The sequence below is a fragment of the Desmodus rotundus genome, chromosome 6, assembly GCF_022682495.2.
Source record: "Desmodus rotundus isolate HL8 chromosome 6, HLdesRot8A.1, whole genome shotgun sequence".
NCBI classification, from domain to species: Eukaryota; Metazoa; Chordata; class Mammalia; order Chiroptera; family Phyllostomidae; genus Desmodus; species Desmodus rotundus.
This window is the reverse complement of record NC_071392.1, coordinates 80740333-80812421: the sequence shown is the minus strand read 5'-3', so window position 1 is coordinate 80812421 and position 72089 is coordinate 80740333. Positions and strand designations below refer to the sequence as shown.

At 40.7% G+C, this 72089-nt stretch overlaps 1 protein-coding gene across 1 annotated transcript; it reads left to right on the top strand.

Moving 5' to 3' along the window:
• The first annotated feature begins 13503 nt into the window (after positions 1–13503).
• MTPN (myotrophin) lies at positions 13504–66888 on the top strand. Its single transcript, XM_024555005.4, has 4 exons — positions 13504–13859; positions 46736–46849; positions 47876–47959; positions 63690–66888. The coding sequence occupies exons 1-4, from the start codon at positions 13788–13790 to the stop codon at positions 63774–63776; spliced, it is 357 nt and encodes a 118-aa protein (XP_024410773.1). The 5' UTR covers positions 13504–13787; the 3' UTR covers positions 63777–66888.
• Positions 66889–72089: the final 5201 nt, after the last annotated feature.

Below are 72089 nucleotides of genomic sequence, written 5' to 3'. Positions count from 1 at the left end.
AAAGCTTCCCTCTGCATTAAAAATACAATCTAAGCCCCTGACCCTGGACCATGAGACCCTACGTCACCCGGCTCTCAGCTTCCCTCTCCTCCCTCAACTAGTCCTCTCCTCCTGTATCAGTAAGATCAGCCACACTGTGCTCAAATGCACCACAGTAGTTCCCACCTGATGGGCTGCGGGCATCCAGTTCCCTCCGCCTCACGTCCTGCCCTCATTTTGCAGGTCTGGCTTTTTCTTGTCCTCGTGGTCATGCCTCGCAGAGAAGCTTCCCCTAGCATCTCATTTTAAAGTCCCCCATCCACCCGCCCCCCCCCCCCCCGTCATTGTCTGCAACAGCACCACCCAATAGAACTTCCTGAGATGGAAATGTTCTATAATTAGTGCTGTTCAATACTGTATCCACAAGCTAAGCCACATGTGCCTAACCGAGCACTTGAAATGTGGCTACTGCAGCTAAGGAACTGATTTGTTATTGTCTCCAATTTCAATTTATGTTAATATAAACAGTCCCACGTGCAGATAGGGGCTACCCTGTTGAAAAGAACAGCCCTATGACATCATCATATTTTATTTGCCTCCAGAGCATTAATAACTATCTGAAGTTATCATGTTCATTTCTTTCATCCATTCCACAAGAGCAGGGACCTGGTCTACCTAGAAAAAGCAGGACACACGAACGGTGTTGTATAGGTTACCTATTGCTGCTTGACAACTTATCACAAACTCAGCAGCTGAAAACAACGCAAGTCTGTGATATCACGGTTCCTGAGTCAGGAATCCTAGGCTTGGCTTAGCTGGGTGGCTCTATCACAGATCTGCAATCAGGGCGTTGCCCAGGCCTGGGGTCTTTCTCATCTGAAGGCTTGACTGGGGAAGGGTCTGCCTGCACACTCATGTGGTTGTTGGCAAAGTTCAGCTCTCTTCTAATGAGGGACTCGGTTCCCAGCTGGCTATTGGCTGAAAGCTGCCTTGAGTTCATGGCCACGTGAGGCTCTCCAACACGCAGCTCATTCCACACTTGTAAGCCACGGAGGAAATAGTTTGCTAGTGTGATAGAAGTTACAATCTTACGTAAACTAATCATGGAAGTGATAGCTCATCCCATTAAGGGTCATTTTAGGAGTCTGACTGCCACAGGTGGTTATTATGAAACCTTCACTCAATGAGTGAGGGAAGGGGACTCTTCTGGCTGAGCAGTGCAACTGGTTATAGTACTTCTATCCCCCACTGGAGAAAGGAAAGCCTCTTGAACTAGATCATCAAGGGAAAAACGGAGGTTCCTTCCCTGAAGGAATATGGAACATTAAAAGAGCGATGGAAAAGGAAGCTTCTTAGCAAATACGGCAGGTCGTCACTTGAGAACTATTCAGAGCACGAGCCCTGGCGTCACATTGCTCAGGTTCAAAGCCCAGCTGTGCGTTTCCCCCGCCGTGCACTTCTCTGTGCCTCTGTTTACTGCAGCATTGTCGTCAGGATTGAATGAGTTAATAAATGTAGCAAACTAGGAACAGTGCCTCTTAGAGAGTAAGCCCTCAAGAAGGGTTGACTCTCATTGTTATCACCACTCCTATACTGACTTTTGTGTTGAAAACAAGCTTTCTGCTTCTATTGCTGTTGATGTGGTTCTAAGCTAGTAATTGTACCTCTTGGGGTTCTTACCTACAGGTAACAGAAAGCAACCCCAGCTAACAAGCAGCAAACGGAATTTATTTTACAACATAGGTGTGGATCCCAGAGTCCCTGGAAGAATTAGGCAACGGGCGTGGGGCTGCACAGCTGCCAACAATGCCCAAAATCAGAAGGCAGAACCTGTCTGGTGAGACCCACCAGTCTCCTCCTTTGAACCTATGATGTTATGGCTGGCACCACTGATACTCCCAGGCCCAGGTGCAGCATATGACCAACTGCCCCAAGTACCTCAGTCTTTCTTCAGCAGTTATCACACTGAATTCGGGTCTCACAGCTGCCGCATCACTGACTCTGGATTCTCAGCCGGCACCACCTGACGGATGGATGCTCGGTCTGGAACAGGTGCTGGGACAGCAAGGATTTGGTATTTTCTTTGACTGCGGTTGCCTCCATCCAAGATTCATTAGAAAGGGAATTTCTAAAACATAAGATGAGCTTTCCAATGCTGGACAGCTAAAATAATTTTTAAGGGTGGAAGTCCATTAAAGTGGTCATTAATGATTTCTCCATGATAAGCATGATATTTTTAATCCATGTATTAAAAATTCAGTATGTTCCAGCACGGAAGTTCTCTCGAGGATTTACATCCCTCATCATGTGCCTTCCCAGGTTGAAGGTACTCCTGGAGCTAGAATGAAATAGTGGCTAAATACTAGGTGTATGACTGCTTTATTTGCATTATTTTTTCACTGATGGACTTTCCGCCACCAGAAAATCATTAATTGCATATTACATTTCTTCACCAAGCCTTGTATTCTTTCAGGCACAGAAGCTGTGATATCACAGGTGTCTTGCCCTTTAAATGAACTTGTTGTTCATGATCTTCTTGGAAGAAGTTCAAACTGTTCTTGCTTGTGGTATTTTTGTTTCATTTTTCTAGGAAACAGTCATGAGAATTTCATGAGGAGCTTCGCAAGGGCAGCTCTGGGCCCTTGTGATTTGGTACCAGTGAGCTTAATATGAAGTAGAGGCTCCTCTCCTCACTAGAGAAGGAGCCCCTGACTCCAAGGTCAAGGCCAAATGGTCTTCCAAAAGGACTGTACCATTTTTACATGCCTGCACGTAATGCAAAAGAAGAAGACTTGGGAAATTTCTGCTTCGGGTAATTTCGATTGCCACTATCTCAAGAATCTGGAATTTTTCTCTAGTCTTTTTCATGAGACTCTAAGTTCCCCTTTTATTTTGCCCCGATACTGCACATCTATAGAAGTTTGCTCGATAAGCATATATTTGGCAAGTTAGTCACATTGCTTTAAAAATACAACAGTGTGAGAAACATGGGGAGGTGCAATCCATATGCAGATTGGGACACTTGCATTATACAAACTTGGTTACTTAACTCAGCTGGATTCTTCTTAAATAATGGTTCTCGACCAGGGGTGACTTTGCCCCTGGGAGGACACTTGGCAATGTCTGGAGTCATTTTGGTTGTCCCAGTTGGGATGGGGAGGGGCAGTGCTACTGATGTCCAGTGGGGATAAGCCAGGAATGTTGCTAAACACCCTACAAGGCACAAGACAGCCCCCCACAACACAGAATTATCCCTCCCAAGATGTCAATAGTGCCGAGGTTGAGAAACCCTGACGTGAAACTTCCATCGCATTTCAGTTTTCCTTCCGTGCCTCTTTCCCTCCCTGGCCTAGAGGCATTGCTTCTGGTTCTCAGGCCTTTAAAGAAGCAAGATTCTTCCAGAGTGGCCTCCCCACATCTCATCGTCAGGCCTGAACTGTGGAAGATGAAGCCACATCCTGATCTCCCCATTCTGAAAATTCTTTGAATTTCCCTTGGTAAGTAAGTACTCCTTGGTTTTGAGCCTTTTCTGAAATGCTTTCTCTCTGTTATGGGCATTTGAACCTGGGACTTCAACACACCCAGCTCTGGCTCTCCCCACTCTATGCAGGCTGAGCCCCAGTTTTTCTAAACAGTGTGGACGGAAAGCCCCCATAGGCACTGAGCGTGTACACGTAGTCTATGCGGCCTTAGAAAGTCGCAGAGCCTCTTCCTGTTTTACTTCCACGTTCTGTAAAATAACATAGTAAAACTAACTTCACAGGGTAGTGTGAGCAGATGACATAATGTAAACCCTCTTAATAATCTGTGAAACAGTAGAATGCTTGTTTTTATCATTATTACCCTTTTTCTCCCCATCTCCTTTCTACACCCTGCTCCCCTAATGTGTATAGGCAGGCCTCCCTGATACGGATGTCACACATCAAACCAGTGAAGCATTTGCTTTTAGCAAATCATCATCTCTCTAACCTGCATTTTCATTACGCTTGCTCCTACCCACATAGACAGTGAAGCTACATCTTCACATGTTGTGAAGAAAAGGGAGTGCATTGCAGCTGGACTCTCCCTAAATTTAGCAGGAAAAAAATTAAAAGCGGTTCAGGATTTTTACTTTATGGTGCCTGGGGATAGAAATAAAATAAATTATAAAATACCTTATTTTCTCAATAAGAACAGTCTTATAATGTGTGGTTGGGAAAAAAATGGCATCAAAAATGGCATCAAATAAATAAAAAAAGAATAAACTCCTATAATTTTTAAAATAGAAATATATTATACTTCAAGCCATAGAAAATAAATATAAATATGTTGCACATCTTGATACATGCTATTTTTGTTAGTGTTTTTTAAAATATATTTTATTGATTCTGCTATTACAGTTGTCCCATTTCCCCCCCTCTATTCCCCTCTGCCCTGCACACCCCCTCCCACCCGCATTCCCTCCCTTTGGTTCATGTCCATGGGTCGTACATGTAAGTTCTTTGGCTTCTACATTTCCTATACTATTCTTAACCACCCCCTGTCTATTTTCTACCCACCATCCATGCTACTTATTCTCTGTGCCTTCTCCCCCTCTCTCCCCTTCTTCTTCCCTGCTGATAACCCTCCATGTGATCTCTATTTCTGTGATTCTATTCCTGTTCTAGTTGTTTGCTTAGTTTGTTAGTGTTTCGTTTTAGGTTCGGTTGTTAATAACTGTGAGTTTGCTGTCATTTTACTGTTCATACTTTTTATCTTCTTTTTCTTAGATAAGTCCCTTTAACATTTCATATAATAAGGGCTTGGTGATGATGAACTCCTTTAACTTGACCTTATCTGAGAAGCACTTTATCTGCCCTTCCATTCTAAATGATAGCTTTGCTGGATAAAGCAATCTCATGTGTAGGTCTTTGCCTTTCATGGTTTCGAATACTTCTTTCCAGCCCCTTCTTGTCTGCAAGGTTTCTTTTGAGAAATCAGCTGACAGTCTTATGGGAACTCCTTTGTAGGTAACTGCCTTCTTTTCTCTTGCTGCTTTTAAGATTCTCTCCTTATGTTTAATCTTGGCTAATGTAATTATGATGTGCCTTGGTGTGTTCCTCATTGGGTCCAGCTTCTTTGGGACTCTCTGGGCTTTTTGGACTTCCTGGAAGTCTATTTCCTTTGCCAGATTGGGGAAGTTCTCCTTCATTATTTGTTCAAATAAGTTTTCAATATTTTGTTCTTCCTCTTCTCCTTCTGGCACCCCTATAATTCGGATGTTGGAACGTTTCAAGGTGTCCTGGAGGTTCCTAAGCCTCTCCTCATTTTTTTGAATTATTGTTTCTTCATTCTGTTCTGGTTGAATGTTTCTTTCTTCCTTCTGGTCCATACCATTGATTTGAGTCCCGGTTTCCTTCCCATCACTGTTGGTTCCCTGTACATTTTCCTCTATTTCATTTAGCATAGCTTTCATTTTTTCCCTCTAATTTGTGACCATATTCAACCAATTCTGTGCACATCCTGATTACCAGTGTTTTGAACTGTGCATCTGATAGATTGGCTATTTCTTCATTGCTTTGTTGTACTTTTTCTGGAGCTTTGATCTGTTCTTTCATTCGGGCCATTTTTTTTTTTGTCTTGGCCCGCCTGTTATGTAAAGGGGCGGAGCCTTAGGTGTTCACAAGGGCAGGGCGACCCACGGTGCTGCGTTGTAATGCTCTTTGTGGGGGAGGGGTCCGAGATGGAACAATGCCACTTGCTCCACTCTCTGTGGGGTTTCAGTCATTTCCCCCACTATCCACAAGCAAATTGGGCCTTTCTGGTGCTGATTCCCAGGTGGGTGGGATCGTGTACATTCTAGGACCTTGTAGGTCTCACCAACGAACTCTCCTGTGAGGCTGTGAGTTCCTCCCATTGCTGCCTCAACCCCCACAGGTGTTTTCAATCAGAGGTTTGAGGCTTTTTCCTCCCACGCTGGAGCCCTGGGTTGCATGGTCTGTCTCGCTCCCCCATTGTTCCTCCCAGTTTATCTGCACACAAATGTGGGACCTGGTCCTCCAGCCACTGCCTTGCCTGGTCCGGCAGCTGCTGCCTTGCTGGTCAGTTGCAGCCTTGCCTGCCCCACTGTGTCTGCTAGCCACCATCTTGCCGTGAGTTCTCTCCACCCGGCTGCCCATCTCTGCCCCTCCTACCGATCTGGATGAATGTTTCTTCTTTAACTCCTTAGTTGTTGGACTTCCATACAATTTGATTTTCCATCAGTTCTGGTCGTTTTCTGTGTTTAAATCTGTTGTTGTCCTTCTTTTGGTTGTGTGAGGAGGCACAGTGTGTCTACCTATGCCTCCGTCTTGGCCGGAAGTCACTATTTTTGTTAGTCTTAACATGTATAAGGCTTTTTTTATTGGTGACTTGGATAGTTTACATTTATGAAAACACAGCTCATGGAAGTTTGAATTGTTATCCTCTTTTTCCCTTAGTAAATTTCCTTAAAGTTAGCAAAAATAATCAGTCTTTCCACCTACCTTAAAGGACCTGGCAATGTTGAAACCATTATTCGTAAAGTCACTGCAGAATCTAAGCATTTGAAGCTTTCCCAAGAAAAGTTAGTTCCTCATTGTCTCTCTCCTGTGGCATTGAATGGCAGAGCAAATCACACAAGGACAGCTATAAAGAAATGAGTGGCATAGAAACAGTTATAGCCCTTGGGCTTTGAGCATTGAAAGGTATTAATGAGTTGAATGTTGATGAAGTACCGAGTTTTTGAGGGGCATGTCATTGAGACACTCTTGTCTCCCATTTGCCAGAGTCAACAGCATGAGACACTACTACAGACACTGTGGAATGAGTGAGGCTACTCACAACAAAGCAAATTAGTAGGTGTTAATTATACGGTCACACACACACACTACTATCTGTCTGTATTTCCTAGTAACCTACCTTTCAGTTTTACAAACTATGGTTTCTTTACCCTATGCATATATATGAAGGAGGCCATTTCAGAATTATTATAGTTGGGAATGTTATGAAGGCAGACATTTGGATGTGTGAATATTGAATCAAGAATTTATCCCCTCCAGCTAGAAGCATGCTTTTGGAAGTAATTCCTGATGCACTGATCAGGCCTGATACTGTCTTCCTATTGTCACTGTCATCAGCACTGGCAATTTACTGGGGCCTGCTCTTAAAGGCAAGTGGTGGTGAATAGTCCAGTGAGACTTTTGGCTCCTGGGTCTTTACTTGTTTAAGAAACTCAATGCAATGCATCAGTCTTTGCAGGCTAAGTTAGTCTCTTAGCCCATCCAGTCTGGTATAGTTCCCTAAGAGGCTACTTCAGCAATTGCTGTCCCTTGTAACAGTGTGACATTTGCCTTTTCTATTACAGGTTCAGGATTGCAAAGTGAACACTTAAGAGGCTATTCATTGCAAGCCAGGGATGTGACCTAAAACTCAGGTACTGCCAAAGGTGAGTGATGGGGCCCAGCTCGGGAATCCACAGAGGTATGGATTAGTAAGAGGAAAAAACCAGCATGCTTTCAACTGACAGTATTTTGTCTAAACAAGACAATCGTTTCCATAGTCAAGGCAATAGTGATAAATCATCCTTAATCATTAAATCTAAAAAGTGACATGTAATTCAGAACAAACAAGAAATTCAAACTCTTCAGTAAATTTCCACAAAAAAAGCATCTACAGTAAGTCAGGATCCCCCCTTTTCACTGAACTAAACTGTTTGGTTTGGTTAACTCACCATCTTCCTAAAATGGCTCATCCCCTCTCATCAAAGCCAGCCAACCTCTGAGTCTGGTGTCACCACCATGGCCCAGTCCTTGGGCGAAAGTTTCTGAAGGATCAGAGCTATCACTTCCTGCCCCCTGACATTCTTCACCTTCCACAGCTGAGGTCATTTAATCTCAGCCCACTCCCATTCTCAAATGAACCTAGATCCTTTGAAACAGAGGTACCCAGGGAGCTCTAGCACCAGACTTGATCCAGTCGTGGGCCCAGCCCAAATATTATGGCCTCCCAGATTTCTGACCACCCTCCCCACATACCCAAACACACAGAATGGCCTATAGGCCTGTGGGCTGCCCCTCCGGCCCAGCTCCGGTCCTTGACTATTGCTCACTGACCCATCAGTGCTGACACCCTGCGTTAATCTTAGAGGGTTTAATCAGAGCATGATGAACAGGATTCCTTGAAACCTCATCCTGAAAGTGTTTGACTATGAAGGTCTTAGCTGTTCACGACAGTGGATCTGCACAAGGCACATGACCTAAATGAGAACTTGAGAGATGCCAGAGAAATAGGCAATTGAATTTTATACTCGTGTAGACTTTCTGTGTGATATTAATGCCAGTTTAGCACTGCATTGTTCTGAAGAAATTAAAAAATTTGTTAGTAATATTCTATAGGTCATACTTTCTTCTCCCCCAGGAAAATTCCTATGACACATTCAGCAAGTCCACATTATTGTCAGGAGTTGCCCCGATTTTTCACTTACACATTGCTGCCAGCTGAGCTCACCCAATTCCTGATTCTACCAAGCCTATACCTGCCTTGACCTTTGCAATTGCTGTTCCTTCTGCCTGGAATGCTCTTCCTGCAAAAGGTTGAGTGACTCACTCCTCATTGAAGTCTCAACGCAAATATTCTGCTTTCAGAGAGGCTGCCTTTGCCCACCCTGTCTAGCCAATGTTGCTCCCCTCAACAACATTCACTAAATAACATCCTTCTCCAGTCTCTTCATAGCACAAAATACTACCAAAATTATCTTATGAATTTACTTTTTATCTGCCTCTCCCACTAGAATATTTATTTCCGTGAGAACAGAGCCTGGGTTCCCTCAGCCTGGGTTCCTAAGTAGTTACTGCTCTCTTTCTGATCCTCAGACAGTGTTGGGCCCTGAATTAGTATTTTTCTAATTAATTATTTGTTGTAAACTCATGTTATATTTTAATATCTGGTAGAGCTATGTCTACTTTATTACTCTTTCTTGTCACCTCATTTTTATAAACTTGTTGCAATGACTGAAACTTCTTCCATTAAATGGGACATAAGTTCTGCTCCACACAGAAACTGACTTAAAATAATTTTATTATTCTAATTCTTAAATTAATATTTGTTAATATAAAATTTAGAAAATATAGCATAGTATATAGGGAAGAAAACAAGAAATCAACCATACTGCCATAACTCAGAAATGGCATGATTAATTAATGTGAGATTCCTTCCAGAAACTTTTCTAAATATATGTATACATGTATTTATACGTATATATACACACACATACACAAACGCACAAAATTAAGGATTCTATACCGAGTTCTACAATGTGTGCCTTGCGGGGGAGGGGTTCCCCACACCAGGAAGCTGTACTAGAACACCAGCTAGGTGTCCTACCCTTCGACTCAATTCTGACATAAGAACATGGACGACAATGAAAGAGAGCTCCCTCAGAAGGTGGAAGGTGGAGCTAAGGAACACAGAGTACAATTCATGGAGGGACCACCTACTATGGGTCAGAATTGGGGCCTAATTGAGGGATATTCCCACCCCAGTATAGAGACCCTTGCAATGTCTGCCTGGTAGGGTTCCAGAATTACCACAGATGGTGCTCTCTGAACCCCACTCTTCTCCTTTGTGAATGAATGTTTGTGGTAATTATCCTGTTCTTACTCTACCATTATATATTAGATATGGAGAGGGTGGGGGAACACAGACATCTGTTTGTTTAGTTCATGGGTCTCCATATCAAGAGAAGCTACATTCAGGTCAACCACTGTGAGCTCATGAACTTTGAACTTGAAACTGTGATTAGAACTTTTTCGGTTATTTCCCCCAGAAAAGAGTTTGCATATATTTTGCATGGAGGAAGAGAGGAAAACCTAATATCTAATGATCAGAAGGGCTGATGGTGGTAGTCACTAGTCTTTCCTGCTCATGCTTCACCCTTTGGGGCACTTTCTGGACTCCTAGCGGGTGGTAGTTGGGGGGAGCATGTGACTAGTTTTAGAAAATGAGTTATGAACATAAGAGAACATTTATACATGTAATTGTCATTGTGAGTTCCTCCTTTTCTCCAGGAAATAGGGTGGCAACCCTCAGCCTGGGTTCCTAAGTAGTGATGATTCCCCTGCAACCCATAATAGACAGGTAACATCAATAAGAAATAACCTCTTTGTTTTCAGCCACTATGATTTTGGGGGGTTGTAATTGCAGAATATAGTTTGTTCAGAGTAGCATGTCCTGAACCAAATACCTATTTATTATCTGCCTCTTGCATCAGCAATTAGGCTTAGTGAGGACCAGAATCTTGCCTATCTTGCTGTAAATTATATGCCAGATATTTATCACTACACCGGCTCCTAGTAGGTGCTCAATGAATACGTCTTGAATCAGTGGAGGGGTGAATTCTCTTAGCCTAATTAAGGTTTTTGCTCCTGACAAAAATTTCTGTCATCAGTCTCGGTGGGCTCAGCGTCGCTGCAGGATAAACACCAAAATCTCAGTGACTTGAAACTACAAAAGCTTAATTATTATTTTACTGCACATCCGCTATGGGATGGCAGGGGGGCTCTGCTCACTCTAGTCCCTCAGGACCCCAGACTGACGGTAGCCACTGTCTGGAAAGTTGTGGGTTGCTGCAGCAGAGGGATTAAAGAGCTCTCTAGGGTCTTGCATTGACTCACAGTCCGCTCATAGCTCAGATGACTCATACCACTTCTGCCCATAACTAACAGCCCCAAATTAGTTACATGACATTACTCAGCCACAAGGAACCAGGAACAGCAGTACTCTGGTGCCCAGGATGGCAGGCAAAAGGAAATATCTCTGGAACACCATGAATACCTAACAAAATAGAGAAACAAAAAATAATGAAAATATTTATGATAAGTGAGGTGAAGGAGTAAACAGAACTGGGCTGTATGGTAGACAGACGTCATTGAGGGACCTACATATAGTGGGTGGTAACATTTGCATTGAAACCTCAAAGGTAAGAAGGAGAGAGCAAGAATGGAAAGAATATTGCAGACAGGAAATAATAAGCATAATGGCCCTAGGGTGGAATAAGCTTGGTTTTTCCTGACACTGGCAGAAGATGAGATCTATAGGAACCAAAAAAACAACATAGGTGGGAGGGGCATGTCAGGACAGAAGAGGGACTATCAAGGTTAGATGGTAGAGAGCCTGGAGAGCCATAACAGATAATCAGGATTTTATCCTAAACGCAATAGGAAGCCACTGGAGAGTCTTAGGATGAGAAGTATATGTTTGATTCATGTTTAAAAAAATTAATTCTGGCTATGTGGGGCATTACTTGGAAAAGGGTAAGAGCGAAAATGGGAAGAGCAGCTAGGAGGCTATTACAGCAGTGCAGACAGATGCTCGGTCCAGGAAGGGATATGCTTGTGGGGGTGAGGGTAGCCAGTATGAAGATGGCAAGAAGTGAGCGATGTATTTTCAAGACTTACTGGTGGATGGAGTAAGAGGGAATGGCAGGAGTTATTTATGACTCCCATTGACAAAGATAAAGAAAGCCAGACACTAGTTTTTATCAGTAATAGCTACTCAGGTAGGGAGAAGAGTCCACTGTGAACTGAACTCAACTTTGATTGGTACAGAGGTGACTGGGTGTTTTAAAGGAAAAAAGGAGGGAATAGGATGAGCAGGGTCTCAGTTAAGTGAGGGAAATGAACATGTGTCAGTGCTTAGGCAGTGTAAATGTGATTCTGCCCTCCTACAGAGGCTGGGAGACAGACGCCCTATCCTCAGGCGTGGGCGGAAACAAATGGAAAAAAAAAAAAAAAGGCAGCTTTGAGTTTTCCCAAGCAGGAAGGGCCATCTTAGGAATGTGGCCTTGAGCTGTTAGGAACTATGTTAGTGTTTGTTCAAGCCTTTATAGACCAAGGTGGAGGCCTAGTTGAGAAGAGGGCTCAGAGTAGGCTGGCTAGAGTTTGGTCAAGGAGAGAATCTTCGTCGCCATGTTTCTGGTTTTAAAGAGAGCACGATTGGTGGTGTCATCACAGAGACGGGGAAATCTAAGGGGCAGCAAGGTTTGGAATCTAGAGGAGACTTAATCCTGCTTTGGATATGTTAAGTTTGAGACATTCAATTGGGTGAGAAGTTAAACAGAAGGATAGATCACACGAGAGAAGTCTGGACTGAAGCTATAACTCAAGAGCTGTCAGCGTGACATATAACTCAGAGATCACAGGTGAGAGTGGGAGTTAGAGATGAGAGGGAGGCCCCTGGGCTTGCCTAACAAATTCCTCCTTGAGATCTGTTTCCAGAAAAGTCTCATCGTCAGCTATGTGGTTGTATTTGTAATGGTCACAAAGTAAAGTGAACAGAGTAACAGTGGAGGTTAAATGTTTGGAGGTTTTTCTTGTGATTTCAAATCTATCTCTATTTGCTATTTCGGAATGATAGCCCCACAATTACATTTATTGAACACTATTGTTATCCCCATTTTACATGGAAAACTGAATACCCATATGAGTCTTGCGAAGGAAGTCAGTGTGCCCAAGGTAACAGAAAATTAGTAAGGGTTGGGTCGTCTGTTTGAAACTACGCAATCTGGTTCCAGATTCTGTGTTCTGAACTGTTATATTTATTATATGGCACTAGGCAAAGTAAAGCAGCTAGGTGTATTTATTTAATGGGTCGTAAATAATAGACTTTACATATATAATAGTTCCAATAACAGTTTTTATTGGATCTCTGTGCTCATGTGAGCCTGTCTGGATTATTAGGGTTGAAGCACTATTCACCCGGTGGCTGTGCCTCAAGGTATTAGAGACAAATTCTAGGTAAACTGGCTTCATTACAGCAGTCCTGAAGCTTTAAACCTCTAAAAACAAATGAACACAAAATTTTTAAAAATACAGTTGTACAGGACAGTTAGGTTTGCTGTGCCCTGTGGCATCAAACTGAAGTCCTAGTCCTGGACATGATCTACTGTCAGGAAAATGATAATATTTCTCACTGTTACACACTAAAGCTTTTCTTTTTCCATATATATATATATATATATATATATATATGTATATATATATATAGTGTTGACACTAAATTCACATTGTTTGCGCAAGTTAAAGAGTTCCTTCAACACGGGAATTATTCTATTTCATCTTATTTTTTTAAACCACATCCTAGCAATCTTGGAGCCCCAGGAATACTTGACAGCCCAGAAAAGATGGGAGGGGGGGTGATAAAAGAAGAAGGAATTCACATCAAACTGTTCTACTGGACACTTTTAGTGAGCACAATGCCCTTCAGGGGCATCTTGGTTTTTTGCTTTTGTTTTTAAGTTTTTCCCATTTATGGTGTGCAGAAACATCCTGATCCCATCTTAAATTAAATACTGGTAACTTTCCTTTCCCTCGCTCTCTGCGTTTCCTGGCCTCTGACCCCCTTCCCTAGCCTCGGCCCCGCCCACTGCTCCCACTCCAGCCTCAGCCCCCCAGCCTCGCAGGCCTAGACACTGCGCCTGCGCGCACAGGTAGCCCCGCCAAGGGCCCTCGGGGCGGGGTCTCAAGCTCTCGGAGGAAGAGGAAGAGGAAGTTGGGGAGGGTCCTAGCTGGGAGTGAACCGGAAGTGTAAACGCTCCAGCTTCTTCTCCGCCAGACAGGACCTGCTCGGTTGGGCCCGGTGGCTGCAAAAGAACTTTCTCCCGCCCCAACGGTTGCCGCGGCCAACTGCCTCGCCCGCCTGGCGGCCTCCCCCGCCTTCTCCTCTTCTCTCTGGCTCCGCGCGGCCCTGTCTCCCTCTCGCCCGGCAGTATCCGCTTGCTCCTGCCACCACCTCCTCGTCTTCTGCCCGGCTCGCCGGCCCGCCCAGCTGCAGTGATGTGCGACAAGGAGTTCATGTGGGCCCTGAAAAACGGGGACTTGGACGAGGTGAAGGACTATGTGGCCAAGGTAAGCGGCGGCGAGTGGAGCAGGCAAGCACGGAGGCGGGATGGAGAGGAGGCTGAGGCAGCTGATGGGAGCTGGGCTGGCGCCGGTGGGGGTGGGGGTGGGGGTGGGGGTGGGGGTGGGGGTGGGGGTGGGGGTGGGGGAGGAAAGGCAAACTGGATGGAGGTGGCACCGAAGAGAGGGGAGTCAGGGAGTCTAAACTGGAAGAAGGGGCCGGATAACACGGTCCTGTGCCAGGTGACTGCTGTGTGGCTACAGCCAGGCCTTTCGTGTTCTCCTGACCCCTTGGGGAAGGGGAGGAGTGGTTACCGGCTCTTTCAGCCTCACTTTTGAGTACTGATCATTTGAGTTTGGCCCTTTGCTAAGCCAGTTACTTAAATCTTTCTTTGGATGAAGTAATTCTCCATCTTGAACCTGCCTGTTACTGAATGAAGTGACCTAAGTGATTCGAAACAGAAGAACTTTTTGTTCGTTTGTTTTAACTGTGGGCCCGTTAATGAATTTAACGTATTCATTGACCGTGAACAAGAGTACCAAAAATAGCAATGGTTAAAATTCTGAAACTTGGTATCACTTCACTGCCGGAATCTTAACTTTGGGTGTGGCCTTTTCCTCCCCCCCTCAGACCACAAATACTTATTTGCTTCAAGTGGGGAAGCTTATCAGTTAGCATCTGAGTGTTTAAGATACCTGAGTAGTTTACAAACACGCATGTTAACTTCAGCTACTCCCATCTTTCTCCTTGATTCCATCTGAGATGCTTACACGTGTAATAAACAGTAATGCAAGTTTAGCCACAGTGTATTTGACGGTAAAACCATGATGAGGACGCCTCATCTCAAAACTAAACTCACAATGTGAAACTGAGTCCACATTGTGGTGGACTGGTAAAAATCCAAGCTGGCCTGCCTTTGGACCCTAAAATTGTGCCTTTTGTAATTAGGAGAGAACTTACACGTGATTTTGATACGGTGATAATGTAAAAAGACATCTTCTAAGACATAAGTGTAATTTTATAATCATGGGGGTCAACCGGCTCACCTACGAGAGTGAGAACCCAGTCTAGGTTTTAGTTCTTCAGAGGGTATGGCCACTGTTGGGGCGCTTGTTTTTGCTTCAGAGATCTGTGTTAGGAAGCAAGTAAGCAGAAGCAGAGTATCTTAAAACTTGTAGGATTGTGCAGGGCCAACTACTGATAGTTTTTACTCTTTAATACCATTTGATTTTGCCTTTACGCATGCAACTTATCTGCTTAGTTAATTTCAGTGGCTCCCTAGGACACTGGTCACTGCCTTCTCAGCTAGCGGAGGAAGTTTGAAACCTGCCTTACTGGATGTGTCAGTGTAAGATTATAGGGAAGAGCTTACTTGGGACACTTCGATCCATGTTACACTTTCCAGTGGTGGGACACCGCAGTGCCCTGGAAGTGACTAGCTTTCGTTTTTTTCTGTTATTGGGAAACCTTGAAATACGAAAAGTTGGTAAGTACTAAACTTACACTTACAAAAAGGAATACAATTTAGTATTTTCCTGGCACATTATTTTTTATCATCCTTGTGAGCCTTGTGAAGTCTTTTTATTAGTCCCATTTTACAGATAAGATTACTGAGATGCAGGGTACTTGAGGAAAAAAATCCAAAGTTACAGAGATTAAAAAGAAGAAAAAAAATGATGAAGCCAGAACCAAACTGCTGACTCCGGAACTTAGAGTCTTTAACTGCTCCGTGCAGTCTCGCACAATCTGAAATGTAGTTGCAAAGCATGTGACACCGAGATTTCTGGTAGGACATTCCCAAGGTCCACATCCAGGCGGATAAATTGTCCATAAAAAGCCTCCAGTCACACAAAGACATTTGTGAAAAACTACGTGCCAAGAACGATGAATTGATTTGTTTTGTTTTTTTAACTAGGTCATTATGTTCAGTTTGATTTTGGCTTTTTCCTATTACTGCCACACTGCCTACTCTCATCAGCAGCAGAGTTGTGCACAACAGGGAGGGTAGACGTTCGAAGAAGACTAGAAGGAAGTATTAAGAACTTTTGATCCAAAAAGGTTGGACTATAATGTAATCCTGTGAACAGATGATTGAGCTTTTTCCTTTCTTAGTTTTGTTTTTGTTTTTTTTTTTGTCTTCAACCGAGGACATTTTTCCCATTGCTTTCAGAGAGAGAGAGGAAAGGGGTGAGAGAGAGAAAGAAACATTGATGTGAGAGAAGAACATTGATTAGCTGCCTGCCGCAGGCTCCCTGACCCGGGACCAAACCCGCACCCAAACCCTGACTGGGAACCAACCCGCAACCTTCTGGTCTATGAGACAGCATTCCAACCAGCTGAGCCATACCTGCCGGGGCTTCTTTCTTAGTTTTCATTGAGTAACTTGAACCTCTTAAAATATTTTTTGCTTTGTTACTGAAAAATAACAAAAAGCGAAACAACCCAAAACTAGCACTCCATTTTCTCCGGACCGGGCTCCCGTACTGTGCCTGTTCACTCTCAGGTCCGGACAACGTGGCTGCTTCTGCTTAGCTGCCATCTTCCCCGCTTACTCCTTGGCTCCCCTTCTTCATCCACCGATTTATGAACACTCGCTACCGTTTTCTGAGTTTATGTCATGTGTGTTTATCTGAGTGGGTGCAAAGAAAGTATATTTTAAAAATTGGATTTGTCTAGTTTTCCTCCTAAGGAGTTAGAGCCTTTAAAATACCCTCCTCTGTTCTCCTGGACGATCTCTTGTTTTTAACATAAGTGAAGCATTTTAGTAGTCTCCCTTTTTAAAATTAATATTTTTTAAAAAACCAGTAATTGTACTATTGTACCTGCTTCTGGCTTGTATACAGAAGTCTGAAGTATGGGTAGGCAGAAGTTGTTGGTTTTGGGTGAATTGCCGAACTCAGAAAAAATCAGTAAAAATCAGTTGAGAACTCCCAAACCATTGAAAATTGTATGGTTCTAAATGGAAAAAAAAAAAAAAAAACCCCAGCATGTAAAAAAAACTTTAGGTTACTCCCCATTAACTATTAAGCTGTAACATTAAAACAATATCTGAAACATTTTGGCTTCTTGACTGAGCTGAAGACCATATTTAGTTAATTTATTGGGTTCCTCTCAGTCTCAGTCCCAGGTACTTTGCTAGGCCTGGCATGATGGTGAAGAAATTGGGCAGAATGCTTGGGAAACTTAAGCACTACATTCAGCGGACGTATGTGCAAAAGCTTTCATGCTTTTAAAGTAGCATGCAGATTATAAGTAACATCTCATAGAAAATGCATTTTGTCCAGTTGGGAAGGAAATGAAAGCCGGAAAGAACGATATTCATGAGCAGCGGTAGTGGATATTCACGGCCCCGTCTTCAGTCTGTGTGCTGCTTCGAGGTGACGTTATTTTTGCCTTCATCTTCCATTTGTGCCTTTATGTTAATTTCTCCCATTGGAGTTAGTTCGGCTGTCACCTGAGTTCCAGAAAGGATAGCTCTGTTCAGATAAATCCCTGATTGAGCATCTGTTTTCTTTTCAAAATTATTTCTGTTGTACCCATTTTGACTAATGGCATCATGACCCAACCATTTGCCCAAACTGGAAATTGGGGGGTTTTCCCAAATTTCCGAGTGCTACCAAGACTGCTCTCTTCGTCTCATTTTCTCCTCACTCTCCATTCTTTTGCTCCTACTTTAGATCATTGTTGCCTGTCTCCTGCCTGGACTGGATTTTCCTTGCCTGTAGTTTTCCCCTCTCGCCTGGAGAGCTTGCACCAGGACCTGTCTGTAATGTGAACCTGAGCACGTCGTCCTTCTCAGCCAGCCTCCTTCGCTGTCTTAAAATGTATTTGTGGTTCCCCGTTACTTTTAAATGGCCAGCTCCTCCTCGGTTTGGCATCGGTGGCCGATCTGATCTGGCCTCGCCTGCCTTTCTAAACTTGCCTCTGTGCGAGCCGCGCTCTGCTCCAGACCCTGCCATGCCCTGCTTTTTACCTGTGTATCTTTACACTGTCGTCCTCCATGTCCGAGTCTGCTCGCTTCAATCCCCAGCTCCCACCCTGCTGAGCGCCTGTTCATCCTCTTAGCTTTCAGTGTGGCCTCCTCCAGAAGGACGTTTTGTCTTCAGATGGTGTGCTGCTGCTTTTAGTGTTTCACTTATCAGACTGCTGTGCCTTTGTTTACATGTCTGCTTTTAATTAGGCTCTGAGCCTCTGGAGCCTGGATGCTGTATTCTTTCTCATCTTTGTATCTCCAGTGTGGTGCCAAGGAATTTCACACATTAAAAGCATATGTTCCAAGTAAGGAATTCTTTTTATTCGTAACTTAGCTACAGTGACAACGTACTTCATTAGGTATAGGATGATAATTACCATTGACAGCATGACTGATATGGCCAGGTACTGTAAAGCACTCTGCAAGATTTTTACGTGAACTTTCATTTGCTTTTTACCACAGTATTTTAATGTAGGTGATGGTATTCCCATGTTAAGGATAAGGAAATTGAATTTAGAGAAATTAAGTAACTTTACAAGGTCACAAAGTAAGTGGCACACTGGGATTTGAACCCAGAACTGCCTGAATTTACAGCCCATATATTTTTCACCGTATCGGTCTGCCTTGAAATGGTGTTCTGGCTTCTTAGCTCACAGCAGGTTAGCATCAGCACATTAGGAAAATGAGAAAGGGGCTTGCCGGAGACAGGCACCAATTATCTGTGACTGGGAATAAAAAGTAGAAAGATGGCTACATTAAACATTTTTAACAACAATTTGAAAATAATTAGTGCAGAGACAGCAGCTTTGTAAACTTGGTGTCTCATCAGAGGCTGTCTTTGCTCGAGAGACTGTTTGATGGCTTGTGGAGACTGTGTTGTATGTATGGTTACACATAGTTTTGTGTGATTTGGTGTGTAATTCCAAATTTGGTTTGTGATTCCATACAGGACAGAAAAAGTCAAATTGGGTCCGTTTGCCTAAGGAAGAAACAAAAGTAACCAAAGTATTACAATTACCTTCCAGATTTTTTAAATTAATTAAATAGCACTTTTTTCAAAAAGTATGTTTTTAAAATTGTATATATTTGAGTACTATGATGCTGTGTACAAGTGTAATATCACTTATCACATTGCCCCATAAGCATAACCTCATTTTAGAGATTTTAGAGATGAACAGACTAAGAGTAAATAATTTGCCTGAGGTCATAATCTCTGGAGTAGTGAAGCAGATTTTAACTCAGTCTCTCGGACTTCAAAGCTTCTTGCTCTTACACTTCAAACCACTGACCTTCCTTTCTCAATAATGCTAGTTAACTCAGGGGGTACTGTCTAATTGAGTATATAAGTGTTAAAAATAATCACATCAAGGAGGGTAATTATTCACTGAGACTACTCAGAGGTGAATGCTTATGAGTCGTACTGCTAAGTAGTCCCATGTGATCTCCAGTAGGTCTGCTATATGTACCCTTTTGTTTACTGTGTGCTTCTGTTTCGCTTGCTGTGAAACACTATACACCAGGTCCCTGACTTCCCCTTCCCTGTGGTTTCCTTTCCCTCTCCAACCCCCATGCGAATTACATCTGCCTTTGACACGCTGATAAGTTTGAAAAGCAACAATTGTATGCCCTGTGAGAGGATAGGATCTCTTGAACTTGAGAAAAGTATCAGCTCTAATCTTCAGAAATTGTAAGACTTATTGGGATCACTTTTCACTTCCTAATAAAATAAGCATTTTACCAGGGGCCCCAATTCAGTCTATCTTGCAATTATTAGTTTTATACAATTTCCTTTTTTTTCTTTTTGAAAGTGCCCGTTTCCATGTCATAGAAAGTGTTCACTCTCCACAGCAGGGCAGGTGACCCGGTCAGAAAGAGAGATGTCAGCTTGTATCAGAGATAGGTGTCCTCAATAGAGACAGAAGCGGTCATCAAATTCCTTTCTTCTGTTACTCCTTCACTCTTTTTTCTTTTACTATAAAATAAAAGTATGTTTTTTATATTGGAAGGCAAGTGTTCACTCAGATATCCGTGGGGTGTATATAGGGCTTTCTTTTGAGATTTTAAACATTATCTTTATGCTAGTACAGACAGTTAAAGGTATAATAAAGCTGATTCAAATTATAAAAATAACATGTGCTTATTATTTAAAAGATAAAGCTGCACTGGATAGAAATAAAAATGGAACTAGTGTCCACTGCCCATTCCTCTTTCCCAGGAGTATCTTTCCTGAACATATAAAATTCATGGGTATTTTTAAGACAAAAATATAGAAAAAGGTAAAAATTAGCCCCTGATTCTACTATCTGGGGAATTCCTACCAACTTCAAAAGGTGAAATTAAGTTAATGCAGGTACAGATTAGAAAGTGCAACAGCTATGACTCCCTTCCCCAGCCCCAGCGAGCAAAGCAAGCCTTTCTTAACAGGTTCACATAATTGATCGCAGGGAAACATTGGAAATTCACTTATTTAAAACACTTTCTACCCCAAAATCTGTCTGCAGAGCTTGGTTTAAGATGGTGGGGCATTTGTCTTTGGGGAGGTGGAGGTTCCCCAGCATTTGAAGTTCCTTCCTCTGTGTGAGGAGTTCTCTGAAGCCAAAAAGGACAAATAAACTGGGTTTTTTTTGTCCACACTTAGGAAATGGGCTGGTAAGCCAAACATTGCGAATTGAGTTTTTTGATCTGGATCTGATACAAAGACTCAAGTATAGTAAAGGATGTAGCAGCAGCAATAAAACATCGTTTCCGAGAACAGAAGTAGTGGTGTGCCCATTGTGGCATCTCTTCTGTGCCCAGGTGATTCTTGTGACAAGTTTTCATTTTATTTCTTACTTTTAAACCTCCTTGGTCCCTGCCCATTTACTAAGCCTGGTTCTTCAACCTGCCCGGCAGTTTTGAGAGGTACTTGTAACAACTACTTAATATATTACACTTCTGTTCATCAGTATGTATTGGTCTCTGTTCTCGCACTTAAGAGCCCTGAATTAATTTTTACCTGCCTGTCTCCCCTGTTGTACTGTAAGCTTTTTGAAGATAGAAATTATCTCTGTATTTCCCATATTTATCACAGTGTCTCTTACCTATAGGTTAGTTAAATTTGGGTTGAATTGGTAGTTCTCAGAATCAACCCTTCTTTTATTGTTTTCAAAGTTGCTTATACCATATGCCTATTTGTAACAGATGTTCTTAATGTAAATGATGTGTCATTTCTTTTGAAAATAGCTCTTACGTTTTCAAACTGTGTGTTTTAAACTCACTGAACTTTCACTTTTCCACACCGCTACAAGAGCTGTGGAATACAGTTTTGACAATAGTTGTATAAATATTAACACCAGTTTCCACATGTAATTTTTCATGGCCATGATATTAGAATTTCTTTTTTCTTTCTTTTTTGGTTGGGGAGTGGGGACTTTTTCAAATGATGAATTGAAATACTTTCCTTTGAGTTCTTAACTAGCCGGACACTCCCCTGCACACTGTTGGTGGCATCTGTGATGTCATGGGGGTAGCGGCCATCCACACTGCAGCTTGCAGACTGGGCAGTGGCCAGGGTCTCTTCAATGGTTCCAGAGAGTTCTCTAGCTGAACACCAGTACTGCATCTGTCCACAGTGTTGGCGATCTCATCAAAAGTGGTATTTCCCCTGTGCTTAATGCCTTTCTGCCTCTTTCTGTCTCCTGGCCGTTCCCTGAGGGCGCTGATGATGGGGCGGAGGCAGAGGACACAGCCTCTGTCTGGGCCCATCTGTTCTGAGGGGCCGGTTTCACTGTGATTCTCAGACCCCTCCAGTCACCAGTTGGCTTTGGTGATGTCATCACCAAACTTTTTGGGAGACAGACCCAGGGGGCCAATCTTGGGGGCCAGGGCTGTTGTGGCACCAACCTTCTCACCGGTACACCTCAGGTGTACGACCTTTATCTCGTTGGGGTCGAACTTTGGTGGCATGGTGGAAGCAGCTGATGTCAGATGAACCTGGATTCGGGGTGACAGAAAAAAGTTGTACCTAAGCTGCCTCTGAGACAAAAGGTGGAAGGCTTATTTTAGAATATCAATTCAGAATTTTTAAAACCATACAGTCTCAGTAAAAGAAAAATAGTTTTTATGCTGGTTTCCTTGTGAAGAATATGAATCATCAGTGCTTTCTTATTATCAATGAATAAATATTAAAAACTATATTTAATACATTACTTACAACAGTATAAAAGCATATGGACCATCAAGCCAATAATATTAAAAGCTTTCTAGCTGCAAACTGTCCTCAGAAAACACCTTTATCATGTATGATTTTCAAGCCATCTGTAGGAGAGTAATTACACTTTCACTTCAGATTCCAGTAGACTTGCGTGTGACTACCAACCCTACCACTTAATAGCCTTGGCAAAGTTATTTAATTTCACCAGACCTCAGCTTTCTCATCTGCAAATGGGGATTGTAATAGGACCCAATTCATACTTCTTACCTAATTTTTAAGAGAGTGGATGTAAAACTCACCAAGCAGTGCCTAACACGTTCTAACTGTAAATATTTGCCATCTGTGTTGTTTTATGTGATGGTTTCCTAAGAGATGGATATTGTGATAGAGACTGTTTGGCTCTGTGAGCCCTGTCTGCTGTTGTGCAAAAGCAGCCATAGATGATCCATAAGCAGAGGAGCATGTCTGTGTTCCAGTACCACTTTATTCACAGAAACAGGCAGCTGGCTGGATTTGGCCAGTGGGTTCTTGTTTACTCACTTCTGCATGATACTGAAGTTGCAAAAACTGGGTTGTGTGATTTCTTTTCCCCTCAAGTTCTTGAAATCAAAAATAATTTAAATTGTATGATCAAATATAAAACTTATTTTGGGGAGCAGCATTTCCAAAAATAGGATTCAAAAATCTTTCTGGCTAAAAGATACTGAACTGTAAAGCAAGGCATGGAAAGCCATATGGGGGAAGAGAAAAGTGGGTGGGAAAAGAGAAAGAGAGAGGTTGATGAATATCTCTAAAAGAAAAAGCCTAGAATCTCTACAGTAAATTTGAACCTTAGGCAAGAGACCTAGATTATTTTGAAAGTTAGGACTTATTCCTTGTAAATATGCAAACAGGAACTAATTTAGATCCTTAAACTGAAAAGGGACCTCTACAAAATCTTTTCAGCCATCAGAGGTCATCCTTTCCCAAAAACGTTCCAGAATTTTTCTCTCCCTGGCCCTGGTGGTGGTCCTGTAGGCTGGCCTGGTTAGCAGCTCCAGGAGCGAGAGAGAAGGCAGTTAGCACAGTTTTCGCTGGTTCGTTCATGATTCACTCAGCAAGTTATCAGTTGAGCACCTACAGTGCCTGCCACTCTGTTCAGTAGCCATGGATATGCAATAATGAGTATTTCTTCTGCGAATAGGTTTTCTTCAGTCGGTTCAGTTAAAAGGATGTACAGAACAAACAAGTAAGATAGTTGTATGGGTTCTGAATAAGTCATTTCCTTATTTAGTGGATGACGTGAATAAAACCCAGAAGCAGCTGTACAGCTGTGTTAAGAAAACATACCACTATATAGAAAGAATGGGCTACTTGTAAGAGCCAAGAAAAAGTCATGTGGTTGCAGTATAGAGGAGAATCAACACCGAATCAAATTCAGATGGAAAGTTTAATCAGAGAATCAACGCCAAATCAATCAAATTCAAAGTGGAAAGATAATGGGAACTGAATGCTTTCTTTTTAAGTACTCTTTGAGTACTTTACACCTGATACGGTCCTATGTAATAAGTTAATATGCATGTAGATATGCGTATAATTTAATCCTCACAACGACCCAGGTAGGCTCTCTTTCCATTTCAATAGGGCAATAGACATTAAGTAACTTGCCTGGGCTCCTACAGCTAATGAGTGGAAGAACAGGATTCGATTTGGGTCATTCCAACAAAGTAGCATTTTTGATCATTTGCATTGAAATGTTTCAGAACTACAAATGAAATACATAGATAAAAATACTGAAAATTAAGTGTTACAGTAGATAACGCATTGAGATCGAACTAGCAAAAGATAAGGAAGAACATCCCAATTTTGAACTGATAAACAGAAATAGAAGTTTTCTGAACTGAGAAGACCCAAGCTTGGAAATAGAGGGTCTCTACACTTCTAGTCAAAAATTAATAAACACGGATGAGGAGCAAGACACGTCCTAACTAAAATGAATAAACTACAGAGATTTTTTTTTTAATCTCTAAACTTTCGGATAAGATAATTTTGAGGAGTAAAACTGACCCACCTTTAGATTATTTTCTGTGATCGTACTGGAAAACAGTGAGACAGGCAGTTCCGCTAGGAATAAAGATGTGGAAAATACATTCAAGCTGCCATTCATGTAGGATGGCAACGAAGAAAAGCACCGTTACATGCAGGGTGGGACAGAAGTAAGTCTGCGGTCGAGAGTATGTGAGACAGTCTGTTCTGATATTACTTACTAGTTATTGTATTATTTTCCATGTGAACAAATGGGAACCCACTTTTGCCTCGCCCTCTACATGTCCCCCTTCCCACTAAATTGCTGCAGAGGTCACATCTGAAACTTGTCTTTCTCTCTTTCCTCCCCCACCCCCAGTCCCTTCCTTTTTCCCTCTTCCAGTCCCTTGTGGGTGTATTTACAGTGACAGCCTTTGGGAACGTAAACGGCTGGACCAGGACAGGAGACATTTCCCAGACTACATAAGCCTTTAGGAATAAATTCCAACTGCAGAGCCGTGAATTATTTTCTGGAAAATGAAGCCACTTTTTGATCATATTGACCTTTTGCCCAAATTGAAATACGTTATGTTTTTAATGGATTGTCTCAATTTTGGTAGTTTTTCTTTCTATAAGTACATTTTGTTAAATTAAAATTTTAACTTTATGCCACCAGTAGAAAAATTTTTTTGAATGCTTCACTATTTTCAATTAGAAAATATCTGTAATTAATTGCTTTTAAACTTTCCAAAGAAGAAAAATAAAGTGTGCATTTAATAAGTAAAACAATTACATAAAACTAATTTAAATCACTAAAGTAGTCATTTTGGGGGGGGAAATTTAGGTTAAAAAGTCTATGCAGCTGTATAGATAGGGAAATATACCCTAAGATTTGGGGCCTACAAACTTCCATTTAAAAATGTTTTTTGTTAGTAAGAAATTGAGTTGCTTAACACTTTATTTCTTAAGAGTACTTAAAAGGAGTTATACATTACTTTTGCCTTTAAATTTTTTGTAGCTCACACTTTATTTCTTTGATTTCTGCTAGTTCTGCGTGATAGTGGTAAGTAACTAAATGAAAATGAACCTATAATTTGTATGTTTTTTAGAACCTTGAGCGGTCCCAGGTTAAGAATCCCAGAGGCAGAAATACATGGGTACTTGTTAAACTGTTAAAAACAAAGGATTTTATTTTGTAGTTTTCATTCTTAATGTATGTGCTTTGCTTTTTTAAAATTTTAACCCTTTCTTTATTTTTTGCTGGAGTCTCAGCCATCACTGCCATTCAGGTGTGTCTTGCAGTAGTTTCGTAGGGTGAAAAAGAACCCTCAGCTGGGAGTATGTCTCACGTGACTGACTTGTTGCTTTTAGGTGATCGCTTTAAGACCAACCTTGTACGGATTTTAACCGGTAATAAGAACCTTTTCTTCAGAACACATTTAAAGTGTCTTATGAGCCTGCATTATCTTATGTTTATTAAATAGGTACTCATTCAGTGAGTGGTTATATTACTCATTACTTGGAAATAAATTCATATTTATAATACTGGGAGTTTGATGCATTTGCTATGACAGACGATTCACGCTAACTTTGTAGAAAGTATGTAGAGTAAGAGCACGTTGATTTTTGTCCTTCTCAGATCTTCTGCCTTTCTGTTGTGCCATCCATTTGTTTTTCTCTGCATTGTAACATCCCAAATAAAGTATGCAAGTGTCCTCGCCCTTACTGCTTGCTTCGCCCCGCCTTAGTAGATTACCCGCTAGAACCCACAACCTGTGGTAGTTTAGGATCTGGTACTGTTACCCGTTCATGTCACCAGTGCAGTGAAAAATGATTCTTTTGGCGAAGTTATATCCCACGATACGGACTTGACCCTTGAGGGCCAGGGTAGAGAACAGGGCAGAGGGAGGGTGGGACCACAGCATTCATTTGATTATCAAAGATTTGTCATTTGAAAAATATTAAACATGACAGTCTTAAGGAAATCCGAATTCTAAGTGGAGGAGGTAATACTTAGCTATAACTGAATTATTGGGGACTCTGAGTCAACTATATAAAATTTGTTAAGTTTAATAGTTTTGCTGCATTCTTCTACCGGTCAGGTGTCCAGTATTAATTTACTTGCTGTGCTACGGAACGGTCACACATATGCTAATGCAGTCTGCTGTTTGCTGAGTAGCTTTTGAGGACACTGGTTTCTTGTGACAGTACAGTATGTACTTGTGCCTTAGAATTCGGTTGCAGCAACGCGTACATATCTTGGAGATCAAAGGAGGAGAATTGTTTCTTTTCTCCTGAAGAATAGCTTAAAAAAAAGTTCTCTGCAGGAATCAGATGACCATTTCATTTAGACATAGTATAAAGAATGCTGTCCCACCTGAATGTTTATTACTCAGAGGAACCAGTATTGGGTAATAGAGTCCTGTGAGAAGTACTGAATCTGGCAATATCCCCACCAAACTGCACTTCTGAGATACATATAAAAGATTTTGTCATTAAGGGCAGGAAATCTGAAACTAGTAAAAATATACCTCATTTGTAAATACGTGTTTACTCCATATTAAAGCTATTTAGGAGAATAGCTTTAGAAAAAATGATTGGAAGACTAAAAACAGCTGGGAGAAATCTCGTAAAAGGAAGAGTAAGATACCTAGAAAAATAGAAATACTGAGTGCACTAGACTCGTCCTGACCTACTCTGTACTTGTGTTGTTGATGTTAGAGCTACTGATGCTTCTTATCTCAGAGCCCCTTGAAATGAGGATTTTCCTCCTTCACCAGTGTGTGCCTAACCCGTTGTCCCTTGTTTGTCTTAAATTTCGGGAAGCTGTATTGCAATGATAGTAAATAGCAGCCCACTAGAAGAAAATTTACTGTCTGGATCATATAAGTGATTAGAATAATAATATCATAATACAGATGAGGCAAACCAAAGACCTACTCCTTGCCCTGTGCTATGAGATAAACATAAACATAATAATAGTGATATTCTGATGGCCAGCATTAATGTTATTTGCTGAGTACTTTGACTACATTTTCTCATTTAATTGCCATAAAAAATTTGATTTAACAAAAGACATGAAAGTTGGTTTTTGCAGATGACGTGAATAAGATACGAAGAAATCAGAACTTGCCCAGGTTAATGGGCAGAGCCAGGATTTGTCTTTCGATCTGTTAGATTCCAAAAACCACTCTTACTCTATCACATGAACAGAGTACTTTTTTAAAAAAGAAATTACTTATTTACAGTTTATATTCAGTATTGTTTTGTTTCAGATTCAGGTATACAGCTTAGTGGTTAGATAATCATACACGTTACAAAGTGTTCTCCACCCTCCCCCATATTTCCAGCCCCCACCTGGCACCATACAGAGTTAGCACAGTGTTACTGACTGTATTTCTTAGACTATTTCCTATACTATACTCAGTTCCCTGTGACTGTTTTGTAACTACCAACTTGTTCTTAGTCCCTTCCCCCTTTTCACCCAGTCTCCCAACCCCACTCCCCTCTGGCAACCATCAGTCTGTTCTCTGTCTCTGAGTCTGCTTCAACTTTTATTTATTTTGTTCTTTAGATTTCACATAAGTGAAATCATACGGTATTTGTCTTTCTCTGACTGATTTATTTCACTTAGCATAATACCCCTTAGAACCATCCATGCTGTTCCAAGTGGTAAAATTTCATTCTTTTTTTTATGGCTAACTAATATATTCCATTGTATATATGTACCGTAACTTTTTTATCCATTTATTGGCATATGGGTTGCTTCCATATCTTGGCTACTGTAAATATCACTGCATTGAACATAGGGGTGCATATATTCTTTCAAATCATTGTTTTGTGTTTCTTCAGATACACCCAGAAGTGAAATGGCTGGGTCATAGGGCGGTTCCATTTTTAATTTTTTGAGAACCTTCCTCACTATTTGCCATAGTAGCGGCACCAATTTGCAGTCCCACCAATAACGCAAGAGGGATCCCTTTTCTCCACATCCTCACCAACACTTGGGTGTTGATTTATTGATGGTAGCCATTCTGACAGGTGGGACTGTGTTAGCTCCTGTGGTTTTAATTTGCATCTCTCTGAAGATTAGTGCTGTTGAGCATCTTTTCGTATGTCTATTGGCCATCTGTGAGCCCTCTTTGGGGAAGTGTCTGTTCAGGTCCTCTGCCCATTTTTTAATTGGATTATTTTTTGGTGTTGAATTGTGTGAGTTCTTTATAAATTTTGGCTATTAACCCCTTATCAGATGTATTATTGGTGAATATCTTCTCCCACTCAGTAGGTGGTTTTGTTTTGTTGATGGTTTCCTTTGCTGTGCAAAAATTTTTAGTTTGATGTAGTCCCATTCGTTTTTTCTTTTGTTTTCATTGCCTGTGGGTATAGATGAGAAAAAATACTGCTAAGAGAAATGTCCAGGATTTTACCACCTCTGTTTTCTTCAGGAGTTTTATGGTTTAATTGATTTTGAGTTTATTTTTGTATGTGTAAGAAGACAGTCTGAGAAGGTAGTTTCCTTCCTTCCCTCCTCTTTTTGTGCGTGAACATGAGTACTTTTTAAAAGATTGAGCGGGTAGAGCCCTGGCCAGTGCGACTTGGTTGGAGCATCATCCCATACCCAAAAGGTTGCAGTGTGGTTCCCTGTCAGGACACATACCTAGATTGTGGGTTCCATCCACAGTCAGGGCACTTGTGGGAGGCAGCGGGTTGGTCTCTCTCTCCCATCAATGCACTCTCTCTCCCTTCCTCCCTCTCCATAAGCAATGAGAAAATGTCCTTGGGTGAGGATTAAAAAAAAGATTGACCAGGTAGAGGAGGAATGTAGTTTCAATTTCTGTTTGTATCACTTAGCACAAACCTATTGTGAAAAGAAACTTTTGGAAGCACAGTGAGCGTAGTCCAGCCAGTGCTGAGGGTGTTGCAGCTGTGACTTACTTAACCTGATAAACTTTGCCCTTTTTGTTCACTTCTGTATTTCTACCACTTAGAACAATGTCTAGCTCATAGTGGGAGCTCACACATTGCTGCTGGGTGAATGACTGACCAAATAAATGACTGGTTAATGAAAAATTCTTAAGATCTAGAGCCGTGTATATGAGGATAAGAGGAATTTGTATAAAAAGAGCTTGCAGTTATTCATTATATCCAGAAGGCAAAATCAAGATCAGATTAAGTAGTATCAGCTCGAGGTGAAAGTCTTTGGCAAAACTTGGAGTCTAAATGGCAGGCAAAGAAGATTGTCCAAAGCCTGAACAGGTAAAAAAGGGTGTTAGTAGAGACAGAGTCTTAGGTGAACCAGTTCACCTTCATCTTGGCGTTAGCAGACTGGCAGCAAAGGGGTCTGAATGGGGGAGTTGTAACGACATCATAGGCTTTATTCTCATCACCCAGTACTTGCGGGGTGTTCTTAGGCACTAAGTACTTGTGTAATATGAACGCCAAGGAGATCAAATAGAAAAGATGCCAGGCCTCTGAGTTAATCATGTAAAAACATGGTTCATCATTTCAAGCTTCATAATTTAACTTAAATCATTAAAAGATTTCTTTCTCTACCCTTGACACAGAATATTGTTGATTATTTTTCTTCCTAATTTGTTATGCGAGAGGAAGCGATCAAATCATTACTCAATACCACCCAAACCAGAGATATTAGTTTGCCAGTTTTAAGATGAAAGATGAATTCAGCAACTAGTTTGGCTCCTAGACTTAGACCCAAAATACTAAGACTGATTTTCAAAAAGAAGCGTGGAGGTTTTCTGCAGTTAGTTCTGAAAGTAGTGTATGTTGTTTTTCTTTTGTTTTCATTCTAATAAACATTTTTACAGGGATATATTTTGAACACTGGTTTGGGAATAATTATTCTGTTGGAAATAGTAATGGAGTAAATATGTGTGTGTGTATACATATTATATATTAGGAATATTGGGTTTTTTCTTCAAGCATTGAGAACTGTTAAATGCACTCTGAATACTGATTTTTACAAAACTGCACAAAACTAGAAAAATAGTTCTTTGAATTCAGGTGTTCTGAGGTTAATTTTCTTTGGAAAGAAGGTAAAATAGATTATGTTTCTATACAGAAAGTTTAAGTGGATTTTTAAATTTGTAAAAGTTGTCATGAAAAGTTATCAGAATTAGTATACTTATTTTTTTATTGTTGCAGTATGCAGACAAACTTGTAAATGTTTTCAAAGTCTAGGGTAGAGTAGAGCTATGGCAGACGTTAAAATAACTCTCTCTAAAGTTCACTTGGTTTTTCAGTGTTGGCTTTATCCGCAAGTAATATTCTTACCTTTAATATAATATTTATCTTTGTTTTCAAAATAGTGTATAATTCTAATACTGAGTGTCTCTCTGCTCCATCAGTAATTCGGGACGTTTAGTATTGGTTTGGTTGTGTGTGGTTATTTCTGTTACTCATTCCTTTGGGTTTTTCATTGTGAGCTGTGCTCGTGCTAAAGCTTTGGGTAGTGATTTTCAGTGTTACTGCGTTGGGTTTAGAGAATGGGTTACATGAGGTTTTAAACTTTGGGATGTACTGAGGTTTTCTTTGGTCTATTACGAAGTTCTGAGTGGAAGTGGAAGGTGTACTTTCCATAGAGTCCAAAGTTTGATATATGTTGATTTAGTCTCATTAATCAAGCCGGCTATATCCTTACCTGCCAGAGATTGAGATTATTATGACAGTCCCTTACTACACTGCTTTGTCAGGGGTTTTTTCATGTTTTGTTTTGTTTTTTGTTATTCTATTTAGATACAGATTCATGGCTAACTGATATATTTGTAAAATGAACATTTTTCCCCATTTACTTTTTTTTGCTTTGAATTCTACTTTGTTGTATATTAATATTACTTTTACTAGTTTTTTTAGACATATGTCCCTGATATGTTTTTGCCCATTCTTTTATCTTTTTCACATTTTCTTGTCACTTTGTTCTGGGTGTTTCAGTAGCAGCTTCTGGTTGAATATTTGTTGGTTTTGATGTTAAAAATATCCAAGATTCTTTATCTTGAAACCTGATAGTTCACATTATTGTCATAAATGATCATTTTAAGTTTTCTGCTTTTATACTTTGAATTTACTTTGTTTAAACTTTCATTTCGCCCCACCCCCACCCCCCCTTTTTTTTAGCTTTAGGAATTTATTTTCTTGGCTTCCCCCCCCCTCCCAGGTCTTGGGGTGTATTCATCTTTTTTAGATCTACTACTGGACTTTAAATTTCATCAGAAAAAAAATGTTTGAGTTTAAATTTTGCTAAGTTAACAAATAAGCAATAGCTTTTGGTTTTAGTTTTTCAATACAAAAATATCTGGATTGCTTTAACTGATTTTAAAAGTAATACATGCTCATTTTAAGACTGTATAATGTTATTGAAATTCAGAAAGTGAGAATATCCTCATAACCCTGTTCTGTAAACATCACTACTAACACATTGGTTCTGTGCCGTCTTTGAAAGTTCAGGGTTTTATATGTGAGCATGTGCTGCTTCCGGGTTTCCAAGCTTGGGGCCGGCCACCCTCTCTGCGCGGTTTCCTTGTACAGTCGTCGTAGCTCCAGCCTCCTAAAGCTTTCGTGACAATCAACGAATTAATAATTCTGGAAAGTGTTTGTGACAGTGCCTGGCACATGATAAGCTTTCAAGGAGTAAAAGCTATTTTTATTTTAATTTTAAGTGATTCTGCATAATATTTCACAGAGGATGTGTCGTGATTGTGTAGAAACCTTCAGCATACAGTATTTCGTGCAAATGGGTCACTTAATCAGACCCTGTGTCTGCCAGAAGCTACTGTGGTTTTTATGTCCTTGCCTACCTTATTTTTTTTTTTACAAAAAGTATTTGACTCAAACTGACAACATATGCCGGGGGGCAGGATCTCAAAACGCTCCCCACTGCTCTCTGTTGTACGTAAGTGCACGACTGTATCTGCTTGTTAGGTTGTATATCTCCGCTCTCAGAACTAATTTTTGACATCTACATTTTTAAACCATATTTGCTTAAGTAAAGGCTCGCTTTTCTCTTCATCATTAATTCTTTTATGTCCAAACTCCCCATTCTGTGTCATAATTTGACTTCATAGCTTTTGCTTCACTGGCGCAATAGGTCTCAAAGAGTTGTAGATCTCGGGGGGCCCTGAGACCTTTTCAAGAGGTCAATGAACTTCATACTGTTACACTAAAATCCACCAGCCCAAATAACGCTGTGAATGGATCTATTATCCGTTCATGGTGTCCCGACTATTTCTATAATATATTAAGACTATTTGCTCTTTTCCCCGTGATGACACTTAGCGATGGTACAAAAGCAAAAGCGGGTAAAACTGCTCCGTGAAACAAAGCCGTGGCCCCAAGCCGTAGGACTGCTAGTCATCATGAACTTAACCCCCTTGTGTGCACTGAAAAAACATGCCAGATTCACTTCAGAATGCCCTTGATGAAGCCACTCAAAATTCACTTTTATTACAGTAAGTCCTGCTTATGCAGCACATTCCTTTAATATTGTTTGAAGAAATTGAAATGTTCGTAAAGTACATCTGCAATTGTTGGAGTTACAGCCTGAACTAGCCAGTTTTTTTTAATGGAACACTTTTTATTTGAAAAGAGAAACAACTGACAAGGTATAAATTTGAATATTCAGACTTGAATATTTGGCTGACATTTTCTTAAAAATGAATTTAGTGGGTCTGTTGGTTTATGGAAAACAACTGATACTTTTTATTTCCAGTGGTAAAATTTGAGCTTTCAAGAGAAAAGTCAAATGTTTATATCTGCCATTTTGAGCCTGCCAGCTTCTCAGTACTTACAGGCTTTTGTGATATTAGAAGTGACATCAGTGAATGTGATTGTTTTGATACTGTATTAAAGAAATTTTTCAACATCTGGAAGATTCATAACTCCATAAACCAATATTTTCTAAATGACCAATGCATAAGATTACAAAATCGTGCAGGGATAAAAGATCCATTCAGAGTACAAATACACTGATAGGTTTTAATTAACAGTATGAAGTTCATTGCTATTTCAGATTCCTCGCTGCAAGTAACCTTTAACAAACTACCACCTACTGAGTTTTGGGGTAGTGTCAAAGAAGAATATCTATAATTAACTGAAAAGACGACTAAAAATGATTTACTAGTTCAACTAAATATCTGTGGGAGGCCAAATGTTCTTTCTACAATTCAGCCAAAACAATATATCAAAACAAATTGAATGTGGAAGCAGATATGAGAATCCAGCTGTCTTCTAATAAAGCAAAGATTTAAAAGATTTGCAAAAAAGAAAGAAAATAATACAGGGCCATCCTTCTCACCTTTTTGGAAGAAAATATAGTAATTTCTTACTTTTAAAAATCTCAATTATGTTAACATGTAGTATACTTGTTCTTGTTATTTCTAAATGAATATATATTTAAAAGGTTTTCTACTTTAATTCCTAATTTCATAAATACCCATAGCCATAACCACATAAATAGAAAAACTGACATGCCGAGACCGAAAAGTGGCAGAATCACTGTGCTACAAGTCTGGAGGTGCTCCTCGTTGCCGCCTCCCACCCTCAGGGTAGTGTGGCTGGTGTGTTTTCTGATTTGCTGATACCCAAAACTCCCTTTACACCTGAATATTGATTCGCTTGTTGTGGAATGCACAAATCCTAGTTTACTCTTTCCAAATTATAGATCAGAGATTCTCCACCTTCTGCCTACCTGGAACATATTTAAAAGACCCTTCACACATTCTACTGTTAGTGTAAGTGTTAGTAACTCTCCTTAAAGGGTTATTATACCTGATCCCGAGCTCCAAACATCATCACTATAGATAGTGTCTCTCTCTTGTCTTCTGGAATTCAGTGTTGCATGAGACCAGGGTCATTTAGTTTTCTGTAGTGATAATGTCTTTTTTACTTTTTCTTTCGTTTTTGCTTGCTTCATCCTTGTAAAACAAATTGCAAAGCTGTATTAATGGGCGGATGTCTACTGATTTTCATCTGTAATACAGTGAGCTTTTACAATATGCAGACTCAGGTCTTTGCTGAGCTCAGAGTTTTATAACTTTCTGTTTCGTTTGTTCTGGTTATGGCTCATTTATAGGTTTGAACTTCACACTTGTTATAATAATCTTTTTAAAATCATTTTTATTTTTTTATCACCTCACTATTCTGTGAGAATTTAAGTTTGTTCTCAATTCTTAACTGAGTTTTCTAATTTGAGTTTTGTTACCCACCTCTACTGACTTTGGAGCACATTTTATTTTCGCAGCTGCAGTTTAATTTCCTTGCTATATTTTACTTTCTCAGCCTGCTAACCCCCTTTTCTGATCAGCCTGCATCTCATTTTGTTCACTTGATATGTTTGCCTGTTCTCTTAAGATAATTTTTTCATAGAAACCATGTCTTTTGGATTCCATTTTCATTGTGCTGTACTTTTTAAAAGTAACTTTCTCGACTTTTCAGTTTAATAGTTTTTATTTTGCTATATGATTGTGGGGGGGCTCTGCCCACAGAGCTTCCCCCGGCCACCATGGCTGAGAATAAGTCTACCAAGACATGATCTGCTTGGGGAGGAAAGGTGGCCGATCTCTCAAAGGAGCAGGGCCAAGAGCCTTTTCCTCAATGGGCTTTTATTGGATTTAGTTTGCATAGGAATACAGGGTTTATACATAAAACTCCCCAATCATTGTCAGGTGGTAATGATCAAGGAAAAGATAACATTCAAAGAACTATAAGGGCTTATTCTGAGTCGGGTCAGAGAGAGAGAGTGAGTCAAAGGGCCATAAAACTTTGGGAAACAAACTCACTTTATGCTTGGACCCTTATCATTTTAATTGAGGGTATTCTTAGCAAAGCAGGTTTCACAGGACTTTATGCATTTTTTCTTAGGCCTGATCTCCCCAGGGAACCACCCATTGCAGCACAGGGCCACACCCGCCTCTGGCATTGTTTTAGGCTTAAGTCGGGTGGGGAATGCGGGCAGCCAAGAGATTTGGAGACTTTTTACAGATAGAATGAGGACTCAGGCAATAACAAAGCTGGGGGGTGAGGGTCTGTCACCCCTTTTTCTATAGTCCCCTAAGTCCTTCCCTGAGGGCTCCTTCATGATGGTGCCTGTCTTAGGTTGTTCCATCCTTGAGGAATCTTACCCATCATTGACTATCCAGCCATGTTCCAGGGGCCAAGCAGGGAGAAGTAAAGGGGGCAGAGGCTGCACCCCTGCCGGGAGGGTAAATTTCGTCTTAGTGGCATATGGTCCCAAGGTCTTTTTACTCAGCCTTAGCCATGTCGGGTTACAGCTTTTGAAACCAGGCAGAGCGGCTCACAACATATGATTGGTTTTTTTATACACCCATATTATTTCTCTTCAGCTTTTTTGTCTTTTCTGCTTGTTTTCCCAACAGGTAGGACAAGCGTATCAGGGAATGCTTCTCTGAGAATATGTTACTTAAACAGGAGGTCAGTTTGCTTTCTTCAGTTTGTGGACACCATTTAGATAAAGTCAGAACTTCCAAACATCTAGTATTAACACTAGGGTTTAACATGTTTCTGTTGGTTTTAATTTAATATATTGCCTAGTTAAAAATATAAAGTATTCAATTTAATTTCCAAACTAAAATTTATTGGTGGCACACTCACCCAATTTTAAAGACAATAATCGGGTCTTACTTTCAGTGAATTTCACTATCCTGTGTTCTCTGAATTCAGCATAATCTAACTCTGTACTTCCTACTTCCGCATCCTGGCCCAGGCATGTGTTAGTTTCTGTAGTAAAGCCAGGCGTAGACAATGACTGTAGTATGTTTACAGAGCACACGGTCAACCCATGAGTACCCTTCCCACTCACCAAGGCAGAGTGTTAAGGGTTTGTTTGGTTTTTTCCCGTTTTGTGACTCAATTTCAGAGATGTTAAAATACAGGAAAATGTGTGCTTTACAATCACTGAAATGTGATATAGTTATGTTCTGTAAAAGAAGAACTTTAATGTTACAGGGCATTTGGTGTTCGTCTTTATGTCCAGAATTAGGAGGAAACTTAAGTATACTTGACAAAATATTATGTAGCTTTCAAGAATGACAGCAAGATATCTCATATGCTATTGTGAATACTAACTAGTGTCATAACTTTTTAAAGCAACTACTTTCATAGGAAAAAACAGAAGTACAGTAAGGTACTAATAATGGTGATATTTTGGGTGGCAGGACTCACTGGAAGAAACGTCTCTTACTTTCCAAATTTGATCTAGCGCACGTTCCTTTTTCTCTGCGTGCGGCAGTGGGGTTGTTTGTAACGCTCACCGACAGGGTGCTCAGAAGTGAGGCCTGCTACACTGATTTTCCTTTTTGCAGTTCCTAGACTGTTAGATAAGAGAAATCTCAAACATTCCATTGGAATTTGGGTGCTTTGATTTTATGCTTGGGGAATGATGGGGAAAGATGATTGGATGAGAGTGTAATGGACTAGACTCAGGACTGTTTGAGTGGTAGTACCCGAATACACTGCCTCCTTGTGTAGTGAACCGAGGGCATTCTCCTGAACGCTGGTGGGGCTCATCTTTCACTCTTATCTGATTTTTTTAGAAATACTTTAGGTGGCCATGATGAAGGTAGGTAAGGTGCAGCTGGAGGTGGGGTGGGGAAGGTAAGGACCAACAAATTCCTTTTAATAAGAATCTGGAAAGAACTTGCATCCTGGAAGAATAAGATGACCATTGTAAGATGAAATTTAATACAATTAATATGATGGTCCTACGTATACACTCAGAAAATCGGTAACTGAAGTTCAGGATAACAGCAAATCATGTAGAAAAAAATACATTTTAATTGCAGTTTAATGTGGCTGCTAAACATAATTAATAATCTAATGTGAAAATAGGGACTGCTTGTTTCATGTGTCCCCAAGGGATAGAACCAGAACCAGTAAACGGTGATTATCTAGCATCTAAAGCAGGAATGGATTGATCAGTTAGGCCTTGAGTTGCCTTCTTTAGAGAAGTTCAGCTGTAGGTTGGGTACACACAAGCAGGGATTCAAACACAGAATGGGTGGTTGAATTAGATGGCATTTGGAGTCCTTCTCAACACTAAGATTCTATGACTTTTCAGAACACTCAGCAATGTTATTAAAATACCTCTTTGTGAAGTGGTAGTTGTTGTGGTTAGCAACAAGTGGCATAGTATGACACAGATGGTGTAAATACACTGATTCATTAAGTTGGGCTGTTACGCACAAGTCTCCCATAGACAGTGTGAGTGATGTGTGTAAATAAGGCATTGTCCTTTCCTTAATGGAGTTTCCGTTGAAGTTCATAAATAACAAATACCTAATTGAATAAAGATAAATGTAGAAAGAGACATAGAAATAAGAACTATGAGAATTAAAAGGAGCCAATTCTTTATCAAGAGTATCAGGTAAAATTTTATGGAGAAAATAGATCTTGAAGAGTAAGTAGAATTTCAGTAGATCAAGACATGGGCGGAAGTTGGGTGTCGTGCCAGAGGAAGACAACAGCATGAAGTTCACCGAAAGTGGGAAGGCACCGGTGTGTTGGGAGCAGTGTATGAATGAACATAAAAAGGCTAGAAATGGCATGTTGCTGTTAAGTTGAAGCTGATGGGAATGTCACCATGAGGATTTTCTGTTCAACAAAAGGGAGCAGTTGACATTTTTTACATGATCACTTACTCTTTAGTAATATAGATCTTCTTGATTTATATTTGTTGGAATGCTGAAGGTAGAAAAATTGGGAACTAGTGAGGCTTCTGATAACATTAATAATAGTGGTTGACATTTGTTGAGTGCTTTCTACACACCAGGTACCTTACATTATTTCAGTGAAGCCTCCCAACAAAACTGTGTACTAGATACTTTCCAATTTAGCGCCTCCTGGATTCCCAGTTGCCTGTGGGAATTTCACACAGCATAACATATTGATTGATTTCTTCAGGCGTATTCTCTTGCGTTCATGTGTGTGTACATCACACTCTCCCAATCAACACACACCATGTGGAATACTGACTTATTTCTTAATTTAACATTTTATGGTATGCTGTCATAATTAGTTATCAGTCAGAAAGTACCACATTTGGCATTGTGAAATGTGATTTCACTTAGAAGTATAAGATATAGTCTCCGACCCCTAAGGACCATTAAAATTTAATACTACAAAATACAAATACATGAAAGCTAAATTGCAATAAAAGATAAACTGTCAACAAACTAAGTCATTGATCAGTCCCTTCATTGAAGCTCTTTTATCTTCCCAAGTAGGCAGGCAGCAAATTCTTCAAGTCAGACCTTCCTATTTTATTCCAAACGAGTAGCACAGTGCCTGATTTAGAGTAGGCTCGGTAAATGTTTGTTGAATTAAATCTAATTGCAAATAGTGTGTCTTTTTCTAATGCTGTGTTTCTTCATCTTTTTTTTTTAAGATTTTATTTATTTTTAAAGAGTTGGGAAAGGGGGGGAGAAAGAGAGGGAGAGAAATATCAATGTATGGTTGCCTCCTGCAAGCCTCCTACTGGGGACCTGGCCCGCAACCCAGACATGTGCCCTGACTGGGAATCGAACTGGCAACCCTTTAGTTTGCAGGCCCGCACTCAATCCACTGACCTACACCAGCCAAGGCTCTTCATCTTTTCAAATTCATACCTACTTTTGTTAGTAAAACAACTCAGAGTAATAATAGATTTTTAAAAATTTGCCTTTGAAAGATATGTAATTTTTTTACATTGCTCATATTGTATTAATCTTCCTGCTCAATTCCACCTTGTGTGGAAAGTATACTTTAGGTAAGTATACTGCCGTTTTCAGTATTAAAACTCCTGAACTATTTTGTTCTCATAGCCAAAAGTACAGAAAAACCTTTTGTCCTGGCCTAGAAGTGGGGAGGGGGAACAATTGCAGACTGACACGGTCACCAGATGTGTTTAACCCTTAAGAGTAAAGGACACGAAAGCTAACTGTGAAAGACTTCAGAGGTTATCTTCTCCAGCCACTGATTTTCCAGTGAGGAAACAAGGTCTGCCCAGCTGGTGGGCAGTGGCAGAGCTCCCTAGAGCCAAGGGCTTCTGTCTGTGTTCCCTCCACTCGCTGTTTAATAGCACTTCTCCTCATAAAAGTAGAACTTAAGTAGGCAGTGAAAAGTAGGCAAGACTTAGAGACCTAGGAAAATGCATTCTAATAGAGGAGGGGGTTAGTAACGTCTCAGGGGTCATGCCCCCCTTTGAAAATTTAATGAAAAATAACATGGAGTATACCTAGAAAATTATATATACACATGCAAAAGAATTTGTAGACTCTCTGAAAGTTGATTCATGTATTACCTGGTGGTCTGTAGATCTCAAGAAGAAAGCTACAGAATCAGCAATGATCGTACTGTATCGTGGCACCAGAAATAGATGAGGCCGCATTAGATTTAGAGCACTGTGCCCGTTAATAGTCAGCTGTGTCTCCCCCAGGGAAGTACTCTTAAGCCATAAAGTAAACATGGGCCAAACTCCTGAAGAATCTGTGGGCGGTCAGGAGGGGAAAAAATAGCTATGGATTTTGTATTGTGGTTTTTATATTAAAACACGACACATATGTGCATATTCATGTATATATATTTGTATGAGGTTTTAAATGGCTATGTTAACTGGCTATTTCAGGGAAAGTAGAATCTTTTCTACAGATTCAGGGAAGCATGTATTTGTTTCTCGTTATTTGGAGTACTTCAATGAAAAGGTTTGGGAAGTGCTGGGTAGAGTTCGTGGGGCAGACTATTTTATATTTTGTGAGGGGGTGAGATAATTACTACTTATTTTGTCAAGCCAGTTTATCAGTGAAGAGTAAAGTTTTTGTGGGTAGAGACCCGCAATCTTACAGTTTTTGTATCCCTAGCGTGCATAGCAGAAGGCTAGGAACCTGGTTTCTCCCTATACACTAGTTGCTTCGTTGATACTAAAAATAGAACTATAGACCATTACACCAGTAAGTTGCTTGTCAAATAGGAGAATTTATTGCTGTAGCTGAGGCTTTTGTCTATTTAGTACTTGAGAAATGAAACATGACTAGCTTTCTCAAATGCCAGTAATGCCATTTAATTTTCCAAAACTTGAAAAACTTGTCCAGTATCAATTGCTAAAGTATCATGCTTTGGCATTGGAATAAATCATAGTATAATTATTAAAATCTCCTCCCAATGTAGAACTCGCCAACTTATTGATGTAAGCTGCTAGTCATGGGTTACTACTTCTTTCTCATTTTCTTAATTCTAAGAATAATGCCAGTTAGGACTGCTGAAGACTAGAGGAGCTAGTCTTGAGTTGTTAGAATGTAGAGCACTCTTAGGACTCTTCGTGGGTTCCGTTTGCTTTTCAGTTTCACACAGACTCTCTCCTCCCCACCGTAATCCAAGCCCCCTCCCTAGCTGAGAGGCACGAGAGCATGGTCACCATGGCGGTTCTGGGCGGAGTGTATTTGATTTAAACTCACCGGAAAACATGAAGTAATACTATTTCATATCTGCAGTATCGCACATGTATTACATATATGGAATAGACCATATTTAGAGAAAATACGAATAGCTTCACAACAACTTACAGGGAAAGTATGGTAAAACACAAGTTTAATATAAAAGTTACGTTGTACATTCAGCGATCAACAGGCTTCATGTTGCAGTGAAACTGGATAAATTATTCTTGCTGAAAGGGAAGGGTGAAGCTAGAATAGGCCTGGGACGTGATGACGAGTTCCGTTTGTCAGCCTGCTTTACCTCGACTGTATGTGGCAAATAGAAGCTGTGTGCAGTTATTTGTGGCCTGCCTGGTTATTCACACACACATCAAGGTAAAAATACTATTGCTGCCAGATTCTGTGGCACAGGTTACTGCACGATGTCTTTAAAAACTATTATATAAACTTTATCCCTAAAGAAGTATTCCTTAAAAATTCTACAGTCAGGGTATTTCTATGGAGATACTATTACAAGACTGTATAAGCACAACCAAATTTATCAACTGTTTGAATTCTATATGACTAAGATTCCAAAAATTTGTCTTAAAGATCTCATGGAAGTAGATGAATCAGGACAGGAAACAGTGAAGTCCCAGGCAGAGAGTAGGAGGAGAAGTACAAAAATGTGGCCTCCCTGAAGCCAAGAGAAAGAGTGTTTAAAAAAGGAGGGAGTAGTCAACTGGTCATTAGTCACAACCTGGAGGTCATTGACCTCAGCAGAAAGTGGTTGTGGTATGGTGTTCAGGGTTAGATTAGTATAGAATGGAAGGTGAGAGATTGGAAATAGCAATTACAGATGATGCCTTTTTAGAACGTTTAGGGGGGAAAGGAAAGGAAAGAGAATAGTAGCTAAAAGGTGGGTATCAGGTCCAAGGAGAGGTTCTTGTGTTGCTGTTTGCTTTTTTAGTGGAAGAGTTGTGAATAGCATATGCTGGTGAGAAGGAGCCAGTAGAGCAGGGAAGGTTGAAAATACAGGCAAGAAAAGGAAGAAACAAAGGAGTAAGCTTTCTGAGAAAACAAGAAAGGATAGTGTCCAAAACATACAGGTGAGAGATTGGCTTTCAATAGGAGAGGATTCGTCAGTGGCGGGAAGGTGTGGTAGAGAGAGGTTCCCGATGGAGTTCCTGTCTGAAGAGTGTTCTGCAAAAGGAAGGATATGAGGTTATCTGCTGAGAGAAAGTGTAGGAGGAGATAGAGAGGTTGGTGGTTTATAAATAGTGGGCGAGATTTAAATAGTCACCATGGAAAGTGGGAGAGCAGGATGAACAGGAAAACCTGGTTAGATTGTCATATAATGCCAAGGGACCTGCTGAAATTGTGCAGAAAGTTTCTCTTCCCTAGCCCGAGAATCTGGGATACAAAATTAGGATTAGATTTTTCTTTGTAATTGGTAATGTTTCATGAAGTTAGAACCAAGATTACAGGACAGGTATCTAACTTCCTCTCTGGTTATATCACTTAATGCCTAGAATATGGGTGGAGGGTGGGACTAGATGGAGCCTTAACTTCCTTTCCTATTTCACCACCACTACTGAAGTTACTGTATTATCCAGACTGCTGAAAACCCAGTGAAGCTGTCATTCAAACTCTTGCCATTGCTCTCAACATATTGCTCTCAAGTTACTACTGCTCTTACTAGATAACTAATGCCTTATCCGTGTTTGGTTGAAATGGAAGATGTCATGTATGACTTACTTCCAAGTCTGTTGCTAGAGCAACTTAACCATTTGCTCAGTCAAAAAGCTCCTATTACGTAAATGTTTACTATGTGTCACAAACTGTACAAAGCACTGGAGATACTTTAAAAGTAAAGAATGGAGACATAGAGGAGACAGATACAGGCAGTTTGAGTAGAATATTGTGTGTTACGACACAGGAAAGTACAAAGTACTTTGGGCACACCTGTGAGGGTCTTACTTCTCAAAGTTGACATGGTTAGAGGTTACTTTCCAGGAGAGGTTTTATTAAAGCTTGCATTTGAAGGGTTAGTAGGAGTTAGCTAAACAAAGGAAAGAGGGGGGGTCTGCAGGGGGAATGGAAGTTGGAAAGGTTGTCATGGGCTTGATCAGGCTAAATCACTCCAGATCTTCTAAGCTGTGTTTAAACTTTACCCTCTGGGAGCAGTGGATAGTCAGGAAAGTACTTTTAGATGGGGAATGATGCAATCACATTTTGTGTTTGGAAATACCCCTCTTGCTGCAGAGTAAAGACTAGAGTAACCAAAATGGGGCTGGAAGTTGGGATACCAATTGAAGGGTTTTTTCCTTCAACACTTTAACAGTGAGGGAACTTAATCTCAAATGGCTTTTTGCTTGTTAAGATCTCTCATGAAGGTACTGTTGGTCACCCCAGGCTCCATCCTACCTCAAATACGGATCAGCGTCTCATATAAGAATAAAGTCACAGAAATTTGACTTTAGAAAAATCTGTTATTTGAGGTATAATTGAAATAGAACTAACTTCAGATATTTGAAGTACACAGTTTGATAAGTTTTGACATGTACACATTCCTGAAACCATCTCCACTATCAAGGTCTCCACATATCCATTACACTCAAGTGTCCCTTCACAGCCCCTCCCTCCTGTGGCCCTTCCCACGCCCTTCCTTCCAGGATCTGCTTTCTGTCACTACCAGTTTGAGTAGTTCACAGTTTTATGACAATGCCTCACGTTCTTCATTACTGCAGTGTTTCATAAGTCTTGAAATCAGGTTGTGTTGGCCCTTCAGCTTGTTCTTTTTCAAAGTTGTTTTGGTTATTCCAGATTGATTATGTTTGAAATTTAGGGTCATTTTGTCAATGTCAAAAAAAAATACCTGGGGTTTTTATTAGTATTACATTGAATCTATAAGTCTTTTTCCAGTATTGAGTCTTCCAGCCCACGAACATGGTATGTTTCTATAGGTCCTCTCTAATTTCTCACAACAACATTTAGTAGTTTTCATTGTACAGGTATTTCACATTTTTGTTAGATTTAATCATTAAATGTCTCCTTTTTTTTTTAAAGATATTTTTTATTTTTAGAGAGGGGAAGGGAAAGAGATAGAAAGGGAAAAAACATCACTGTGTGGTTGCCTCTCGAGTGCCCCCAACTAGGGACCTGGCCCACAACCCAGGCATGTGCCCTGAGTGGGAATTGAACCAGTGACCCTTTGGTTTGCAGGCCCACACTCAATCCACTGAGCCACACCAGCCAGGGCTAAATGTATTATATATTTGAATGCTATTATAAATATTTTTATTTTGATTTGCAATTGTTCATTGCTATTATAAAATGCAGTTGTTTTTGTATATTAATCTTTTGTCCTGCAACATTGCTAAAATTACTTACTAGTTCTAGTAGCTTTTTGGTAGATTCCCTTGGATTTTCTACATAGTCAGTCATGTCATTTGCAAAGAGTTTACTTCTTCCTTTTCAAAACGTATGCTTTTATTTTTCTTGCTTTAGTGTACTGGCTGGAATCTCCAGTACAACATTGAGTAAAAGTGATAAGAACCGATATCTTGTCTTTTTCCTGGTTTTTAGGGGAAAAGCATTCACCCTTTTACCATTTAAGTATTATGTTAGTTGTAGTTTTTTGTAGAAAGCTCTTATTAGACCAAGGAAGTTTCCTTCTTTTTCTACTTTACTGAGTTTCTAGCAAGAATAGATGTTGAATTTTGTCAGACGCTTCATCGTCTACACAGGTGATCTTATTTATTTTAAGTTGTCAAAATGTGGATTATGTTGACCGACTTTTCAAATATTTAACCAACCTGGTATTCCTGGGATAAATCCGACTTGGTCGTGGTATATTACCCTTTTTATATACTGTCAGGTTCCGTTACCAGGATTTTGTCACGTTTTGTGTTCATGATGTGTGTGAGCCTGTGGCGGTCTGTCCTGGTAACGTCTTTGTCCTGATTTAGCATCAGAGCAGTGCTGACCTCATAGGGTGAGTCGGATGCTTCCCATTTTCTGGAATAATATGAAGAACTGCTGTACTTTTTTTTCTTAAGTGTTTGGTAAAATTTAGCAGTGTAGCCATCTGGGGCTTGGGAGTTTCTTTGTGTCTTCTCTATCTGTCCTCTCTCCCCCCCCCCCTTAATAATAACTCTCGCTAGAAATTTAGCTTTTGATTTGTTATTTTTCTGTTTTCCATTGCATTGGTTCCTGCTCTGGTTTTTATTTTCTCCTGCTTACTTTGGATTTAAATTGTTTTTAAATAGACTATTTTTTAGAGCATTTTTAGGTTGTAGTAAAAAGTGAAAGTAAAAAGGTCGTTTGAGACTTTTCTCCTTTCCCAATACAGGTATTTAGTGGTGTAGATTTTTACATGAGTACTGCTGTTGCTAAGGCCCTGCAGAAGAGGACCGTTTCTTTCCTGTCAGTAACACAGAACCTTTGCAGTGTTGTCATTTTTTGTCTGCTAAAATGAGAATTATGAAGTCAGTGTCTGCAGGGAGAGAGGGAAGAGTTTCAACATAACCGCTCCATTTTGTATGCATTTTGCAATGCTTGTACCAAGTAGGGAAGGAAGCTGTCAGATATTTTGATTCAGGAAAATGTCTTTTGACAAAGGTATCCTATCGATTGCACACTGCGGCTATTTCTTTGCCTTGTTTCACTAAAGGACCTATCCAGTTAATATTAATAATGGAAAGGAAGTCTTAATAGTGAAAGTTAAACTGCTTTTATCTGTGGATCATTTAAGCAGTACCTTCACTTCAGAGCTTCATATTTCTGCAGTTGTGAATAAAAGACTAAGGTGGTATCCTGAATTGTCCTTACTATTTAAGTTTGTTTCTAAGTATATTACATGGAATCATATCTTTGTTTATATTTCAGCTGTTGTGCAGAAACGTGCCTTAACCCAAGTTTGAATAGTCTTTTAAAACTAGTGTAAAAACATGAGGGGTCCACAGAAACCGTAGTCAGTCTTTTACGTTCTACCCTGTGTCAGGCCCTGTGTTGCATACTTTGCATGAATTACCTCCTTTAATGGTACCCTGAAACTCTGTGAGATGTATTTTCATCCCCATTTTACAGATCAGGAAACTAAGGTTTGGACACTAGTCTAAGGTCCCACAACCAGGAGGTACAGTTAGTTACTAGGGAACAACCCCATCTCCAGTGACCTTCAGCCCATGTAATACACCTCCCTTCTGTGTCCACAGAGAGTGTGCCTGAAAGGACGGCTCATACGGCTCTAAAGTGATAGAGCTCTGAATATCTCCGTTCGGGAGATGCCGTGATGAGTTGACCAAACAAAGTTAGGTGAATAATACAGCAGTTAAGAAAGATGCTTGCAGACGTTTTGCTACTCTGTAAGTCTGAATTCTTTCCTTAAGATAAAGACAGTTTTGGGGTTTAGACCTCCACTCTGTCACTAACGGAGCCACATTAAAAAGTTATTTAACCTCATTCAGCTTCAAACTTTTCATATGTGAAACAGAAGTTTTCTCCTTCTGGGATTAAAGATGAGAGATAACCCGTGCAGCACAGTGCCAGACCTGTTGTAGCTGGTCAGCAGAGATGGTAATTACATTTATTACTATGAGATGCTACCCTTCCCCCCTGTGCACCCATCGCCAAGATTGTCGTGCTCTTCCGGAAAGTGCCTGTGTGGCGCTGAGCCCCTTTCCCTCACAGCAGCTGCAGATTGGAATAGGTTAACTGTGTGGCTACACTAGGTGGTGAGTGCCGTGCCGTAGGAGCCGTGTCTGACTCCCCTTGCCGTTGTCCCTGGTGTACGGTGCCTGCCATACAATAGGCCTTTCGCGGATGTTGAATCAGTGAATGAGTGAATGAAATGAATTCTTAATAGCTAATACTGATTGCCTTGTGATAATGATGTCTGACTCTATTAGTGATGATTTCTTTGAGGAATTAAAACACGTGCAATATGATCTGTGTAAAGTGTCAGTATTTGAACTCACCAGTCTCATGTGGCCACCTCTTGACATTACGCTGATTGAACTTCTTAGAAATGGAGCACAGTGATATATTTTATTACATGTAGCATTATTGCGCATTGTTTTCGGGTTGACAGCTCGTGGTTTGAATTCCTGTCATACTGTGTGCAACTGCAGTGTGGTGCAGAATTTCATTTCAGGTTTTTGGTCACTCCACTTTGCAAGAAATTCAATTATTCCCTGAAACTCTTAGAGCTTTAAGAAAAGTAAAAATATCAGGTGTCTTCCCTCCTTCACTCTACACTCCATGTAAATATTGTTTTCATTTGGCTTCTTTTCTAAGGGAGAAGATGTCAACCGGACACTAGAAGGTGGAAGGAAACCTCTTCATTATGCGGCGGATTGCGGGCAGCTTGAAATACTGGAGTTCCTGCTGCTGAAAGGAGCAGACATTAATGTGTGTAAAGGACGTTGTCATTCATAGATGTCTGAAACAGTTACTGTGGAAGCCTCATTTTAAGTCATACAGTCTGAAATTACACCAGAGTTTCTGTGACTTAGAAATACACGTTTGGGGTTTGTAAGAATAAGCACAACAAACTGACTTGCAAGCCGAGGGTCAGGATGTTTCCCCCTCGGCTTGTGGCTTTTCAAGTCCTAGTGCAGCTTCAGAGTTAGCACCACCTGTAGGGAGCAAATGGCTCTCACCCCATGAAGCATAGGGCTCTGTAGCCGTACGATAAATCTGAGATGCATTTTTGGACAGAGGCCAGCAGGCAGGTGGTCAGACGGGAGCCGTCATCTCCTGGTTCTTGCCTGTTGTGGCTTCTGCATTTCCGAGTTTCAGAAAAATGTTTAAATAACCATGACAGCAAGTGAGATGAATTTTTCACATTTCAGGGAACACCGTGTCACCTGGCCCAACTGCGGCAATCTTTTACCTTTTCGCTGGCTATGTTCTTCCCTTCCAGGACCTCGTGGGCAGTTCTGTACTAGTGGGGAGTAGAGACTCAGAGAGAGTCAGTAACTAGTCCCACCGTGAGTGGCAGAGCCCAGCTTTCAACCGGGGTCAAAGCCCTGCTCCCTCTACTTCACTTTGACTCCCAGGGAGAAGCCTCGCTTGTGGTCTTGGGCATCTAGAGGGCACCTCTCTAGGGGCTAGAAATATGTAGGTGTGAAGTGATTTTGTGTAGAGAGGCAAACAGGTAAACATTGACTTTAAAATAATCACAAGTGGCCCTGACTGGTGGCTCACTGGGTTGAGTGCTGTCCCGCAAACTGAAAGGTGCCCCTTGGCGGTGTGCAAGAGACCCCTGCTGGATGTTTCTCTCCCACATTGAAGTTTTTCACTCCCCGTCTCCCTAAAAATAAATAAAATAGCATGTTTTCCTTAAGATAACATAGTCCCAGGTGTTCCCTACTTACATCTAGAAAGAAGAGATGAAAAGTGGATAAGGTGGTTTCTCTCTTCATTATTTCACAGGCTCCAGACAAACATCACATCACCCCTCTTCTGTCTGCTGTCTATGAAGGCCACGTTTCCTGCGTGAAATTGCTTCTGTCGAAGGTGAGGTCAACTGATACTTTTCACTGCTTTTTTCATTACTATGTGACAGTTTCAGCTAGTATTTGGTTAATTTAAGTTTTGTTTGGCCTCAGGGACAGAAAACTAGTGGTATCCAAAACTGAGGTCTAGAACATTATAACCCGACATAGCTGGTCCACAAACTGTGTGTTACTAGTCCATGATGGGTAAGGAGCTTGGGCCAGAATATAAAACAGCACAGTCTCCTTCATCAGGAACAGTGTGCTGTGAACTGAACAGCCTTGGCCCAGTGGTTCAGTTGGTTAGAGTTCGTTCCGATAGGCCAAGGTTGCAGGTTTGATCCTAGTCAGGACACAAAGAATCAACCAAGGAATGCATTAAAAAATGGAACAACAGATTGATGTTTCTCTCTCTGAAATTAATCAGTAAAAATAATTAAAAAGTAATAGTTTGCTCTGAGCAAAAAGGTAGCTGGAGTAAGCATTGCACTTAATGATATAGAAGATGTTGTAAACTACTGACCCATCACGGACCACGCTTTGAGTAACCCTGGTGAGAAATTGTAAACTTCTTTTTCTGTAGTACATACTAAGGTATTAGAGGCAGTTTGCTTTAAGTCACGGCTCTCCAAGTCAACTGGTTTCTTGACTTTACTGAGATCGTGGTAAATCTGGAGTTTTCCAGTGTTTTGTCTTTGCTGTTGTAAGCTATTGGGTGGAGTTCAGAGTCCGGCCTCAGGAAATAATGCAGCATTTACAACCATTCTAGCTGTACTAGGCAGGACCTGCAAATGATGGGGGACAAGAAATCGTAGTGAAATAAGGCACTAGTATCAATGCCAAGCCTATGATTTCATGGCCATCCTCTGGCAAGTGTTGTTGATCACATCTGCTGTTTTGAGACAAAGCCCCGCTAAAAGAAGAAAAGAAATTAAATGAGTAAATGTATGTAAAGCATTTTGCCACCATGCCTTGTACATAAATGCTTAGTAAATAGCTTTATTATAACTAAGACTGAAGAGGATTTTATGCTTCATAGAGTCAGCTTCAGTAAAATTTAGAGAAAATTGGGAAAGAAGGTAGCAAATGTCTTGAACTTTTTTAAAGGTACTGATTTGAAACCAGTTAATCCAGGACCTCTAAAACTAGGTGTTAAACACAATTGCTGGATGTCTTAAATGTGTAGGTTTGTGAGTTTGGGGGGGATTTTGTTATACATCAACAGTAATTCTTAGATACTACACACCATGCTGAGTTCTCCAAAGGACAAAATAAATGGAGATAATATTTTTGCCACTGTAGTAGATTCAGAATCTGTGGTAGAATGTGCTCACAAAGATTTCCAGTTCCTCCCCCACACTCACGAAGAGATTAAAAAGTACCTTTGTAAACTACTGCATAATGTCATCCCTGGGGGATTATTTTTGCTTACCGTATTTGCTTATTGTACTAAAAACTGGTTGTCACAGGCTACAAATACTGATTTTCAGTTCATGAAAGACTTACATAATTCCCATGTTTCATTAGCTTGGACTCTGTATATTGCAGATAACTAAACCCAGCCCAGATCGGCTTAAAGAGATCTTGTTGATGCACGCAACTCTACAGTTGAGGCACAGCCTGGCCCCGGGCTGGAGCCCCAGGACCAGGATCTGATCGCTTTTTGCCTGTCAGCTCTCTTCCGCAGCTGTGGACTTAATTCCTCTGGGGGCAACCTATCTGCTAAGTGTGTAGTCAGAGAAACAGTTAACAATACTGTATTGTATATTTGAAAGTTGCTTAGAGGGTAAATCTGGAAAGTTCCCATTACACAGACAGAAGAAAATTGGTAAGGATGAGAAGTGACAGATGTTAACTTACTGTGCTGGTCATTTCACAGTATGTACAAACACCACATCACTGTGGTCTACACCTTAAACTAATACACTGTGACATGTCCGCTATCTCAATTAAAAACAAATCCATCAGTTAGCATAAAAATAAATAAAAAGAAATGATTCTTTTTCTCCCCTTTCCATGACCTTTTCTACCTGCCAAAAAGTGTTACCACTGAAAATAAAAACCTTCATAGGATCCTTTTTAGCCATATCTGAAACTCTATTTCTTCCTGGTATGCCTCTCCTTCCTGTGAGAACAACCCACTGTTCTCTGCCCCTTATTCCTAATCTGTGTTCCAGGTCCTTGAGAGGGTTCCACCATTTAAGACTCTTCTGGCTTGATTTGCATACATATTAGGCCCTAATGTGTTATCCTAGAAGGGTCTCCATAAATAATGTATTCTGTTGCTAAATTATTGGTTGTAAGTTGTCTGGCTTTTAACTAGCTTATTTTTTCTTTTACTTGTGCCTATAATACTGTTTTGTACTGTGTATTGAGCCTCGATTTCTGTAGCTAAGTTAGTGACATTCAGAGATGGCTCTCTATTGATGGGAAATCAATTGTAACCGTGTAGAGCTGTTATTCCTTCTAGATGAAAGACTTTTTTAAACCTTTATGAAAGTAGCCTAGTAAAATCTAGTTCTGCTTTTTCAAAATTACTTTCATTTTATTATTGCATAAGTCTCTTTAATGGATACCCTATCGTTTTGCTGGCCTTTTTTTTTTTTTTCAAGAAATTGATTGCGCTCCTTTAAAAATCCATAGTTGCTAAAATGAGGGTATTCCAGTGCATGCTTTTTTGCATTACAATCAATGTCTGTATTATGAAATCTGGTTTGTTCTGGTTTTTATCAAAAGTTGAATCCTCATGGATTATTATAAATTCATTTTAAAAGTATTTCATTTAAGAAGTTTACCAGATTCATTGATGTTCTTAGTATATTTTCCATCCAGTATGTTTTATTAATGTAGGAAAAGAATCAAAGCAATAAACAGAAATTTAAGAACTCAATATGATCACAACTATTAGGGGGTCATAAAAACAAAAAGAGAAGATTGCTAGAATATTTGAAATTAAACTATAATATTTACTGGACAACTATTTTTTTAATTTAATGCAATTGAAGATGAAGTTTACGGTATAAGTAGGAATTTAAAACACATAAATCTTAACTATCCACATAGCAAAAGAAGAAACTAACATCTGTGGAAAATCTAATATGTATTCAGCACTTTGTGTATATAATCTTTAGTTTCTGTCCACCTAAACACACAGATATATTCATCTCCATTTTATGGATAAGGAGACCATTTTTTCTAGGAAGGTTAGTAACTACCTGAAGTTAACCAGAATATAATGGAATCAAGATTACGACTCAAAAGCCAAAGTTTTCTCAACTACTTAAGATTGCCCTTCAGAGTTACTGTTAGGGACAGTCAGGAGAAGTTGAACGTGTGTATTTATTTCTGGGTGTAAACGCTATTTGGACTGATTTTTAATTGGTGAGCTGTAATGCAGAGAACGACACATGTGGGACTTCTACTTCAACACTGAGCTCTGCGCACATCCCAGTGTGTCCCCTCTATTCCCCCAACAGAAACGAGTGTTTTAAAATGGATAAATCAGCATTTGCTTTGGATCGTAAGAGGGGTTATTAGACAAGAAATTGCAGTGAGTCAGTCCTGGCGACACAGAAGCAGGCAGGACAGGGCCAGAGGCAGCCTTTTCTAACCGGAGCAGAGTGTTTGTTGCACTCGGCCAGAGCCGATCCCCAGCTGCTGCAAGCACAGTGCCCCGGAGCACCCAAGGGAAGAGGGCAGTGCCGCAGGAACACCCAGAGCGAAAGACGAGATGCCGGAAGGATTGTAAGCAAGACATTTGCATGTGAATAAATCTAAACAAGTAGTAAAAGACAAACACTTTTTCTTTAATAAGCTAAAACTGCAGAGTTGTTGAATAATAATGTATAAAATAGAAGCAGAATGATCAGAGCCTCTAGTTCTTCCACCAGATCCGGAGTATGTGAAAAACGTTAGTAAGACTGGGGAAAGGAGACAGGTGGAACAGGGGAGAGCACAGGCCCAGGAAGCATCCCGGGAAGGTTAGCAGTAGCAGAGGAGTGAGGAGCCCAAGTGAGAATATGACACAGGCATCCCCCAGACAGAAGTGACAGCTGAGCCGCACAGCACTCGGTAAAAAAGCCACACCTAGTAGACTTCAGCCTGTTCTTATCAGGGCAAACACAGGCTGTAAGCATGTGTCATTTTGAATGGCGGTAACGTCAGTTCAGTAAGGTTTCTTTTTTTTGGCCCTAAAAAATCTCAGACGAGTCAGTTTTTGGAATAAAAGGAATATTTTTAAGGAGGTATAAAATACTCTGTAGTTCAGAGGTTGTGGACTTTTTTTAAAGGGCCAGGCCTGATTTTGCAGCCACATGGTTGCTATCATAATTTTGCCGCTGTAGCTCTGAAGCCACCATGGACGCTGCAGAAATGAACAGGCATGGCTGCGCTCCAGTAAAACTGATGAAAACGAGCATCTGGGCCGTTGTTTGCTGGCGTCCCCTCTAGTTCGTGGTAGTTTGGAGTTTGTAGTGCACAGCATTGCAACTGCACGGCAACACGCGGCGGCTGCAACCCTCAGTGGAGAAACTGCACTTCCTAAAGGGTGGTCTTTCTAGACTGTGCTGTTGCACGTTTGTTGAAAAGTTTTATCGTCAGTGCAGCCAAACAAGAGTTTATTGGACAGTGATACGGAATTTTCATTGTTCACTGCAGAACTGCTGTTCCTGATTGAAATCTCAAATACCTGCGTCATAGCAGTGTTGACGGGCGTGTTATTTCAGAGAGCTGGTCACAAAGTGGTGCCCTCGGACTGTATTAGCCAGTGGACTTCCACAGTCCAAACTTCATTTATTTTTCATAGCTACATATGTAAATTGATACCATAATCTTGTTTCTGTGGTTAAAGAAATAGTTCTTCAAGAAATAATAGTTTTCCTATCGCATTCCCATACTATCATGTTACACATTTCCTAAAATATTAACATTATATATAGTATTAACATACACAAAATGTTTATAGTGTTAATACTTACTAAAATTCCTTATAAATTATGTAAGGCCTTGTAATTTGTAGAATTGATAGTTAAGGATTTTAAGAAGTCCAGTACCCTTGTTCCCTAATCCTAAGGAAAACCATTTCTAAATAATCCACTGTAGCATATTGTGAGAAAAAGCAAAATATTTAAATGTTTACTGCTTTTAAAGATGGTAAGTTTGCTATAATTTAGAATTTAGACATAAACTATGTCGTGTGTTTGTATTTTGTCCTTTATAAGGTACATGCTGTTATTTAAACTGACTGCTCAACTTTCTATAAGAACAAGAATTCTTTTAAATAGAAAGAGTTGTACCCAGAAAGAGAAAATCAAAATCTCATGAGTTAAAAATTTAAGTTTTAAAACATTATAATTTGTTTTGGATTCCAAAAAAGACAGCACATTCAAATTGTTGTTAAAATTGTTACTTGTTATATCTGAAAGGAAAAGTCCAAAAGAAACTTTGCTTTTTTGTTTTCCAATCTTTCCCTGTTTCACACTATCAAAGAATTGATCTCCTTAGTAAGTCTACTGTGACCTTATACAGGGTCCAGCACAGATAACACCTATTTTTTACTACAAGTCTTCTGTTACAAAGTCATAAGCATGTAATAATCTGTAATGTAGTATCACACTCAAGCACACCATATGACATTTTAGGTGAAACGTTCAAATTAAAACTATAGATTATTACACCCATATTATTACCCTGCCAACTATCCTGAAGCAGGTGTGACTGCTGCCGGACCCTTTATAACCACTGACTGTTGAGCAACACTAATTTTACTGACTCACACCTGTCTCAGACCACTCCGGTTTGGGGGTAAATGAGCAAGATACACAACAAAGGTTTACTCATCGCCTTCTATAAAGAGAAAATGTTTAATGTATTGTGTACAATTGCTGTAGAGTAAAAAATACTAAAAATTAGTCAAAGAAAATGTAGAAAACCACCTTATCTGATAGCTTTCATGTTTTGTTAAATATTATCTGTGCTATATTTTAAAAAGCCAAGCAGCCATTTAATGATAAAACATGACTACCACTCTCAAATACCAAACTTTGAAATCCTCGAAGTGGCTCTGGCACCGAGTTTGCTATTTGAATTGAGAATCATACTGTTCCAGGCAGGATGGCAGAGTAACTAAACACTGTGCTCCCCTCCACATCAAAATTACAACCAAGTCATAGCACACCCATCACTGAGAACCATCTGGAGACTAGCTGAACAGAAGCCCTCTAACTACGGATATAAAGAAGAAGCCGTGTTGAGACTATAGAAGGGGTAGAGACAGAACAGGCAGGTTCCACACCCTTGGTGGGGGAAATAAGAATTGGGTGGGGTATCTGGGCTGTGGAGAGCACCTCTGAGGGCCAGGAATCACAGCCCCACATCAGGCTGGGGCTCCAGTGCCAGGAAGACAAGCCCCATGACATCTGGGTGTGAAAATGATTGGGGATTGCATATCAGAATGAGACAGAGGTTTGCTGGAGTCTCACGTGTTTGTTCCTCTTAAGGGGGACCCAAGCAGCCCCAAGTCTCACACAAGCATTGACTGGTCTCAGCTTCCGCTGTAATTCCCATCAGGTGTCCCCAAGCCAGCACAAGTGGTGGCTAGCCTCAGCTCACATCATGGCACCCACCAGAGGGACCCGCACCAGAGGCAGCTGACTGCAGATTACTTTGTAGCTCCCACCAGGTGGCCCTCAGCTGGTCACAAACAGCAGCTGATCTTGGCCTGCACCAGAGCTATTCCTAAGAAGCTCCAGAAACAACACACCCATTGGCTGGCACCAGAGCCTCAGTAAAGAGACAGCCCCAAATAGCAGCTCGTCTGCTGTATTTACTGCTAGCCCTCACAGCCAGTCAGCCTGAGGGTCAGTCCCACCACTGATGTGCCAACAGCAGTGAAGGCCCAAGTACAACAGGAGGGCACACACTCAGGTGAACAGAGAGACTGTGGCACTGGGCCTCATGGGACACCTGCTAGGTAAAGCCACTCTGCCAGTACACAGGAACAAACACAGGGCGTCAGGCAAAATGAAAAGACAAAGGAATGTGCCCCAAAGTACAGAACAAAACTTCGAAAAAGAACAAAATGGAGACAAGCTATCTACCAGATACAGAGTTACAGATGCTGATTATAAGGATGCTCAGTGAACTTACGGCAAGAGTACTGAAGTCAGTGGGAACTTCAACAAAGAAATAAAAGTCAGTCAGAAATGAAGAATATTATAACTGAAATGAAGAATACTTCAGCAGGAATCAGCAGATTAGATGAAGCAGAAGATTCAATCAGGGATCTAGAATACAAGGTAGCAGAAAACACCCAATCAGAACAGAGAGGGGGAAGGATTTTTTTTTTTTTTAATAAGGATAGCTTAAGAGACCTCTGGGACAACATTAAGCATTTCAACATTAGCATCATAGTGGTACCAGAAAAGAGAAGAAAGAGCAAGGGATTGAAAACCTATTTAAAGAAATAATGACTGAAGAGTTCCCTAACCTGGGGAAGTAAACAGACATAAAAGCCCAGAAAGTGCAGAGAATTCCAAACAAGACCAAAGAGGCCCACACCAATATACATTATAATTAAAGTGCCAAAGATTAAAGACAAAGAATCTAAAAAATAGCAAAAGAAAAGCATTTAGTTATATACAAGGGAGCTCCCATATGACTATTGGCTGATTTCTCAACAGACACTTCTTAGGCCAGAAGAGATTGGCATGAAATATTCAAAGTAATGAAAAGCAAAGACCTACAACCAAGATTACCCAGCAGGCTATCATTTTGAGTCAATAGAAAGTTAGGATTTCCCAGACAAGAAAAAGCTAAATAAATAAATCACCATTAAATTAGTATTACAAGAAACGCTAAAGGGACTTAAGTATAAAAGATAAAAATACAAATAAGAAAATATAGGAGAGAAGAAATTTTCACAAAGGCAAATTCTTGGTAAAAAGCAAATCAAGCACCTATAAAGGTAGTACAAAGCTTAAAAGGCAAAAGTGGGAAAACCATGTTATTACAACCGAATTAAGGGGTTCACACAACCACAAAAGGAGTTTTTAAAAAATGACAAAAAACATAAATGTGGAGAGGTTATGTATAAATGGAGGTGATTTTAGAATGTGTTTGAACTTAGGTGACCAGCAAGTTAAAAACAGAATTCTGTAAACATAGTTTGACAAACATGAAGCTCATGGTAACCACCAACCAAAAAGCCTGTGAGAGTTTTACAGAAATAGGGACAGGAATCCAAACACAACAAAGGTCATCAACACAAAAGAAAATAAGGAACACAGAACTACAAAAACAATCAGAAAACGATTAAGTGGGAATAAACTAGACAGCTATCAATAATTATTTTAATGGAAAAAGACTAAATCTCCAGTCAAAAGACATAGGGGGGCCTGGCCAGTGTGGCTCAGTTGGTGGGAGCATCGCCCCATAAGCCGAAAAGCTGCAGGTTTGATTCCAGTCTGCGCACATGCCTAGGTTGCGGGTTAGGTCCCCTCTCAAGGCACGTTTGGGAGGGAACCAGTTGATGTTTATCTTACATCAGTGGGTGTGTTTCTTTCTCTCTCTCTCTTCCCCTCTCCTTCCTTCCTTCCTTCCTTCCCTGCCTTCCTCTCTCTCTGGAATCAATGGATATATTCTCAAGGAAGGATTTTAGAAATGAGCAACATGGGAGCTGAATGGATTATAAAGAAAAATTTACCTGAACTGCCTATTACAGTCTCACTTTAAAATGAAAGACCTACAAACTGAAAGTGAAAGGATAGAAAAGGATATTTCATGCAAATGGAAATGAAAAAATGGCGGGGGTAGTAGTATATGTATCAGACAAAACAAGGGCTGTAACAAGAGACAAAGGAAGGCATTTCATAATGATAAAGGGATCAGTTGAACAAGAGGATCAACTCATAAACATCACACACCCAACGTAGGAGCACTGAAATATATAAAGCGAATATTGAAACACATAAAAGAAATTTATATGTTACATTAATAGCAGGGGACTTTAACACTGCATTGACATCAATGGATAATCATGCAGACAGAAAATCAACAAGGAGATGGTAGCCTTAATGACACATTAGATCAAAGTGACTTAACTGATATTTTTAGGACATTTTGCCCAAAAGCCTCAGAATATACATACTTTTCAAGTGCACATGGAACATTTTCCAGGACAGACCACATGTTAAACCAAAAATAAGTCTCAACTTAAGAAGATTGGAACCATACCAAGCATCTTCTGTAATCACAATGATACCAAACTAGAAATCAATTACAAGAGAACTGAAAAACACAATGATGTGGGGGCCAAACGACATGCTACTAAATAGTGAATAGGGTAACCCTGAGACCGAGAAAGAAGTCAAAAGATACCCTGAAGAAGGTGAAAATGAAAACACAGTGGCCCCAAGCCTGTGGGACACAGTGAAAGAAGTTCTACGGGGAAAATCAAAACTCTAGTAGACCGTTTATCCTTGGAGGAACTAGAAAATAGAACAAACACAGCCCAAAGTAAGTAGAAGAAAGGAAATAATAAAGATCAGAACAGAAATAAACAAAGCAGAGGCTAAAAAATAGAAAAGATCAATGACTAAAAGCTGGTTCTTTGAAAATATAAATTGTTAAACCCTTTAGCCAAACTCACGAAGAAAAAGAGAGGGCCCAAATAAGTAAAGTCAGAAATGAAAGAGAAGCGACAGTCAACACCATGATATACAAGGGATAAGGAAATATTAGACAACTACATGCCTACAAATTAGACAACCTGAAAGAAATAAATTCCCAGAAATATACAGTCTGCAGGACCAAATCAGAAAGAAACTTTATGAACAGACCAATAACTGCTAGTGAAATCGAGTCAGTTCTCAAAAAACACAACAAACAAAAGCACTGGGTCAGATGGCCTCACGGGTGAACTTTACCAAACATTCAAAGAAGAGTTAACACCTGTCTTTCTCAAACTATTTCAAAAAAGAGAAAGGAAGACGCCCAAGATTAGGAGGCCAGCCTTTTCCTCATACCAAAGCCAGACAAAGACTGGCTTTGGTATGAGGAAATCTTCCTTCCAATCTTCCAAAAAAAATTTACAGGCCAGTATCCCTGATGAGCATAGATGCAGAAATCCTCAACGAAACACTAGCATACTGAATTCAGCAGTACACCAAAAAGATTTTACACCGTGATCGAGTGGGATTTATTCCCAGACTACAAGGTTGCTTCGGTGTCCACAGAACTGGTACCATGATGCACCACATAAACAAGATGAAGGATGAAAAGCAAACGATCATGACAGTAGGTGCAAAAAAAGTATTCGACAACATCTAGCACCTATTTATGATTTTTAAAAATGTCAGCAAAATGGAAATAAAAGGAATATACCTCAGCCTAATGAAGGCCATGTGATAAGCACGACAGCTAATGTCATACTCAATGGTAAAAAGCTAGAGTGTTTTCCTTAAGATCAGGAACAAGACAAGGAAGTCCATTTTCACCACTTCCACTCAACTTGGTGTCGGAAGTTCTAGCCACAGTAAACAGACAGGAAAAGAAAAGGCATCCAGATTGGAAGGGAAAAAGTAAAACTGTCACTGTCTGCTGAATACGTGATACTGTATAGAGAAAATCCAAAAGAAGCCACCAAAAAAAAAAATTAGAATAAATGAATTCAGTAAAGTAGCAGAACACAAAATTAATATTCGGAAGTTGGTTGTATTTCTACACACCAATAACAAACTATCAGAAAAAGAAACCAAGCCCTGACCAGTGTGGCTCAGTGGGTCGGGTGTCGTCCCGCAAAGCAGAAAGTTGCCAGTTTGGTCCCTGGTCGGGGGACACACAAGAGGCAACTAATCAGTGTTTGTCTTGCACGTTGATGTTTCTCTTTTTCTCCCATTTAAAATTACATCAAAAAATAAAATACCTAAGAATAAATTTTGCCAAGGAGGTGAAAGACCTGTACTTGGAAAACTATACGACATGTAAGAAAGAAATTGAAGGGAATACAAATATATGGAAGCATGTACCTTGCTCACGTGTAGGAATAATCAACATTGTTAAAATGTCCATACTATCCAAAGCAATACACAGATTTAGTGCAATCCCCATCAAAATACCGATGACATTTTTCAAATAAAACAAAAACCTCTAAAATGTATGTGGAGCCACAAAAGATCTCAAAGAGCCAAAGTAAACCCGAGAAAGAACAAAGTTGGAGGTATCACGCGACCTGATAGCAAGGCTATAGTAATTAAAACAATATGGTACTGGCATAAAAACACATAAAATCAATGGAATAGAACAGAGGCCAGAAATAAACCCACACCTATATGGTCAGTTGACCTGTGACAGAGGAGGCAAGGGTAGAGAACGGGGTAAAGACAGCCTCTTCAATAAATGGTACTGGCAAAAATGGACAGATACATACAAAAATATGAAAATGGATTGGTTTTTACCATATACAACAAAACACTCAAAATGAATTAAAAGACTCAAAACCATAAAACTGCTAGAAAACATAGGCAGTAAACTTGACATTGCTCTTAGTAATAATTTGTTGGATATGTCTCCTTTGGCAAGGGAAACAAAAAAGAAAAATAAACAAATTGGACTATATCAAACTGAACAGTTTTTGCACAACCAGGAAATTATCAACCATCTAGTTCTATGAAAAATGAAAAGACAACTTATTGAATGGGAGAAGATACTCACTAATGAAACATCCACTAAGGGGTTAATATCCAAAATATATAAGAAATTCATACAACTTATCAAAAAGAATGATTCAAAAATGGGCAGAGGACCTGAATAGACATTTTTCCAGAGGAAGTACAATAGGCATATGAAAGATACTCAACATCTCTAATCATCAGGGAGATGCAGATTAAAAGCATAGTGAGGTATCACCTCATAACTGTCAGAATGGCTAACCAACAAATCATCAATCAAGTGTTGCTGAGGGTGTGGGGAAAAGGGAGCCCTCGTGCATTGTTGGTGCAGACTGGTGCAGCCGCTGTGGAAAACAAATTGCCTTATGACCCAGCAGTTCCAGTTCTGGGTATATATCTCAAGAAACCCAAAATGCTCATTTGAAAGAATATATGCATCGCTGCACTCATTACAGCGTTATGTACAATAGCCAAGATACGGAAGCAACCCAAATGCCTTCTAATAGATGAGTGGCTAAGAAAGTGGAGGTGTGTATGTACATATATGTATATATGTACATACACACACACACACACACACACAATGGAATGTTACTTGGTCAGGAATGACATTTTACCTTTTGTGGCAGCGCCAGTGGACCTGCAGGGTATTATGTATGCTTAGTGAAATAAGTCAGATATAGAAAGACAAATACCATATGATTTCACTTAGATGTGGAATCATTCACTTACAAAATAAATGAACAGCAGAGAACAAACTGGTTGCTAGAGGGAAGAGGCTAGAGGGCTCGGGGGAAAAAGGTAGAGGGATTAAGAAGTACAAATTGGTAGTTACAGAATAATAATAGGGATGTAAACTACAGCGTAGAGAATATAATCAATAATATTGTAATAACTAAGCCTGGTGCTAAGTGGATACTTGAATATAGGGGGTGGGAGGGTTGCTTTGTAAAATCTATGATTATCCATCCCCTGTGCTATACACCTGAAAGTAATACAGAATAAATACTGAATGCAAACTGTAATTGAAAGATAAAATTAAAAAATAATACTTTGAATAGACATGTGCACTCCTATGTTCACTGCAGTGTTACTTACAATAGCCAAGACAGGGGAGCAGCCTCAGTGTTTGGGGCAGGTGGACAAAGAAGTCTCTTTTCGTTATTTTTTTTTAAACATCTAAACATTCTCTATTTTGCTAATTGCACTATTTGACCCTGTCAGTGTATTAAGATTCTATTCAAAAAAGCACATTTTAACCTGCTCATAATAAATTCAAACAAAATTTTCAAAAAAAGAGAAAAGTGCCCGAACAGTAATAATCTCCGCTGTCTAAAAGGGAGCAGCTGTCAGTTCCAGTCAGGACGGAGGCGTAGGTAGACATGCTTCTCCTCGTGCGACCACAGAAAGAATTTACTTGTAAATATTTTATTCTTTTTGATGCTATTACAAAGGGAATTCCTTTCTTAATTTCATTTTTGAAATTTGTAAAATCATTCATCATTATGAAATGTTCCTCTTTGTAGTAATATTTATTTGTTAAAGGGTTTTTTTTTTTTTTGTCTGATGTAAAATCACTCTAGTTCTTTTATGGTTATTCATTTGTTTTTAAAATACATATAATACAATTTAGAACAAGATAGAAACACTAAAGTATTAACAGTTGTACCTGACTTACTGAATTGTGAGTTTTGTTTTTCTGTGTATTCTGAGTTCTGTGATTTTGTATTATAATTAGAAAATATTTGTATAAATTTTAAAAATATTTTGTAAGCTAGATTTGGGGGTTTCAGATAGCAGAGATTGCCTGTAATAAGTAGAATTTTAAAGATACTGGACCAGTCATAGGACCAACAGGAAAGCTGGAGGGTCAGGCTCACAAGAGGCCAGAGACGTGGCAGCTGTAGGCGTCCAGAGAATGGGAACTGCTCAAGTGTCCCACCTGGGGGATGCCACAGACATAAATAAAGGGGCTCCAGCTTCTTGCTCTCTCTCCGATCTCGCCAGTCAGTATTCAGAATCCAGAAGCCAGCGTCCTGCGTAAGTCAGATCAGTCTTTGACACTTGCCAAGGAAAGTACACGGCACCTTGAGTTACAGTCCCAGGGCTCCGCACGACGGGCCAGGTTGGTTGCCCACGGTGAAGTGAGGGTGCGGTTATCAAAAGAAGGGAAATGAACTCTGGGAGCTAACAGAGCAGCAGATGTGCATTAAAGCATTTAACTTTGTGTTAATGCAGAATTATAGTTTACAGTACTAGTCATAAACACTATCAGAATGAGTCCTTTGTTCTGACTGCAGGAATCCCAGTTACTGTCACTTAACCTATGTGGGAGGATTACCACACTGGAGTTCTCGAAAATTTCTGTCCCACTTAACTGTGTGTTCCCTGTGTTCCGTAAAGCGGGGAAATTAAATGAGAAAATGAGGAAGTAGAGACTTTCAGTCATATTGAAGAGGACTTTGTGATAGTTTCACACTTCCTAGAATCTGTCATCTTCTTCCTCGTTTACCTAATCATCTTGTAACCTACTCATCAGGACTCAGCTCAGGCATTACCTCATCCAGAAAGGCTTGCTTTCTTACTCGTACCATGTCCCGTTCTACTGTTACTGTTCATACTGCTGGATTTGTCTGTCTCCCACGCCAGCCAGGCTGGCAGACTCTCTTGTTTTGCTTTGAGTCTCCAGCCCCTTACATAGTGTCTGCACATCGACCACTCGGCAAGTACTTGTTGAACGCCTGAATGGATTTGCTAGAGAAAAGAACGACGGCATTCCATGTGGGAGCCAGCATGTATAAAGGCGTGGCGTGTGGTGTGCTCAGGAGTGGTGAGGAACTCCACAGGGTTAGAGCGTAGAAAGAGGAATGAGTTCGACTGGAGGTGGTCTTTAAAGGACTACCTGTGGTGAGTTTAGACAGCTCTGTAGCCTTAGGAACAAATACTGAGATTTGGCAAGGGGAGGGGGAAAGGACACTGGAAACCAGTGACCAAATCCTGGCCGGGCTGGAGCTAGCAGAGAGAACCTTCAGGCGGTGGAACGCTGCTGTTTCTGGGGGTCGCAGAGGTTCGGGGAGCACATTCGCCTGCCACGCACCAGTAGGCAGTTCTCCAGGTACTGGGGACACGGTGGTGATGAATACGGACAAGATTCCTATTCCCATGGACCTTTTTTTTTTTTTTAAAGATTTATGTTGAGAGAGGAGAGGGAAAGAGTAACATCGATGTGTGGTTGCCTCTTGCACGCCCCCAACTGGGGACCTGACCCGCAACCCAGGCGTGTGCCCTGACTGGGGATCAAACTGGCAGCCCTTTTGTTTGCAGGCCTGCGCTCAGTCTGCTGAGCCTTGCCAGCCAGGGCTCCCATGGACCTTTTGTTCTACTAAAGGAAGGCAGATGAAAACAATAGGTGGACACATAGGTCGTGTTCGCAGTCTCAAACCTAAAACACCCTGTGGCAAGTAAGATGTTCCAGGTGAAGCGTCGAGAGCAGGCTGGAGGGATTCCCTCGGGGTGTAGCGCGGAACCTCCTTTCCTAGCCCACATCCCAGCCATTTACTGCTACGTTTTTATAAGGATGATGATCAGTATCATACGTGTTCTTTAGGAATCTATCTAAAATAAAAGTTTTGTAAGCTTTGAATTTTAGAAATAATATGAGTAGCACTTAGGCACTCTCCAAATAGTGTTGCAAAGAGAAAAATATATCACCATAAACTTTCTTCTTTAGCAAAAGTGATGTCCTTCTATTTTACACTACACCTAGGGAGATTCATTTTTAAAGCTCAATTAATTGGGTAAAAATATGCTAGTGTAAGTAAAAAGGAGTCATCACTGATGTTATTGTCAAGTAGTATGTGTAATCTACAATTTCTAGTGCCCGAAAAATAATCTGACATTTTTATAACTTCATCCATAATCTTGCCAAGTGTTCAGGGGTTTTCCCCTCAATAGAAAGAACTCTGTTTAAGTAAAAGTTTTTAATTCTAGGAGTAAACACTAACGTGCTAAGGAATCTAGTCTTTTCGTCCTTTCCTCTCAGTTTGGGCTCATTTAATGCTAAAGGCTTTTTCCGCTCTTTTCCAGGGTGCTGATAAGACTGTGAAAGGTCCGGATGGACTAACTGCCTTTGAAGCCACTGACAACCAGGCAATCAAAGCTCTGCTTCAGTGATGGGCGGACGGCTGACAGCTCTGGAAGAATGACTCTCCTGTGGCCTCACACTGCTGCCTGTCTGTCTGTCACTCTCTATCTGCCAGCTTCTTCAGCTAAACACTTTAAGAGGGGTGAGGGGGGAGAGAAATTCATAACAAATCAGATTACCTGGAAAAACAATGTTTTGGAGGAGAGGAAAAAATCATGATCAGGCTTTTACTAGGACTCCTGATCAAGTCATCCTCTTTTCCATTTCCAAAAAAAATACACAGCGTATACCCAAGGGAGAGCAAAGACAAACTATACCATAACGTTTGACCTTCTCAGCCCCCTAATTTATTAATTCGATTGTGTCGAGGGTCTGATTCTACAAAGGCCAACTATACATACTTGGTGGCCCTAACTGCGAGCAGTAGCGGCTGCTGCGATGTAAACCTAGGGTGCTGAGATAAGCAATTAGCTCCAGCCTTCTGCCTTAAGGTGCACTCTCCGGGACTCTCCTGGTGGGGTTCAGAGCGCTGCCTGTGGTTGGTGACCAAATCTCCCCTCGGTGCCTCTCAGCTTCCTGCGAGAGCTGCTGCAGGTCAGGGGGGCGCCCTCCTAAATTGCTAGACGACTGAACTTTGGATTTCCTCTCCCCTTTCACATGGACTTCATGTATCTTTAGGTAAAACTGACTAGTTTTATTTATAAAATCTTAAATTTTGGAAGTCTGTAGGAGAAACCATTCCAGTATGCCTGTTTTCTTTTCTCCTCTAGATTCACACGTTTATATAACATTGAAACACTTTTAAACTCCTGCTGGTCGTAAAAGGGGGTGTAAAAGGAGAAGCATAGCCATACGCCTGTTCGTGGCCTGCAGAGAGCGAGCAGCTGAGGGCCCGTGGGTTTGTTTTCCTCACTGGCTCTTGGAACGGAGTGGCCTCAGTTCTGCGTGGGGCGTGGGGCGCTGCCGATGCCTCTCAGACCATCTCGCATCCTGATTCCCCTCTGCTCCAAAGCTCCCGCTGGGGTGAGGTTGACTGTTGGGCCGCATTTAACCCCATCTCTTCAAAAATGTGCTTGTGACCAGGTCTCCGCAAGTTGTCGATGAACTTCTGCTGAACATAAGCCAGCCCACCTGCATAGTACATTTTCGTCTCTTTCCTAAATCATGCATTGCATAAAGTGTGACACCCTCAGCATATATTGTGTCCTTAAATACCCGCTCTGAAAGGTTCTCACAACCTGCAGAAAGCGTTCAGACACATTTTCACGTTTTAGTTCATGAACAGTATGACTAATTAAAACATACCCTTAAATTTTGCTGTTTTGCATTTAAAATACTAAGATTTCTTTGCCACTCATAGAAGCTTACTAAAAATATTAGGATTTTTCCTTAGCCACAACATGCAATAATTGAATGTACCTCAAATTTTTAAAAAGAGGGGAGGGTAGGTTAGGGACTTGTGTCAGATTGTGGATAACAGAGAATTGTAGATGATTTTCTTAAGGCGGTGTAGCATTTGGCAGCAGAGTTAAACTATCAAGAACAGGCAGCCTGGCTATTAACAAATCTTAACGATCAGTTGCTGATTGGTTGGTCGGGGGGGGGTGTGTGTATTTTCCCCCATGAACCCTTTTTTTATCCTGTGGCTTTTTTCACTTACAACTAGCCTAACCCTGTAATTTTTCTGCATCCAAAAAAAACAATCACAAAATGGTGGCTTAAATACTTTGATACATTTGGCTAATTCTGCTGCCTTACTGTGGCCTATTAGAGTCAGGTTCAAAGTCAGTATTCAGTACTTTATGGCATCACTGAACTGAAACCTGGAGCTATCCTCGCTGAAGACGGAGGGCACTCTATCAGTCTCTTAACTGTCACGTCGTGACAGGGTGTTTTGATACCTGTTTTCACCTCTTGGCACATTGTGATCTAAAAGGCTTGGATTTTACCCTTACACAGTTTTTACGTCACGTCCTAAGCGTTACATTGCAGTTGGCCATTGCAGAGAGTGCACTGTTCCGGCGTTCCTGACCCCGGTCCGCTTTCCACAGTCACCTGGTACAGAAGCCCCGTGGCCGTCTGTACAGCTTCCCCGGTGTTCCTCGTGATGCAGTAGGGGCTGCTTCGCCGCCGCCTTTCTCAGCCATTTTGTAAACCCGTAATTATGAAGAGGTTGCTTGAGAAAATAACATATAAACATAGAATAGACTGACCAAGATGGTTTGCAGTTTTTTTTTTTAAGCTAGGTTATTTATAATGTTATTTCAGAACCACTTGGTGGAAACATTCACAACACTTAATGTTCATATTTTGAGTACAGGAAGTTAAAACCATGTCTGCTTTTTGGTACTACATGCATTAGTTAAAAGTTAAGTAAGGTTTTTTTTTTCCCACTGAAGTACTATTTTAACATCTCAGCACAAACCTTGCATGTTCTGTAGTTTCGTATCAAGTCAGTCATTTCGTATGCACTATAGCAATTAAAAACAGGTGTATGGAAACACCTGAGTGTTTACTATGCTATTAGTATACTAACCAGTTCCCCCTTGCAGCTTCAGACTGGCATCTGCAGACTTGGGGTTTAAACACAGCGCCGGACTGTGCCCGAGTAGTCGTCCTACACACAGCTCACCCTCCAAACCCAGCGGGGCGTGAAGGAGAGGGAGGTGTGGGTCAGTGTGTGGAAGCTGCAAGCAGGTAGCCCCTCTATTCATTGATTTCTTTCTCCCAAATGATGGAGTTCAAATCTGTATGTACCTGTTTATTTTTTCCTTAAAACTTCAACTGAGCTGCTGTTTTCTTCCATGCAACATTGTATACTCGATTGTGTATAGAAGCTGGTGAGAGTGCCCTCCTACATAAGCAATTGCAGTGTTTTGCATGCAAAATTTTAAAAATTTAAATGGTCCTGATTCTATTTTGTAAATGGAGAAACAATCATATCTTTCTAAGCAGTAACGGAGGAAGAATAGTGCTTTGTGCATTTTGATATATTTGCGTTCGTTTTTCCCACAACGTACTACTTTTGACACCATTGGGTTTCTCATATTCCTCTAGTTCATGTACATCCGAATGCTAAATAATACTGTGTTTAAGTTTTGTGTTGCAAGAACAAATGGAATAAACTTGAATTGTGCTACAGGTCACGTGCCAGCAGCATCTTTCCCCCTGGGGCTCTGTCGCGTCCTGTTCCAGCGTCTCACAACTGGACCGCTACTTTGACTGGCTCAGACTTTTAATTAAAATTTTCTCCCTGGGCTCCACTGCTGGGGGTGGGGGGGAGTGGAAAGAAAAACAAGACGTGGGGACGATTTGATTGGAATAAACTTTTCTGTTCATCGGGAAGTTTTGTTTGTGTCGGTCTCCTGATACAGACGGTTTTGCCATAAATGGTCAGGGTACACGGCTGCCAGCACGTCTGGGGCGTGAGGGTCGAAAGGGCGTTAGCACACATTTAAGTTCCACGTCCCTTGGAGGGTCGCCAGCTTTTCCCAAACTCATTTGACCGTGAGCGCTTGTGTAGGGCGTACTTTTCAGTACAAATGTTCTGATTTAACATTAAATCACTCTGAACCTTAAAACTGAACAAGATCCTATGTAAAATTTGTGCTTCTGTTGTAATCTTGTCAACACCCAAGACTACTGTGTACTTTACTTTAGAAATGGTCCATTAATAATGGGAAAAAATGTACAGATGCTAATATAACAGTGAAAACTCTCCTAGAACTTTCAGGTCCCCGAACTTTCGGGTAGTGTGGCTGTAAGTGGGAGGGTCCACGGGAAAGTTTATACGCATCGAAGTGCTCGTTTTAAGAATTAGGGTCTATGAAAGTAAGCCTGGCTACCATGTTTTAAAGGGGACAAGAGCAGTCCTGTGTAATAATTGAGGAGCGGACCGGTGTCCGCCGACAGAAGGCACCCTTCTCTAAGAAAGCAAGCTCGGGGGAGTTCCCGTGGAATTCGTTTGTGATTAGAGAGCCATATCCTGAGAACTGGATAGACACGCCCAGCCTGGGCCTACCTAATCAAACTCTGGGGCTGGACCCAGGATTTCTGGTGCAACAGGGTGGTTCTGATGTCCACCCAAGTTTGGGGACCAGTGTACAGACCGTAAAGGGACAAAGCAACACTGGTCCAAGAGCCTGTAAATAGGATGCCGTCTAGGCTGGCTTCCTAGACAGAAGGTAAGCGGAAGCCCGTAACACGGGAGACGCAGCGAAACTCGCCACGTCCTGAAGCACTGGACACACGCAAGAACATCTCAAGATGATCTTCAAAGTTATGTTCAGGGCAAAAGAAGTCAGGGTGACAGGAAACAGTGGCTCCAAAGAGGGAAGCATCGGAGTTTGGGGGAAAGCATCCTGAGTCTCCTCATCTCGCGCTTGCCGCATTGCAGGTTGGCCGTGGGATTGCTGCAGCCACTTACCGGCGTCCCTGCTGGCTTCTGCCTCCCGTCCTGCAGCCCCAGGGAGCCCTTCGGTGAGGCCAATGGCTTCTTTCTCAGCCCCGCCGCCCCGTGCTGGCATCAGTGCTGTGACGAGGGACTCCACTGCCGTAGAAGGACCTGTGCCAACTAGCTGTGTTCTGTTTCAGGTCAACTGTCCCAAATGCCAGCCAGATCACCACACATCAGCATTAGGGTATTTTTTTCCACGCTTTTACTTCACTGAAATATAATTACTGATTGAAAAACTTTATCAGCAGCTTTAACAGCACCTGACACACGGTAGACATTCACTGTATTTGTTCTGAACTACTGACATCAAACCATCAGTCAAATGAGATAAGGTTTGTTTCCGTGAGTCCTGGCCAACGGATGACTGGCCATTAGAACCATGGGGCCTAAGCTAAGTGTCACTGTACCCGAGTATTGGCCACGTAGCCTTAAACTACCACTGACATTGCAAACCAAAATGAATGGAGTATAAGACAAATATCACAGTCACAATGATTCATTGAGAAAATGCTGACCATGGAGTCAAATGTAGGAGGCTGAGCCACGGTAGCCTATCCTGAAGCACAGCTGTAAACAGTAGCAAAACGGGGCTGTCTGGCAAGCCGAGCAGCTTCTGGGCTCTCACAGCTGCAGCAGCAGCAGGGAGAGTCTCTCTCACAGGGTCTGGATGGAAGGGTGGCGCGTGGGTCCAGCAGCACTCGCAGCCACAGCACCGACAATCGCCAGCCTCAGGATGCCGGGTCTGCATCCTACCAGGTGACCAAAATCATGTTTTAAAGCCATCTTTTTCTAAGGGCTAATGAGTCTGAACATGTGTTACTTAGCTGTATTTCCCTTCCCAACTTCCAATAATCTTCATATGTTTCTGTACATCCCCTGTGAGAGCCTTGTGATTTGCTAGGCAAATTTCCGGAGGCTGGAAAGTATTCTCTGATCTAAGCTATGTCATTTCACAACTAAGTTTTCAAGTTAACATCTATTGTGCGGAGAACTCGTATTACCTTATTCAGTTGTCACGGTAATGAGATGTGACAGAAGTTAAATAACTTGCTCGCAGCCGGTGAATAGCACATGAACGGAAAAATGGATTCTGTCCCATTTTAGAGCCCGCGGTCCCACAAATTCAGTGAAAGTAAAAGCCGTTCTCACCCAGATAGGGAGAACCAACGTTCAGACCCACTCCCCTGCTCAACGCTGCTTCAATCTACCAGAAGTCTCTGTGACACCGTGCTATTTTTTTTTCCTTAAATAGTTGATCTCCAAAACTCATTTATTAAACCTTTGTACACTTGAACCAAAAACCTCCCCACTTCCCCAGCCCTTGGCCACCACCATTCTACTCGCTGCTGCTGTGCATTTGACTACAGCAGTCCCCACCTTATCCACGGTGGACATGTCCCAAGTCCGCCAGTGGACGCCTGAAACCACGGGTAGTACTAAACCCCAGATATTCTGTTTCTTTCCTATACATCCTACCTCTGATAAAGTGTACTTTATGAATTACAGCAACTAATAATAAAAATAGAACAAGCATAACACGATGCCGTAGTAAAAGTTACGTGAATGACTTTGGGGCTCCTTACTTAGTACAGCGAGGGATACTTGCACACAAGCACTGCGATAACTGTGACCGTCGATTTGGTAACTGGGATCGCTACTGAGTGACGAACGGGCGGGGAGCACGGACAGCAGGGAGATGATTCACACCCAGAGCAGGACGGCGTGAGACCTCATGGTGCTACTCAGAACGGCCCGCGATTTAAAACTTAGGACTTGTTTATTTCTGGAATTTTTCAATTACTATCTTCAGGCCACAGTTGACGGCAGGTAACTGAAACCTCAGAGAGCAAAACCACGGACACGTGAGGGACTACTGTAATTTCGACGTCACACACAAGTGAGATCATGCGTTATTGTGGCGTGTCTGACTCATGTCGCGCAGCAGAATGCCTTGAGGGCCATCTCTTGTCCTGAGTAGCAGCGTTCCCTTCTTTTCTAAGGCTGGATAATGTTACATTGTATGTATACAAGGTAGGGCAAAAGTAGGCCTGCAGTTCTATGAAAAATAACATTATGAATAATAAAGAATAAACCCCGTTTTGCATACTCACAACTGTGAACCTACTTTTACCCCACCCTGTAAACCACAGTTTCTTTATCTGTACATTGATGAACATTAGGTTGTTTCCATGTCTTGGCTACTGTGAATAATGCTACAATAAACAAGGGAAGGTAGATCAGACCTCTTTGAGATTTAGAATTCAATTACTTGAGATATAAACACAGAAATGGAATTGTGGGAATGCTATATAGAGAAAACCTTAAAGAATTCACACACACAAAAAACTATTAGAACTACCTACATGAATCCAATAAAGTAACAGGATACAAAATTAATATTCACAAATTGTTTGCATTTGTATAGACTAAAAAAACTATCAAAAAGAAATTAAGAAAATAATCCCATTTTCAATTGCATCAAAAAAATAAAATAGGAATACATTTAACAAAGGAGGTGAAAGACCTGTACTCAGAAAACTATAAAACACTGAAAAAAAAAAAAAAAGAAATTGAAGAAGATACAAATAAATAGAAGCATATACCGTACCTCATGGGTAGAAAGAACACTGTTAAAATGTCCATATTACCCATGCAATCGACAGATTCAATACAATGTCTATCAAAATACCAATAGTATTTTTCACAGAACTAGAACAAATAATCCTAAAACTTATATGGAACCCCAAAAGACCCCAAATAGCAAGAGTAATCTTGAAAAAGAAGAATAAAGTTGGAGGCATCACACCCCCTGAGATCAAAGCATGCTACAAGGCTATAGTAGTCAAAGGAGCATGGCACTGGCATGGAAACGGACACATAGATCTATGGACACATATGCATAGAACAGAGAACGCATAATAAGCCCACACCTATATGGTCAGTTAATCTACGACAAAGGAAGCAAAACCATACAATGGGGTAAAGACCGTCTGTTCAATAATGGTGCCGGGCAAACAATGGACACAAACAAAGGGATGAAACTGGATTCTTTGCTTACACCAGGTACAAGAATAAACTCAAATAGATTAAAGACTTAACTGTAAGACCCAAAACCATGAAACTTCTCGAAGAAAACACAAAGGCAGTAAACTCTTTGACACCTCTGTTAGTAATATTTTTTAGATATGTCTCCTTGGGCAAGGAAAACAAAAGAAGAAATAAACAAACGGGACTACATCAAACTAAAATGTTTTGCACAGTGAAGGAAACCATAAAAAAAGAAAAAGGACAACCTACTGAATGGGATAAGTTCACTAATGATACATCTGATAAGGAGTTAATATCCAAACTATTTAAGAAATTCATACTCCTTAACACCAAAACAAACAAGCAATTCAATTTAAAAAATGGGCAGAGGACCTGAATAGACATTTCCCAAAAGAGGACATACAGATTACCAGCAGAAATATGAAAAGATGATCAACATCACTAATCATGAAGAAAATGCAAATTAAAACCACAATGAGATGTCACCTCACACCTGTCAGAATGGCCATCATCAATAAATCAACAAATGGCAAGTGTTAGAGAGGATGTGGAGAAAGGGGGCCCCTCATGCACTCTTGGTAGAAATATAAACTGTATTCTGATGCAGCCACTGTGGAAAACAGTGTGGAGGTTCCTCAAAAGGTTAAAAATAGATCTACCACATGACTCAGCAATTCCACTTCTGGGTATTCATGCAAAAGAAATCCAAAAGACATAGGCACCCCTATGTTCACTGCAGCATTTATTTATAGTAGCCAAGATACAGAAGCATCTGAAGTGTCCGTCAACAGACAAATGGATAAAGAAGATGTGGCACATATGCGGGTGTGTATTACAC

Bases quoted from the DNA above. Each gene is read 5' to 3' on its own strand.
- MTPN (XM_024555005.4), top strand. From the start codon at position 13,788: ATGTGCGACAAGGAGTTCATGTGGGCCCTGAAAAACGGGGACTTGGAC. The intron at 13,860-46,735 runs GTAAGCGGCGGC...TTCTTTTCTAAG, and splicing joins TGAAGGACTATGTGGCCAAG to GGAGAAGATGTCAACCGGAC. The intron at 47,960-63,689 runs GTGAGGTCAACT...GCTCTTTTCCAG, and splicing joins TGAAATTGCTTCTGTCGAAG to GGTGCTGATAAGACTGTGAA.